This window comes from Oryzias latipes, chromosome 5, assembly GCF_053564925.1.
Source record: "Oryzias latipes strain Hd-rR chromosome 5, Olatipes_Hd-rR_3.1".
Lineage (NCBI taxonomy): Eukaryota > Metazoa > Chordata > Actinopteri > Beloniformes > Adrianichthyidae > Oryzias > Oryzias latipes.
This window is the reverse complement of record NC_136241.1, coordinates 9,046,023-9,118,111: the sequence shown is the minus strand read 5'-3', so window position 1 is coordinate 9,118,111 and position 72,089 is coordinate 9,046,023. Positions and strand designations below refer to the sequence as shown.

Below are 72,089 nucleotides of genomic sequence, written 5' to 3'. Positions count from 1 at the left end.
AAGATAGCACAAGGGTTAAATACCATGTTGTCACAACAGAACCCAATAAGTCACAAAAGGTTTTTTGCTGCAGAATAATAGAAGCAAAAAAACAACAAGAACCAGATGAACAGAAATTCCACTCTTCCCATCCCAACATATTTTTAGTGCAGTGAAACCATGAATCACATGTTAAACTGGTTTGTGGAAAGATATCTTTTTGCACTACTTAACATGAATCACTTTTTTACACCCATGGGTTACGTTTAGAATTCTGAATGAAAAAAGGTGGTCGTCATTGTGAATTTTCTTCTGTTGCGGGTTGTATCAGGTGAGGAGGTGTTCTGCAAGTGTCCTTATCAGCTGACACGTCCCTCTAACTGGTTCAAAAAACGTGTTCATGCAGGTCTGAGTTCTTTCTCGTGACAAAAACATTTATAATTAGAGCTTAATCGGACACCATCTCATTCTTTGCCGTGCGCTTGTGCAAGTGCTACATGGTGATGGGGTGAGGAGACATTTCATTTTCACTGGCCTGAAGCTGACATGACACCTGCTGGATGCAAAATGGTAAATGGCGTATTCTTATATAGCGCCTTTCTTCCTACAAGGACAAAGCGCTTTACAGTTACGGACCCATTCACCCAATCACACACACATTCACTCACACATTCACACACTGGTGGCCGCTCCGCTGCCAAACACAGGCGCCCGCCAACCACCAGAGGCAAGGTGGGGTTCAGTGTCTTGCCCAAGAACACTTCGACTCATGGATCCACTGGAACCTGATTGATCGATCGGCTATGTTGGTTTTTTATAGTTTACATTTTTTCCTTATAAACTTTAAGTTAATAAAAAAAGAATCCGAATTTTTGCAAGAGCAATGCATCTTTTATTTCCATTCAACTCGTTCATTTAACCCATGTTTGTTGTTATTTATCAAAAAAATGTCTATATTGATAATTTTGTTCAGTTTCCAAATACTTCACAAATGTAGAATACACCGAATACTACATAACGATGGACACAGGCTTCTTTTAAAAAAAAAATTGTAGTCAATTTAATTGTGTGTGAAGGTTACTGTGAAGCACTCTGAAAAACATTACTGCAAACAGGCAGCTGGTTAAAAAAAAACAACATTAAAAATGGTTTACATCAGGAAACAAGTCAGCAAAAAGGACCAGGAATCCCAAACTTATCAATTATTGCTTCTTGCATCAATTATTCATTCCTGTTATGTGTTTCCTCCTCTTCCAACATCCCAAACCTGACAAGGTGGGAGCTTTCATGGCCTCCTATAAATTCATCTAGAAGCAGAGAGCTCTTGTGATCAATACTGTGCTTCTTTTCAAAGATAAAGTTTAATGCATGTAGTTGACTGAAGGTTATGAGCCTGGAGAGATGGGCTGGGGAGGTGAGATCAGATGAGAATAGAGAAGCCATAAAAGGCTTCATCCTGGATTAAATCCAGATGTGTAAACCATGAGACTTGAAGGCCTTCAGAAAGGGATCTGGTGTGTGTCCATCGTTGTTATCTGTGTCCAGCTGTACCTTTAGTGGCACTGCAGCATGGATCAGGCCTTTTGGATCAGCACTAATACTGTATGTCATCTTGGTGAACTGAACCCCCTATAGAGCCATTTTAGATTAAGATTAGGAAAAAATAACACTCTCTTGGAGGCAGAAGGAGCAAGAACATTTCAAAATACTACTTGTTTGTAAGAAGGCTCCAAGGAAGCAGCACAACAGGGTTAAAAAAAGGTGGGAAGGCTTCTTAGTCTTCATTTGAGGATGTTGTTTGTGCTGCTGACAGGTCTTTTAACCTTCCTGAGATCGTTTTGTAAGGTCTCTTTAGGAGGCTTGCAGCCGGTTGAGCCTCCATTCAAACACTTGCATTATTTATGAGTGGTCAGGCTGCTCCTCTGACTCACATGCAGGGATTGTTGATACCTCATTGCGGAACAAAAAATAATGAAAGGAGCAATAAATTTTAGTGCTGTCAACAGCCACTTGTGAAAACTACATGTCGTTTTTTTCTCCCTCAGGGTCCAGATGACATCAGTGAAAGGTTTTCTTCTTAAATGGGTCCAATGATTTGGCCTCAAGGTCGATTTCACAGTGGATCAGTTTCCATTTCGACCTTCATCTTCTGAGCTGAAGATAAACCCTTTGTAAGACGCTCTCGTTTTCTTCTCATGGCTCCATGAGCAACATGACATTTTGCTTTGGTACTGTAAACTAGGTCAAAAACACATTTAAATCCAATTGTTCAAAATGGTTGTAAGAACATGATGGTAAATCACAACAAGCATTGTGCTTGAAACGTTGAATAAACAGGCAAGAGATGATAGTCTTGCTGTGCATTACTGAACATAAACTGGTGAAAAATGCATGAGACCACCTCAGGTAACTTTTTTTTTTTTTCAAAATACACTATGAATGCAAGCGCCAGTAATAAACACACAAGGACTGAGACCCTGTACATTGCATATATTAGAGGATATACAAACTTGTAAGAACAAACAATAAAGCCTCAGAGTGCAGAGTGCATTTCTTGTAAAAGATTGTTTGAATTAGCCAGCTTTACACATATAAACTATGTGCAGCGGACTTCCAGATGTGCACATCGATCAGGCATGCACACACTCTGGATCAAAGTAACCTTCTGCATTATTTAAAATCAGAACAGGAAAGAACCAAAGGCAAAAGTGTTGCAAGCTGAAGGAACGTCCAACACTTCACAAAATGGGACAGACACCTCATTAACATAGAAAGGGCAGAAAGTACTTACTTAACTTTTATCCTTTTGCAACAGAAATTTTTTATATCACAGCAGCTCAATGTTGTTACCAAAGTCTTAAAGCGGCGACATGTACCGGGAATCACCATCCAATTCTGATAACTCTTTAGCTTGTTGCTGAGTCAGTATTGACTCCTGTCTTGTAACACCTCATCACAATAAACTTTCAGCCGCACTACATTAGCTGGACCTAAATGAGACCACTTTGGGGAGTAAAACCACTCCTGCTACGACCCCTTTGGCACGAGTTCACGCATCCTTCACATTCTGTCACGTCCTTGCAGTCCTTGCTAACAGACCCCAAAAGTGAAATAAAACACGTACTTCAGTGCCTGCTAGCATGTGTTTCTCATATCATTATTGTATCTATCTGCACACTGTAAGTTTAAACTGTGTTTTAAAGATTATCCTGTTTACTTAAGAAAATCTTACCAAAACTCTGTAATTATTTTGTAATAAGCTGTGTATTTGTCAAGAAAAATTAGCTTATGTTTAATTTGGTTAGTATGATAGATAACATTAAATAATGGTATATACGTTTGGTGGTTTAACTTCATATTATCATTCTGCATGATGTGGAATAAAGTTTTATTTGGTGCAAAAATGCCAAACTTTGCACATTAAAGAGCCTATTCAATTCTAAATCAATTTTTTGTGCTTTTAAGTGTATTAAAATGAGAAACCTAAAGGGGTATTTTGATCCATTCATGCATCTCTGAGTATTCCTCTAAAAACCTGCGCTCTTTTGTCAATGTTGAAGTGTGCCATGGCTCAAAAAAGGTTGAAAAACACTGATCTAAATTATAGATTACCAATGTTATTTGTCATGAAAAATGAATAACCATGCAAATGTTTCCATCACAGCATGTTTTGTGTGACACTTGACACTGTAAGGATGCCACAATTCTTGCTTCAAATCCTAACTTAGTATAAGACAACTAAACGGTTTTTCTACTTTGTTTGTTGCTCATTAGCAAATTAAAAAATGATTTTTCTGAAGTGATTGTCTTTTGCTGTACACCAATCATACTTCGAATTGAAACAAAACCAGGCCACAAAAATTAAGGTTTGAACCAAATGAAATAGAAGCGTTGCATCTCCAGTACCCTGTTCAGTCTTATTCTGAAGCAGACCCTAATGAAATAGATTAATTATAAACATTTCTTTTTCCACCTTCACCTGAACACGTTGTGTTTTTTCCCACATTATTCATAGCAGTCCTGAAAGGTTTATACGTAGAGGGCAGAAGTTCAGAGTCACACCACTTTCCAGCATGAAATGCTGATGAACCCACAGCAGTGAAGTCAGAGGCCAAGTGCAGGGTTGGCTGTGGAGAAGACTGGACAGAATCAGACACAGTTAGGTCGAGCCATTACTTCAGTTTTATTGCTTTTTAAGAGTGCATGCTGGAGAACACTGCACGTGCTTACTAATGAATCCCTGGTTAACAATTTCACCCTCAGTTCTATGTGATGAAAGATGCTTACAAATCTGGTCAAATCGGTCTTGTAAGAGTGAACAAGGCTTTAGTGCTTGGTGATCTGGAAACCTTCCTTCATGACTCAGTAGTTTGCTTTTTATTTTGTCAAACAAATGTAAGCTACTTCATGGAAAATTCATAAGAGAAGACCAAATCAAAATCTGTATTTTTTTATTTTTGGGGTTAGTGTGGGAGCAATTCATCATTTTTCTCCAGGAATGTAGATCAGAGTTAAAAACATGTCTGCTGTTTTGTTGCAAAAAGATGACTCAGCAGAAAATGTTTGTATGCTTAACTTTAAACTTGTAGAAATCCTGACTAAAGGGGTCGTTTTGCACTAACAAGGGCTTAGCCTTGGGTCTTGATGTCAGTGCTGCCTGCAGAGTCTTTGGTCACAAGCATGAGGACTCACTTAGCTCCTGCAGAGTTATATGGATGACCTTGCCAAAAATCTGTCCTCAGAGCCAGCCGTCCTTCATTAGCGAAGTTAACCTTCAAAATGCTCTGCTGTGTCTTGCTGTGCCCAGAGGTCTGTTATGGCTTTGAGGAAGTGGGTGCAAGACTTGTGTCAAATATGCTATCAACTCACTAACCAGGAACAGACTGTCCTGATCCAAGTGACAGAAGAGAGCCCGACAGGGATGAGAAATCTCTCTCTCTCTCTCTCTCTCTATTTATATATATATGTATATCAGATACCCTGCAGGGACAATAAGATGGGAAAAGGAAGAGATACAGATCACGAATGTTAAGACACGAAACCCCTCACCGTACATGCAAAACAGAGTGTCAGTATCCTGAGACTGTATGCTAGCCGCAAGGAAGGAGGCCGCGGACTAGTGAGCGTGGAAGCCACAATCCAGGATGAAACGTCCAAGCTACATGAATACATCAAGTTCAAGGCCCCAACTGACAGTGTGCTCAGTGAATGTCTCAGGCAATGGAGAGCAGAGGATATAGTGCTGGAGGACAGATCCTCATGGGAGGACAAACCCCTGCATGGGATGTACCACCTACCATAACTGAAGTGGCTGATATCAAGAAGTCCTACCAATGGCTAGAAAGGGCTGGCCTACAGGACAGCACTGAAGCCCTCATCCTGGCAGCTCAGGAACAAGCCCTGAGCACCAGACCCATGGAGGCTCAGATCTACCACACCAGACAAGACCCAAGGTGTCGGCTGTGCAAAGAAGCGCCTGAAACAATCCAGCACATAACTGCAGGATGTAAGATGCTGGCAGGGAAAGCATACATGGAGCGCCACAATCAAGTGGCTGGAATAACATACAGAAACATGTGTGCAGAATATGAACTGGAAACCCCAAGGTCAAAATGGGAAACACCTCCGAAGGTGGTAGAGAATGAGAGGGCAAAGATCCTGTGGGACTTCCAGATCCAGACTGATAGGATAGCAATGGCAAACCAACCAGACATTGTAGTGGTGGATAAAGAACAGAGGAAAGCCGTTGTGGTGGATGTGGCAGTGCCAAGCGATGGGAACATCAGGAAGAAGGAACATGAGAAACTGGAGAAATACCAGGGACTCAGAGAAGAACTGGAGAAAGCATGGAAAGTGAAGGTGACAGTGGTGCCTGTGGTAATTGGAGCACTCGGGGCAGTAACCCCCAAGCTGAAGGAGTGGCTACAACAGATACCTGGAAAGACCTCAGACCTCTCAGTCCAGAAAAGCGCAGTGCTAGGAACAGCTAAGATACTGCGCAGGACCCTCAAGCTCCCAGGCTTCTGGAAGAGGACGTATATAGACATACATATGTTTAATTTAAAAATATGAAAGGTCTTGCCCAAGGGCCATCACAGGATTTTGTGATCAGCTCACCATTGTTATGGTAATATCCCCATTAAAGTTTCATTCCGCCCTGCGAATCGAACCCTGGTTTCCTGAGCTATCCAGCCGCTATGTTTGCTGTATTTGCTCCATGCAGGTTTGGCTTAATCAGACGTTTTAATCAAAGGTTTCTGCCAAAAGATTTTTTTTGTTATCACATAATGATAAATAAGCTGTTATGTCCACAGCTTCATATACTTTGAACTACTTAAGAGGTTCCTTGCTCTAGCTATTAAATAACACATGGATCCATGTTTTCTGAAGCAACTCTGGCTCTTTACATAAGTAAGTATTTCAAGTCTTCTTTGTAAATCCTCACACACACACACACATATATATATATATATATATATATATATATATATATATATATATATATATATATATATATATATATATATATAAAAATATATATATATATATATATATATATATATATATATATATATATATATATATGTATGTATGTATAGTGAGTGATCATTCATCAAGTCATCATCAAGTCATCATCTTTAATGAGCGTTCATCCTGTACTTTTTATGGTTCATAAAGCTAGAGTAACTTCCGTTTCACATAATCCATCAGATTTTTACAGATTCTGTCAGCACCGTCTTCTGCTTTTGATTTTTCATTTACCCTGTCATTGTGAGTGCACACACTGCTGCATATACAAATATCTGTGCTCATATTCTCAAGTGCAATGAATGCATCCATACAAACATGAATAGGTGAGTAAAACTGGACTTCAAGGGTCAGGCATAGTTTGTTTTTCTGTGGTCACAGCAACTAATTTAAAGTCCAAATTGAACCGAGACAAATGTGATGGCGTGAGCTCCACTACAGTCGGATACTTGATGTTTATAATAGAAATTGTGTGAACCTCAAGAATATGTGGAAGCAACAAAACTCAAAATAAACTCAAAAATAGGCAAAAAACCTATATACCTGAGAGAAAATGACTTTGCATAACAGTTCAGTCATGATGATCCCACTGGTTATACTATTATTGGTGTAAAATTAGAGCGAAATGAGTGTCATTATTAAGCTGTTATCTCAGAACATTCAAATTTCATGGATAGTCTGATAATCGGGAAAACAGATAGAAATATGGATCATTTCTTGTAATTGCTTTGTGTTTCTTGTTTGTATTTAATTATCCATCACAGATCCCTTGACAAAAAAGTAATTTTACACAGTTGAACAGGGCAGCTGGGAGGCATGTGGTGTAATTTATCCAATTATCTTCTATTTGGTGAAATAATTCTCATGCGCCTTTGGGGAGAAACGGTGAGAGAAGACTATATTCCATAAGCTAATATATATGGATAGGTCAGTGAAATTGTAAAAGGGCATGTTTCCCTTCTCCATTTTATTCCCCACTCATTGTTTTATCAAAGGTTTATAAATCATGCCTGCTAGTATCACATGGTGGGGGTAAATAACATTTTAAATGTGGTTGTAGCACCTCATAACCCTCAGTAACTTGCTAAACAAAACACCATTATTTGCCATTTAATCCCTTGATGCCTGACTTTATTTCCAATTATATAAAAAATATTCGTCTTTGTTTGTTCCGTTCAAGGTGATGCTAAGTTAAGTGGAGTCCTAGATTTAATGGTAGGTTTCAAATTGGCGACACACGGCATGAAAGGGTTGAAACTTCAGACCACAATAGCCGCGGTTACATGTGCAAAATGTCTTGATCGGATCAATGGTCGGATTAGAATTCAACCGTGTACATGGGCCCAGAAAAACTTTTTCAAATAGAACAAACGTTTACATGCGCAGCACTTTCGGTCGGAATAAATCATTTGCACATACGCAGTTCTGTTTAAAATACCGGAAGAGGAAACGAGTCCCACTGTAAACAAGCCGAGCTGTCACATGCAGATATGTAGCAGCTCTGTAATATACCAGATGATCTTCTAAACATGCTTTTGTTAATGTTATAGTTATTATGAAGCGCCTGTTCGCTCATCATTTTATTTTTAATCCGTGTGGTCAGTGCTTTTTTGTGGAAGAACAGAGAACGAACGAAGAAGGGTTAGGAAAACACACACGCGCTAACAACATTTAGCCTGGATGAACTCAAAATCCATGTTAATGCTGCAATGTGCACCTTGGCTGAACGTAAATATGTGGGAATAACATCAGCCTTTATTTTGTCGGGACACGACTGGTAACACAATCCACGTGATTGTTTGAACGGTTTCTAAGGACTGAGCGACATTTCTGCTTTGAAAAGCTAACACACCGCCCCAAAGCCGCGGGGTGAGCTGGAAGTCAGAGTTCTGCTCGGAGACAGTTCTCCTGTATTCGGGTGCTCGTTCACTTAGAGCTGCAGGACGGATCACAGTCCGAAGCCTCCCACATGTAACAAAGCATCCTCCCCTATGCATGACGTTTAACCAGAGCAGTAGTGTGACACGATCAGAATGAACCGTTTACATGAACAACGATCGGATCAACAATTGGCATAACCCACCTATCTAAATCGGAAAGAAATTTGGATCCAAAAGAGTCTGATCAGGGTAGAGTATTCTGAACGGCGTGTTTTCATGACGCATTTTTCTTCCGATTACTTTTGTCCATGTAAACACAGCAATTGAGCAGCTTTCTGCTAATTGCTCAGTAAAATCAAAGATTTAGTCATTAGGATTTTCCTTTTACTCAACCTAGCTTGAACATATAAATAATACTATTAAAAATATAAATTTCAGGAGTCAATGCTCTGGTCACCGGCAGGAACCATCCCTAGACTACTGACTCACTACATCTCCCAGCTGCCCCAGCCTACCGTCCCCGGATGCGGCTCACCTCTCATTGACCATCACAAACCTGGGTCTTGAGAGCGCACCGAGCCTTGCTAAGTGCAAAGTATTGTTTGTGCCATCTTACCTGCATTACCAAGCGTTATTATTCTGACCTGACATTCTGTTTTCCTGCTCCGACTCAGTTTGTTTACTGCCTGCCCCGACCCACGCCTGAACTGTGATATCCGAAGTCTGATCCCTGAAACTCCTGTGCTTGTGATTGACTTCTGCCTGCCCAACCCTGCCTTAGCTTGACGGACTTTGATTTTTATCTGGCGCCTGCTCTGTCAACCCCTCTGTCTAATAAACCTGCTGCATTTGGATCCAGCCATATGCCTGCCTGTTTGTAACAGTAAAGTCTATGATCATGATCTCAGCTAGAGCTGCATGATATAAGGAAAGCTCGCGATTTGCGATGTCAATTATTAATATTGCGATGACGATGTAATTGCGACACATGAACAAACAGGAAAAGAAATAAATACATAATTTCCATTTCACTGAAACCATTTAATTAAAATAAAAGTCAACATACCTTAACTTATACTCCAAATGACCCTCGTCTACATATTAGGCAAGCATCTAACATGTAAGAGCTCCATCCGAATAGTCAACAACGTGAATGGGTCCATCCGATTGGTCAAATGCATAAAGGGATTAGTTTGATTCATTACATACTTCAAGCTGCAATAAGATTGTTTAAGCACATTTAAGGTTAGCATTTATTGCAATTTTTGCCGAATTTTGCGATATGCGTATTGCACAGCTATAACGATATAATTGTGATTTATTGTACAGGCCTAATATGCATACATACATATATTTACAATGTTAAATAATCATATTTTGCAAGCTGTTAAAGGAGGATCATTTTGTTTTTTTTATGGCTCTTTTGAGCTAAAAAAAAGGGATATTTTCACAAGGTTAAGATGGAAGAATTAAATAACTCCAACGTGAAGCTAAACAATTTTAGTTCAGAAGGCTGCCTTTGTACCATTTCTTTTGCTTTAAAGAATTTGAGCTAATAAAGGTTTTAATGGATCGTCTTTTTTTCAGAAGACAGTATTATTTCTTTTAAATTTTGTGTAGAAATCCAAATTGTTCTTTAGTGTTGGAGTGAAAAAAAATCATAATTCATGTTAACATAACATCTGCAAGTTTCAGATACTGGAGTTTGAGTTTGGAAAGGAAACTATACCTGGCTGTGCGTTTAAAATATTATTACTAAGAACTATAATAATAGTCAAAACAGCTTACGGCAGAGATACTTTACAAAACCACTAATTCAAGTTCCACTTTTTAAAAAAGGCTCAAAAATCCCATTCTGACTCATAAAAACATTAAATCTTTCTTATACATCTGACCTCTTTCAGCTGACTGTGTTTGAACACTTGTGATCCAAGGTAGAGCGGTACAGAGAGAAGAAAAGAGATAATTATTGGCTGTCAGAGGACATGGTGTGGATGCAGAACAATTACAGATGACATATAAATTGCTGTGTAATTTCACATCGGCATTTTTGCTTGAAGCAGACTCCTCTTGAATCACCTGGAAGATAGTTCTAAATGGAAGTCAAAACCAAAGGGATACGATGCTATTGTAGCTCCTCTTGACATGTTAAGGACATCTCCATTGTCCATCCCACTGAGAGATCAGAAACCTTCCAAGATCACAGGAAAAACACAGGAAGCCCTAAAAAAGACCCACAATCATAAACTCACTTTACAGGTTTTTGGAGATTACACATAATCTCCTAAAAGTTTTATTTTTCAAAGCAATTTAATTTGTGGCATTTGGTGTAATATTGAATTATGGGCTGTTTGTATATCTTCACTACTCACTACAGTGCACTATTGTGCATTCTCCATTTTGTAGTTATGTCCGAATCTACAATTCCAAAATTGAGTGCCCTAGAAATTTTTCTGCGAAAAACCAGTGTGCATCGATACTCACTAAATTGGCAAATATAGACCACAATGTAATAAGTTTGAAAAAATATTGCGAGAAAATGTATTAAAATGTTTGTTTGTTTTTTATAAACCATCAACATTTTCATCATCAGGACACATTGAATTCATGAATAGTCGTCGTAAGATGCTCATATGGATTAGATTTTCAATTCATGAAAAAAACAGTAGTGAGCATGGTGTCTGAATTGCTTTTAAAATGCAGGTCACTAGATTTTTGCAACGTACTTTAGAATTTTTTAGTATTTGAGGATTAGGGTGGGAATTTGGATGTAACCATTTTTTTTTTTACTTGATAATCTTGATCATGCAGAAAAATTAATACCAAATAACTTCATGTTCTATGCAGTTTTTATAAATAAAATCCTTAGTTATAGCATGTGGGGCCTTAAAGACATAAATATCTGTTATTGTTACTGGTTTGTGCCTCCAAGACAAGAAATAATTTCTGCTGCCGCTTCGAAAAAAAAACTGGCACCCGTGCAGGTGATTGTGTTACAACAATGCTGTCGTATGAAGAAAGCACAAAGTGTTGTAAAGCCAAGAAAAGAAATGAAAATATCCTGGAGCCAGTTGAGCGTGTATCGAGTGATGTTGGGTGAATGAGGAAAGAAAAGCAACTGCATGCATCCATGCATCCACCCTCTGATTCAGCACACATTTACCCACACAGAGGTAAAGGCTTTGAAAGCGTTGAGGCCACATCTGTCATTCTGTCAATAGCTCAAAATCTTATTTAGAAGGATCTGTTGGTTAACATTGGAGCAAAAAGGGAAAGCACAAGAAATATCCACTTAGGTCATTTCAATGTAACTCTACTGAGTGAAACATGGATCTTGGAGGCTTGATACTTTACTATAATGTTATGTCTAGGTGTCCTGATGGGACTGACAGATGTTTCAGTGAACTGGAACGTATGGTCCATGTCAGCAAGTCCTGGTACGGTGAGTGTTTTCTCTGCAGATGGTTTTTGCTATTGGCAGTGTCCTTGTTCCACTGAGACCTCTTGATGTGAAATTAGCATCAGAGTAATAATATTCTCACTGCACAATGTTGCTATTTCAAATGCAAGTAAACCATGCAGGAAAACGTAAAATTATTTCTAAAATGTCCTGCCCTCAAAAATGCAGCAACTCAAGTCATGAATGATGCCAGAAGAGCAGCAGAACAGTTCAAAGCCCCACTTATCTAAGTACCAATATTATACATGCTAAACTTTAATTCAAAATAATACAAATTTGATGCTTAGATCTACCGTACATTAAAAGTCTGCTTTTGTAAAAGGGGAAGAGCTGAAATTTAGCAAATAGATTTTTATTTCTTTACAAGATTGTAGTTTTTTTTTAAATCTCACTTTTACACATCAATGTAGATTAATTTGCTGCATATCTTTATGGGGAAACCTTTTACTTCTGTGTTGCTCCAGGTTTTGTTAAAATCCATTCATTTTTAGCTTAATATCGTAACCCTTGTGCTATCCTAGGCAAATTAACATTGGGAGTTGGGTCATCTAGACCCACTAGACAGTGCTATGAACCTTTTTTCTTCAATGATTTGTGATCCTCACTGGTGTCCATGAAATCTTTCCACCTTTGTCATGGTAGGGAGAACACGTCAATGTAAGGGTGGGGTCATCTAAGATAGCACAAGGGTTAAGGCTGATATCTTTATATTAGTAATATATATAGGAACGTCCCGTGCCACACCTTCCACGCCTTCAGGCTCTGTCCGTTCGGGTCGCAGTGCAGCTTCCTGCATATATATATATATATATATATATATATATATATATATACATATATATATATATATATATATACATATATACATATATATATATATATATATATATATATATATATATATATATATATATATATATATATATATATACATATACATATATATATACATATATATATATATATATGCAAATTAGAAATTGCAAGTCAAAACTTTTAATTCTCTTTACAGTTCTCTCAAACAGATTTGATTTATGTTGTTTACAAAGACAATGAGGACAGACGTGCCAAATTCATTCAGATGGTGATTAAATGAAATTACTTCAAATTACACATAATTATGCAAAGAATTCTTTTAGTGTCTGAATGGAAAAAGAATGCAAAGAACGAACAGAAAATGTTGTACGTAAGTGACTGCCAACACAGCTGGAATGCAGTGTGGTTTCAGAGTTATTTAGGTTTACTTTCTGTGTCCATGACGGGTCATCTTCTGTTACAAATGCTGCTCCTAATTTCTTTAACTAGAGCTGTGGTCAGAAGGTTTCATGCCTGTCTGTCCTCAGAGACTGGAGGCTGGGTATCGAATACAGCCATCTTTTTTTTTTTTACCTCACACATGAAAGATTAAGCCAGATGGGGACATTTCTCAATGCGCTCATTCTGGCACCATGTCTTTACTTGAATTAGACAACCACAAAAAGTCCACTTGCATCAGAAATCTAGCACTTACCATTAAAAGATTTCATTTTACTCTTCTTTTACCTGTAGATTTCAAATAAATGCAGACAGACAGTGTTTCTCCCTCCTCTTCCTCCTCATCTCCCTTGTAGTCTGACAGCAGACCTCAACCTTTGCGAGTCCTTCTGTGTCCTTTTCTGTGCTGTCCCCAAGCTGTCCCCCCCCCCCGCTAGCTGCTAAAAGACCAAAGCTGGGATAATTGCTGCCCCTGTCAACTTCTTTTCTTTCCCATTCATGCAGCTTCCCTGTGCTGCACATGCACCATGACAGCTCTCTGAGCCCCGGCTTTCTGTTTGGGCTCTCATCTTCTCAGAGGAACTACACATCCATTTTCATCCCACAGACCATTAGCACTGAGTAATGATGACACCTGTCACTGGAAGACCAAGGTGTCTTTGGGGCCTTTAATTTAGACAGATGGAAATGAGTCCACCATAAATAAATGAAGAATAACACTCAAAATAGTCCTTTCTCTGCATCCCTTGTGATGTCAGTGCAAAGGATTGTGGGAGTTGGATAATCCTTCATCCAGTGACTTTACATAAGAGCCTCATATATCGCAATACTATTACTGTTGCTACTGCTTTATCATTGTTCTCTGTACATTTGGGACCAAAACAGAAAAATACACTATCTCCATCTGATAACTTACAGTAGAATGTATGGGAGCTTCAATAAAGACACTGCTGGAAAAAAACTACCTGCTTCCGTCTGTGCAAATCTTCAATTTCTATGTAAATACAGATCCTGGGTTAAATCCACTGCACTGAACACGTGTCACCATTAGACTGATGTCTCAGGATTGAGTGACCCACGACAATCTATCAGGGAAAATATGGGGGGAAAAATCCCAGCAAATTTGAAAACTTTCGGACTACTAATGATAATTTCTGTTTCCTTTTAGCCCTTGTGCTTTCCTAGGCACTTTAACGTTGGGAGTTGGGTCATCTAGACCCACTAGACAGTGCTCTGAACCTTTTTTCTTCAATGATTTGTGATCTTCACTGGTGTCCATGGATTACATGAAATCCTTCCACCTTTATCCACCTTTGTCATGGTAGGGAGAACACATCAAAGTAAGGGGGGGTCATCTAAGATAGCACAAGGGTTAAAATAAATGACTGAAACTTGTTCGGGACTACTAAAGACCACAAAAATGCTCATTTAAGGGCTGTCAATCATTTTCTTTTGGGAAGAATTTGCCTCGTTAAACGTTACTGAATGAAGAGATAAAAAAACAGAGTTTCTAATATGAGCAGCACTGTTTTTAACATCATAGTTGAGTTGAAGGTAACATTATTTTAGATAAATATTTGTCTAACTTGTCCTGTCCACCAGCTGAGTAAACATATGAGAGCTTAAAGCCTCTTTGTGTTAGACATATTTTAATGTTATGAATCTTCTGACACACAAGGTGTATATTTGAATAAACCCCTTTTGTAATTTAAACTTTATATTTGTTGCTGTATTTTTGTTTGACCGGACAGAAAAGAAGAGGGAAGAATTATATTTGGTACAATTTTCAATCGATTTAAAGAGATCACTTAAGACAACTGGATATTCAAGTAACACGTTTAATTTGCCAACATTTTTTTTAAATGTTATCTAAATTTTTTTTCTTTCAAAAAATGTTTTTCGAAAGATGTGAGTTTTATAAGGAATTTCCTAAACCTAAAAAAAATATTAAGGAATTTTCAGCCTCGAGTTTCATGGTTCAAAGGTTTATTGAGAGAGTCTGCTGTTCTGGATGGTCTATAGAAATATGACAGCGTTAAACTTAAGTTGCAAAAAGCCTAGAAACAAACAAACTAGTGGCTGGGAAACAAAAATATAATTTTGACTATGAGAATTACTGTACCTAAATGCAGAAAAGGTACCAAAATAAAAGCACATTTAGTTTTGGGTGAAGTGCCGTGCTCATTTCCTCGCGTCTCCTCAGATTTCTTGTTTGGGTTTTACGAGGACTCGGTTTGTCGGCTCATGATGCAATCTGTTTTATTCTTTCACCCCCAGGCGCTGGAAGCATGGGGACTTATATCTGCATTTCAGTAAAGGTCAAACAGAAGCACCTTAGGCTATATTTATAAAAGCAAAGCATCAAAGGAGCAGAACCCCACCAGGAGAAGGTTATTGAAAACCTAACATCTCTTTAAAAATGTTTTCCTCTCATTTACGTCATTAATACAAACATTAACAATGAACGTTTAGTTGATGGGATCTCTTTGTGGATACCAAATGTAAAATAATGTGGTTTTCTAGCGCCTTCTAGTGGCCATCTAGTAGATTTATTTATTGCACATTAAAAAACAACAACAAAGGTTAATTTTTCCCCCCTTTTTTACTAAAATGAACAGTTGATCCATGAAAATGAATACCTAAAATGTTTCAGTTACAAACAAAATGAGGCCAAACGTGATTGTACTGCTTGGAGAGGAAAACAAACAGACATTTCACAGTTAAATACACGGGCCACATGAAATTACTGACAAAAAAAAAAATAAAAAATTCAACATAATTATTTTCACTTTTTTGTACAAAGTTTGTGGTATAATTTCATTTTTTTTAACCAGTTTTAAGACAGCTTTAACTCACATAATTTGTCATTTTATGTGAACTGTACAAACGGAGTCTCTAATGTCAGAAGGTCCAAGGCAAACAAAAAGGGATTCCTTGTGTCAGCGCGGGCAAACATGTCACCAATATTTCACAATTCAGAAAACAAAAACAAAGATGAGTTCAGATGGTATCAGTCGAGCTCCTTGAACCGTGCAAACATGGCTTTGCGCACTGCTTGTTTGTAGGTGGCATGGTCCCAAACAACCGGCTCCTTCTTCTTCCTCTGCTAAAGAAAAAAAACAAAACAAATACAGCATCAATTTGGTTAAAAATGAAATATTTGATATTTCTTTGCATAAAATAAAAGTCATTCTTACTTGAACAGGTTCTGCCCCCAATCCAGGCCGTTCACTGACTTTGTTCATGTCTCTGAAAATGAGACAAAATGAACACTGGTTAACACAAAAGCAAATATTCCTCCCTTTGACTCCAGTCATCTTCCTTTGGGTTCCGTTTTAGCTCACCTAGAACTTCTCGCCCACGTGTTCTGATGCTGCACCTGCTGATGGTGGTGCTTCTTTCTTTTTGGTTCTGGTGATCTAGAGACTTCTCTGGCATTGAGCTACACAAGGTAAAAAAAAAACATCAAAGTAAAATATTTGCATATTTAAAAATATGGCAACAGTCTGTAAAGAAAACTCTTACTTCCTTTTCCTGGTTCTCCAAAGCTTCAAGCTCCTTCTTTGACCTCTTAATCTTGAGGTGGATCTCCATATTTTGCTGTTGAGCCAATAAAACAGGAATGAGAAGCCAGATAGCAGAGACTACTGTTGACTACTTTGAGTGTGTATTTTATAAAGGTAGTACTTTATGTAGGTCAGAAAGCTGCTGATGGCGAATCAGAGCATCCTTGTTGGGGAACTGTCTCCTGCACAGCAGACAAGCCATCTTCTTCCAGTCCGTCAGCTTGTCATCCTTCTCTTCAGGCCGGCAGGGCTGACTGACTTTTGCTGCTTCTTCATTATCTTCCTCCACCTCTTCATCACTTCCAGCTGCATAATCTGATGCCAGCAAACCCAAGGAGCCGATTGGCCGCTGAAGAACAGAGCACAGAGTGAATTCTTCAAATAGAAAATGTTTTTTATTGGGCCATGTAGTCAAAGACTCAGCTGCTCACATTGGTTATCATGTTTTCATCGTGTTAGCATACCTTTGACTTTTCGTCTTTCTTGGCAGGAGCTACAGGCTTCTTGAAAGGATCCTCACTACCTGAGATCTAAGACAGCAGAGGGACACATCAAAATGTTGTAGCTGCATATTCTCTAGGGTTGTGAATCCTGAAGAAGAGTCTCCCACCTTCCTCTCAAACACGGCAAAAGCCACATCTGCAGACTTGGACTGTCTCTTATCATCCTCCATCCCAGACTTCAGGACTGGAGATGGAGCACGACAGCTTTCCTTCTTTTGGTTCTGGATCTTCGCCCAGCGCTCCATATCTTTCATGATCTGTAAAAAGGCACCTAACATTTAATAATCCACCAATTGCATGTAAAAAGATCATGTTTTACTAAATCTTACCTTGACAGCTGCCAGGCTTTTTGGCTTTTCCTCTTTGTTGTCTCTCTCTTTATCCTTTTTAGCAGCTTCATCTTCTTCCTTCTTGTCTGGAGTCGCTGTGGCTGTTGTGCTGATCTCAGGAGGGGAGCTGGCAGCTACAACTGGAGCCAACAACGCTTCCGGAGACCCAGAGGGTTTCTTCATCTCCAGAGGAGCATCTGCTGCTGGGTTGGAAAGAATGGCCTGATCTTCAGCAGTCATCATCACAGGCTGGGTCTCTGCAGAGTAACCTCCAGGAACTGGGATGTAGGTCTTTGATGCCGCATCCCAGTACAGGTACTCCTGAGTCTGGGCGTTGTAGAAATACTGAAAAAAACAAAACAAAAGAGGATAAAGTAAACCACAACAATCTATCACTTCAAGAACAAAACTGTAATTAGAATCTCATTTGGAAGTACATCATATTTATCATCCATGTTTTATTTAACAGAACAAAAGACAAAACATAAAAGTGAGTGAAAGTTGACATAAACCCTGGAACTCACACATTCCTTTATTAAAACAAGGCCGTCAAAAAGGAGCTGCAGTTTAATCACACAAGCTCATTTTTTTCCATTGCTCCAAACAAGCATGTCTGAATCTGTATCCGACTCTCACCCTTGAGTGTGGATCGTAGTACAGTGTAGTTTCTGGATCGTAGTAGAAGCCTGAAGTGGAATCGTATAAGTAGCTGGACATGTCGGGGGTCTCTGAGCCTGGAGAAACAAGTTTCCACACACAGAAATAACTGCAAGGGCAAAAATAACCTCAAAGAATCTATTCTCACACACCTGCATATGTGCTAGTTTCTTAACTAAAGGCTGGGTTGATAAAATCAATTCATCGATCTGAATAGATCAAAGCTTGCTTGATCAATAATCCATCCATAAAAGTAGATATTGATCTCTTATGCCTTTCCTTTTCCGGTGACTTAAGGCATAGCAGCAGTAAAGCTAAAGTCCGCTAGCTTGATGCTAATGGAGTTTCCCATAGGACGGCTAATGCTAATGCTGGTCAACCTAAAAATACATTGCTGACTAAATGAACACTTTTATAGATTCACAGGCATGAATTTTTAAAACTTTTCAAAGGACCTTTTTCTTAAGTAGCCATTTGTCGTCTAAAGTGCCGTTTTTTGCTCAATAAAGTTTAATGCTGTAGCGTGAGCTCCACCTAGTGGCCAAACAGAAACTCTCTCCAGGAGAGGCAGAACGCAATGATCTGCAAATTTTTGTTGGAGCTTCTCCTTTTGAGAAACCACGTAAGACTGTATGGTGTTAATAATATCATTGGGTTTTTATTTGACTAATAATATTTACAGTGTGTGAGCTGCATAAGATTAATGTAAATATCACATCAAGATTATTATTGTGTTTCTAAGCAAATTTGTCTAAATGTGAAAACCCTGTACATTTAAAATTGAATAGAATCGAATCGAGTTGATCAAAAGAATAGAAAAAAATAGAATCGATCCAGGCTTTGGTTAATCGAATGAAATAGATTGAGGACATTATTAGTCATACCCAGCCCTACTACAGACTTACTTAAATGAAAATAATATTTTTAACGTGTTCTTGAGGTATTTTTCTGATAATTTAGTACATATATAAAGAAAACTGGAAAGTAGTGGTGTAGTGATGCTGCTAAAACAATGGGCAGGGCACAGGTTCCCTTCTCTGCTTCTTTCTGATGCTTCCACTATAGACAACTAGAAGCACGTACATGATCTTTCTCTTCAAAAGATGATCGGAGTAGGACTTTAATATGATGCTGAGGCGTTTACGAAGCTTCATCATTTCAACATGCTGAAAGTGAGGCTATTCCTACCGTAAATATACAGCTGCGATGCATCTGGGGTGGAGGCCACCCCAGCTGGGTCTTCAGGGACAGGAGCAGCACCGGCCTGGTAAAATGGAGCTACAGCTGCAGCTTCAGTGTAGCCAATTCCCTAAAAGTATTCAAGTAAAGTAAAAACTTTCAGATCTCCAATCCAATGTTCAGATCTCTGCTTTTTTTAAATGGGCCTCTTACCTGACTCATGCTGGAACTTGATGCCGGATCAGAACTATTGCTGCCACTCATCACATCGCCTGAAGAAAAACCTTTAATCAGTCATTAAGTAAAGTTCTTTCTTAGCTAGAGCTACTATGCGGTGATGGAGAAAGGTTCATTTCATAAGGAGAAATACCGTCTATTCTAGAAGTTGGATCCACAGGAGGCTGCAGAGGTGGCAGGAAGGGTGGAGGTTGTAAGTACGGCTGCTGCTGCTGAACCACACAAAGAAACATAAGATGTTGCTTCTCTTTAAATCAGCTAGATGAGATGCTACTGATGACATGTACACTACAGCAACATGCAGTTACCGAGATGCTGTTGTCAGGCGGGAACCCAAGGATGGAAGTGTTTGGTTTGTCTAACCCTCTTCTAAAACTGAAGGAAACCAAAAGAACAAAGTTCATGAGATTTCACTGCAAAGCATGGATTAAAGAAAAAAAAAAACATTTCATACACAACTCTTTACCTCTGGTTTTTCAAGGGTTTTGCTACCTCAGCATAAACTCGGACTCCGTCTATATAAAGGGGTTTGGGTTTTGTGAGCAGCTCTACCAGACGCGTCACTTGCTACAGAAATGAAAAGAGGTTATGGAACGAATTCAGCGGGTTTCAATGTTTGTGAAGGTTAACGGCTGTAAGGAGGTTACCTCATGGGAGTCCATGTCCACAAAGCAGAAGCATTTCATTAGACGAACGTTTTTCACCAGACGAACATTTCTCTCATCCAGATATGCAAACGGATCCAAAGCCTTGAGGATGGTCTCCACTGTGGTGGTGAACTTCACGTTCTTTATTATCATGGCTGTGATGACACATCAACAAAAATGCATCAGCAAAACCCAATGTTTATTGGAAGTGTTTTTTCTCTAAATTTTGGGCTGCGTACTTTTACTATCTCTGAATACCGACGGTGCCTGGTCTGAGCTGCTTTGAGGAAGGCTGCCGTCTGCAGTTTCCTCCAGCAGCTGCTGGTCCACCTGCTGCTGCCAGGCCTCCGGAGTCAAGTCAGAGCTCCGCTGCCACTGGTCCTGTGACGACTGCTCCATTTCATCTTTTGGGGCGGAGCCATTGAAGTTGTCATCCATCTCCTCTGAAGACTCATTTAATTTGGACAACTGGGGGTCCAGAGTTTGAGGTACTGCACGATTAGATTCCTTTGATTTTCCAGAAAGACAAAACAAAGGCATCAATGTCAAAGAGAAACAAATGTTAGAAAGAGACCAGATTAATGATTGACCTCTGACAAAACATCTCCACTCTCCTTATGAGGGTTTTTTATAATAATTTGGTGATGCAAACTGAATCTACGGTGGCCCTGAAGTGCAAATCACACAAAAAAAAAAATCACTCAACACAAAAGTATTAAAGATCACAGCGACAATTAAGAAAGCAAAACAAATAACATTTTAGAAATCAGAACTAAATTCCAGAAACCAAAACAATAAAAATAAAACAATGTTCATTTCCAGAAATTAACAAGAAATGTAAAAAAAGGAAACCAGTAAAACGAGGTACTCTGGGACTTCGCTGATTTGATTATGACGTTTGACTTTGTTGCATTTGAGTTTTCCAAATGCATCTTCAATAATAGTTTTATGATTAGTATGGAGCATATCCAGTATTGTTTCATGCCAATATATTTTGATTGAACTGATGGACAAACGTGATCTAATTAGCAATGCCTTACAGTATCTTTTTCGGTTTTCATTAAAAGAAAAACAAAAAAACTTCGGAAATCATAATTAAATGTTAAAAGTAAATGAAGCAAAAGAAAAACCAAGAAAAAAAGACGAGACATTGAGTGATTTGTTGATTTGCATTTCAGGGCCCCCATATGAATCCTCTCTGACAATGAGAGTTTAAAATGATTTTGTTAAACAATAATCTCACGTAAACTAATGGTCGACTATGCAGAGTTCCCTCGCTATATCGCTGTTTACTTTTCAGGGTCTTGTAGTTCTGTAGTTTTTTCTTCAGTGCAATTTTGAATGTTTTTAAAACAAAAAATCTTCAAACAACGCATTGCGTTTTGTTTCCTGATTGGCTGTTGACCTTGACACTCAATATTTTCTGTGGCATGTTTCCTGCACAGAGACGCTGCACGGTCTGCATCCGTGTTTTCATTCTATAGTCCTGGACTTATTTGTCAATAAAGGTTTGAGCTCAAGAGTTTAAACAAGAGAAAAGTCTGAAAATGTTCATGTCTGTCTGTGAAAAGTGAATAAAGTGTGTAGTGAGGAGTTTTACAGCCTTGATGTTTCCTTCGAGTTCATGTTTACAGCGGTTGGTACTTCTGAGTTTTAGAGCAGACGCCACCCACACGTCACCACTAAATCCAAGTCCTCCATTGGTCACAGTGCTGCGATTCAAACTGGAATGATTCTCCAGCGATAACAACAACGGTTACACCTGCACTGGAGCAACAGTCTAAACTACAAGAAGGAAATTCTGAGAATGTGCTTTCAGTTCCTAGCTTAGTCACAGGATGTTGATAAAAATGTTTGTCAATTTTATGTTTGTTCTGTAAAACTTGAAAACATGTGAATTTATTTGTAGAATTAATGTTTTGGTTTTAAATGAAACTGATCAAGCAGTTTAGCACTCTGTTTTATGTATGTTCTTTTTTGAAACTTGAAAGCTTTTGCTTTAATTTTGAGTTTAGTTTGTAATATATCTCCCTTTTCTCAGTTAACTAATAAATATTTAAATCTAAACAACCTCCTGATGGTTACACATTTCTCGGATGAGCAACAGAGGTTTCAAAATTGACAAATATAGTTATTTGGTTTATATCCTGCGTGATATTTTTTTCATGTCAGGCTATCGTCTGACATGAAAAACTATAATGTGATATCAAAAATTCTATATCGCTCAGCCCTATCCAGTACTATAGGATGGAAAAGACAGAAGCCTCAAAAGTAGCTGGTAGTAGATGAGTTTAATTTAGCTCCTTGCATCAAATAATCAGTATGTCATGCGATAATAAATCACATTTACTTTGACAATATTCCACTCATTTTGGAGAACTGTTTTCATGTTCCTCTACAGCAGGGGTCGGGAACCTTTTTGGCCGAGAGAGCCATAAACGCCACATATTTTTAAATGTAATTTCGAAAGAGCCATACAATAATGTAGTTTCCCTTTCCCACACTGAGGCACGGAGACTTAACCTCTTTTAAGGTTCTTTATTCTGGTGACTGCAGACCGCAACAAACGCCGAACAATTAATTCTGGTTTCAGGCTGTTACAAACTCTGTGAAATAATAGATAATAGTAAACTGAAAGTGCTGGCGCACATTTTTCTCTCCAAGCAACGCTACTACTGCACGCCTCTGGCATCGCATCGCGCCCGAGAGGGACTGGTCTAATGAAAAAAAAAGTATAATTAAAGATTTGTCTGCGAGCCACATGTGACCATCAAAAGAGCCATAAATGGCTCGCGAGCCATAGGTTCCCAACCCCTGCTCTACAGGAACAAGCGCTGAAACCATCAACACCACACACACACACATACACACGACTGTTAAATCCCATCCGTAGCCTTTAGCTGATGGAGCAGCTGGAACATGCAGCGATTTTTAACAGGATCCAGTCAGAACTGGAGGATAAAGCTGCTGTGCTTACAGCAGAAACCATCACATTTTAAAACGTGTCGTGACACTGCGTACACCATCATCCTGATCTAACCAGAGCCCTTCTGTGAAGTAGCTTTTACAATCAAGTAAGAATAGTGAAACTATGTCAACTAGTAAAAATAGTTAAATATTAAAACTGGTGATAATAAGTCATGTGGAGAAGCTTGGTCACTGAAGCTTTAGTATCCTCAGAGCAATCTTTCTGTCAAACTTCCATTCTTCTAAGATGGCGGCTGCTGCTGCTGCTGTGTCTGCCAACACTGGCGCGACTGCATCAACAAACGCCGACATACAGATCGCTAAGGTCGAAGAAAGATCTGTTGAATTCTTTGCTGGACCTGGCTCATGAACAGCCAATGCACATTGGCTCTCTGAAAGCAGCTGTGTGTGACACCGTTCATTGGGACCCTGACGCCCCACCATGGCCTTCCTTGAGCTCTAGACCCAAACCGCTTTGGTCTGAGGTGGTCAGCTGCAGGAAGAAAGCCTTGCACTGTGATGGCCTCATCCTCTCCAACTGTTTTGATGTTCTGTTGGGTCCAACATCTGACGGCGTGCTGGCAGCTGCTCCTCCACCAGGCGGTGAAAATCTTCGCCCTGTAGCTGTTTTTTGGACCAAGAGAAGGCCGCCCAGCATCTGGAGGTTCTTCTATTGCCCAAAACCGGTAGCTCCAGAGAGACGCACTGAGTAGACGCTTCTGACACTTGTCACCATCCGAACAAAATCCACACAATAATAGTCTACGGAGGAGAAATGACCTCAAGTTTCAGCAATCTGAGACCCTCAAGGACTTCCTCATCAGGACCCTCATCCACTCCAAGCAGCTAAACAGACTGCATCATCTGCGGTCTGCTTTCATCTCCCCGCTTTGGAGACATTGGAGACATCTGCTTCACATCTGGCTTAAAGGACAGTATTTCTAATAATATCCCATATGTAGACAATTTCACCACCTTTTACAACAAGACCATGGCTGAATTTGAATACTTCCTCTACCCCTCTGTCTTCTCCCTATCCCTCCAATTGTCTCTGAAATAGTTTTTTTGAAAGGGAAACCCTGCAGGGATCTGTATCCCTCCGCATGTGCCGTAGAGGCACATTTCTTTCAGTGGGTGTGGATGTAATGTAAGTACAATGTTTGCGCTTCACTATTTGCAGTTTCACGTATTTGCTGATTTTTTTTTCAGTCACGTGACTCCGGTAGTTCATCACAAAAACTCAGCTCAAGACGCCTGTATGACACTTTTGTGTCCGAAAGAGGTGCTGTGGGGGAGGAAGGGAGCGGGGATAAAGAGGATTTTTTATGAGTAGGGAACTGTAGCGGACATCCTCTGGCCATGGGGGTAGGGGTAAGGGGGTTCTCTGTGTGTCTCTGGTGCCACGACTAAAGGGGAAAATAATGTAGTGTATTTTTCATTGTATCACCGGTTTTACCCAACAGAAAGCTCCAGTGAGAACTGAGGACACAATACATAACTTATGATGTGGCTGCAAAATTTATCAATATTATACATCAAACTCCCACTCAGACTTACAGTGGTGGACAAAATTGTTGGTATCCCGCAGTTAAAGAAAGAAAGTCCACAATGCTCACTGAAATGACTTGAAAAGTAACAATAAATTAAAATTTATTTAAAATTAAATTAACTAAATCAGCCATTACTTTTGAGTTGTTGATTAACAGAATTACTTAAAAAAAAAACTAATGAAATAGGGCTGGACAAAAATGATGGTACCCATAACTTAATACTTTGTTGCACAACCTTTTGAGGCAATCACTGCAATGAAATGGTTTCTGTATTTGTCAGTGAGCCTTCTGCACCTGTCCACAGGTATTCTGGCCCACTCCTCATGAGCAAACTGCTCCAGTTGTCTCAGGTTTGACGGGTGTCTTCTCCAAATGGCATGTTTCAGCTCCTTCCACAGATGTTCAATGGGATTCAGATCTGGGCTCATAGAAGGCCACTTCAGAATAGTCCAACGCCTTTCTCTTAGCCATTCTTGGGGGGTTTTGGCTGTGTGTTTTGGATCGTTGTCCTGTTGGAAGACCCATGACCTGCGACTGAGACCAAGCTTTCTGACACTAGGCAGCACATTTCTATCCAGAATGCCTTGATAATCTGGAGATTTCATTTTACTTTGCACAACTTCTAGACACCCTGTGGCAGATGCAGCAAAGCAGCCCCAAAACAGAACTGAGCCTCCTCCATGTTTCACAGTAGGGACAGTGTTCTTTTGGTTGCATGCTTCATTTTTGAGTCTACCAACATAGAGCTGATGTGTTTTACTAAAAAGCTCCAGTTTTGTCTCATCTGTCCAAAGGACATGTTCCCATAAGCTTTGTGGTTTGTCAACATGCATTTTTGCAAATTCCAGTCTGGCTTTTTTATGATTTCCTTTCAACAGTGGTGTCCTCCTTGGTCGTCTCCCATGAAGTCCACTCTGGCTTAAACAACGACGAATGGTGCGATCTGACACTGATGTACCTTGATCTAGGAGTTCTTTAATGTCTTTGGAGGTTGTTCTAGGCTCTTTGGATACAGTTTGAACTATCTGTTTCCTCAATTCGTGGTGATGGTTTCCTCGCCTTTACCTTTACGATGTTTGTCTATCATTTTGTTTCTAATGTCCTGGGACAATTATCTCCTTTGCTTTCTGTTGTCCATGTTCAGTGTGGTACACACCTTTTCACCAAACAGCAACGTGACTATTTGTCTCCCTTTAAATAGGCAGACTGACTGATTATGGGTTTGAAAACAGCTGTGATGTCAATTAAAGGACATACCCGAGTTCATCATGATCCCATGGGCAATTAGTTCTCAGTCTTTTATGGAGGTACCATGATTTTGTCCAGCCCTATTTCATTAGCTTGTTTTTTTTAATAATTCTGTTAATCAACAACTCAAAAGTAATGGCTGATTTTCATTATTTAATTTTCAAAATGTTTTAATTTATTGTTACTTTTGAACGTTTCAAGTCATTTCAGTGAGCATTGTGGACTTTCTTTCTTTAACTGAGGGTACCAACAATTTTGTCCACCACTGTAACTGCATTATGTGATTTTTTTTTTTTTTTTTTTTTTCTAACTTGTCCTGTCCAACAGCTAGGCAGACAGATGAGAGCTGAGGGCCTCTTGGGTTGGACATATTTTACTTTAACAAGAGGGGTTATTTATCTTCAGACAAACCAAAGGTATGTCTGAATAAACCCCTTTTGTAATTGAGGCCAAACTTTATTAATTTCAAACATGTCTGAAAATCTTTGGTGTTGGACCGGACGGAAAAGGAAAGAGGGGAAGAAGAGAGAGGGACGTTAGAGAGAGGGGGGGTAGGGGGTGATAATAGGAGGGGAAGGGGGATAAGACCATGAAGCAGCATAAAGCAGCAAGTTTACTGGTTGTTAATCATTATGGTAAGGTTCAAATGTAAAAAAAAAAAAAAAAAAAAGGGCGGAGCCTGTCCACACACACACTCAAATGTTATAAACACACCTGTTAGTTGCAAAAATGTCCACCTGTCGACATGTACACAAAACAGATAGTGTTCACACGCATACTTATGCCTTAAAACCAACTAGTGTGAAATATTTCAGTCATTCAGTCTGTTGAGCTAACACCTGTGCTCAGGTGAGTGTTTATGTTCTTCTAAAATGGATGGTGGAACGTGAAAAGAAGGAGGGAGAGTGCCCAGCCATCCCCACCCCAAGACCCCCACCGCACCAGCAGCGGCAGCCGGAATCCCCCCAACGCCACACGGGAACCGGCAGGGAACAACCGCCGCCCGGGCGACCAAGCCCGCCACCCAGGCCAGGGCCAGCAGGGCCGCCGCATGGCCCCCAGAGCCAGAGAGCAGGGAGGCACGGAGGGAAAGAGGGCGCCGCCCCAGCCCAACCAGGAGAGCAGCCCCCCCGCCGCGCCGGGAGAACCCAACGCAGGGCCCCACCGGAGAAGGACGCCCACAGCCCCAGACGAGCACCCCACCACCACCCAGGAGTTCCGGGCATCCCCCCGCCCCAACCCCAGGTACGAGCCAGGACCCCCCAAGGGAGACCCACTCCGCACTCCAGGCAGCCATCCGCCCGGCCCACGGTTGGTCCAGGGAGGAGCGAGGCAGGGGCCCGCCGCCCCCGCCCAGAAGGGGGGAACCCCGGGGAAAAAAGAGGGCCCACAAGGGGTGTTGTAAATATGGCCCGACCAGGCTCGGCCACAGTTGGAAATTTGGCGGGGCCCAGCACTCAGGAGCAAGGACCAGAACCCACCCCCCAGGGACACGAACACCCCCGGCTCAGATGTAATGTGAACCCCCCCACCGCGCGGAGAGAGCACCGCCGGGCCCAGGAAGCCGGCACCCCGGGGACACAGCCGCCGTTGCAAAGGGGCCCGTACCCCCCACCAGGGAAGAGGCAGGGGACAGATGGTCCTAGGTCCCACCTTCCTTGCAAAATGTGTGTGCGTGTATGTGTGTTTGAGAGAGTGTGTGTGTGCATGTGTGTGTGTTTATGTTGGGATGTATATATTGAGGGGGGAGGGGTGTGTGTACTAAGGGGGTGCGGTTAAAATTGGCAGGTAGGGCACTAAGGGGACGTCTCCTGATTACTCACAGTGACGTCCCCTCACCCTCCCCACCAAGGGGCCCTAAATGTCTAAGGTGCGGTTAAAATTGGCGGGTAGGGTGCTAGGAGGACATCCGCTGCTTGCTGGCAGTGATGTCCAAGCACCCCCCCTACCAAGGGCCCTACATGTCTAAGGTGCAAATAAAACCGAAAGAGGGGGGGCCCACTCCATACGGCAACCACAGGAGGGGGGTGCATTATGTGATTTTAAGGTTGAACATGTTAACAACAAACTAAAGTCAACCAATCGATGCTGCAGCTCCACTTAAAACAAAAATGGTGAAAACTACAGCACCTTAGAGAAATGAAGTGATCAGAGCCATGAAATGTGAAGACAGGAGAGCGGAGAGGACGTGGAGAAAAACAAAATTAACTCTACTTCAAGAAAATTTTAAAGAACAACATATGATGTACAGTCTTGCAATATAAAAGAGCTAGAACCCTCCTCTTCTAAAATCTAATTATACAAAAAATATGACTTATGTTCTTTTTAAAAAATAGACACCAACTAAAAGAGATTCTTAGAAGGTCCTCCATAGCAGCATCAGATGCTACATGCAAGTTTTGCAGCCCACTTCAGGAGTAAATCAATGTTTTCAGATCTAATCTTTTCCTGGTTAAAGCTTTAACTTAGTTGGCTAAGAGGTTTGGGCATCTCTGAAGTAGAATCTCCATCCCCCACTACAGTATAGTTTTTAATCTATTCTAACTAATTAAAAAGCAGGGTTGTTACTTTGCTTTAAAGTGATGGATTATATAGTGTGGTGTCCTAGGAACAGACATTTTGATCTACAGGGAGAACAACTTGGCAAACTTGGAAAGAGATTTTTGTTTTCAATTTGAAAAGTTAACAACTCAAAGCAGATTGACACGGTCAACAGCCAATAAGGATGCAGAACACGGTGCGTGTTAAAATATACCGTAATGTCCGGATTATAAGCCGCTACCTTTGTCACACGCTTTCAACCCTGCGGCTTATTCAAAATGCAGCTAATTTATGCATTTTTTTTAACGACCGCTGGGTGCGCTCGACCAGAAAAGGTAAGTGTGAGACAGGGGGAATGCAAGTTTAATGTAAAGTCTCACTTTGAGAATGAATAGCACAAACAGATACGGGAAATTTAAGCAGAACAGCAGATGGTTCTAGCCGTCAGTCATCTGAACTGTCACTAATATCCATGAACCATACACCTCTTGACTACGAACAGTCTCAGGAGGAGGCTATGAGCGAAGCTGAATGAGTATTCCCATTTCCAGCATCATGCCCATTTATTTTGACACACCCACAAGCAGCCAAACAGCATGAAGGTGACTTCTGCTTAGACCCCTCAGTCATGGTGCGACAAAAAGAAACACCCATGCTCAGCCCTATTTTGGCCGCATCCCACAATCCCTTGCTGCTATTAGACCCAACGTGCACATGACCGCCACAACAATATGACGCAGCTTTCAAGTTAAAAGCAATCGTCAAAAGCAGTGTGAAAAAATCCACCATCACCAACAGGTTTGGAAAAGACAGTCTGCTGCGTGACGGAGAGGACAGCGCAAGCTCAGAAGTGAATTTTCCTCGGAGTGACACTGACAGCTACAACGAAGGAGAGACAGAGAGAGTCTGTGGCCAAGAATGTCTGACGCTATTCCAATCCAACACTGAGGAGGAAGACTTCCATGGTTTCAGTGCACAGGAGGAAGATGAAGAAAGCTCTCTGACTTTTACGTCCATGTTTTTTAAACCAACCCTGTTAGCGCTGTATTACGGTGTGTCACTGTTGAGGAAGAAAACTTCCAGCACACGCTGCGCCTATAAGCTACTGTTGCTCTCAGTGACTTTTATGTTCATGTTTTTAAACCAACCCCGTTAATACCATATTGCTGCCGTATTACTGCCGTGTCACAGGCACTGTTTGAAAAATAAAAAGCTCAGGTATATCATTAAAACTTTGAAAACTCTTTCCCGTGTACCGTCTTTCTTTGTAATTATATCATGTGTTGGACCTTTCCTGCAATTACTTTTTTCTTTCTTTCCTCTCCGCTGAAGGCGGATTTTCCTTCGGTTGTTCACTTCCCTGTTTGGACCCCCAGAGCCTCCAGAGTGGGTTAATAAAGAATTATCATCTTCTTCTGGGGGAAACCTTTTATTACAGTTCTCTTTCACTCTGTATGAGAAACATAAACACACACCCCCAAAAACACTCTCGCTGCTCTTGCTCTCACTCGCTGCATGCGCGCTCTCCCCTTCAACATGTTTGAACATGGGCGCATGCGGCTAATATACAGGTGCGGCTAGTGTGTGTATAATTTACCCCTTCAAAAATGTAAAGTGTGCAGCTTGTAATCAAGTGCGCTCTATGGCCCGGAATTTACGGTAATTAAAAAACCATGCAAAATTACACAGAAAAAATCTGATACAGCGAGGGAAAACTGCAATGACATCAAAGGCATTTAGGTTGATCGAAATTCATGAATGACACTAACCTGAAGACTTCTTTCACATTCTTCTGGTTGGGTATACTTCATGGAAACTGTTCTATTGCCAACTTTTAGAGAAGCCTGCAAGAAAAATAAAATTCCCAATCAGCAAAACATTAGGTGAGTGACCTCCTCCTAAATAGTATCAGTGCCACCAAACATGCATTATGGCAGGTTTAGTCTCCCTTCTTTTATTATGAGGACAAAAATGACGGTGTGCAAAATCCAACATTGGCCATTTGTCCCCTGGATATTTTCGTGGGAGTCAAATCTCAGGCAGCAACTAGGAATTGCTGTCATTAAGACCTGCCAACTACTGTTTCAGCACAACAACAAAAAAGACAAAGCATCTGGTCTGTACCGTGACAGATGAGAAGGAATAATACCCACCAGTTTTCTAGAGCCACAAGCGACACATTTCTTTGATTCAAACCAAAAAGAAAGAAGGTGCGCACCTCGGAAGCATCCGGAAAAGAAAAAATAAATCCTGAACTTAAAAGCTAAAAGTTAAATTTAGCGTTGAATTATTTATTTTCCACCTTGTCCCTCAACGCCTAAACCAACTTTTTTTAGAACTGAATGTGGTTGTGAATTGCAACTATTACCATGGCAGGTTCAAGTACACACACACCAACAGCCAATTCTTTGACATTTTTTTTTTCTACACCATGAACAACCCAATTTCTTTTACTATACACAAATTATATATATATATATATATATATATATATATATATATATAAATAAAAATACACACACACACACACCCACACAAGCATAAACATGTGTTCTGGTTTCATAATACAAAAAAGACCAACTAAAACCAAAACTGGTTTTACACAACTAATTCATCATCCAGTGTCTGTGCTGAACCATCATCACTAGTAAACAAACCCAACAGCAAACATAGAGCCAAAAAAGCACCAGACGATCAACGATCAATACAACAGATTTCAACCGTTTTGAACCACTTCCATCAAGGTCATGAAAGACAACAACCACTTCCATCAAGTTCTTGGAGCTGAACATCGTATCCTGAGAGCAACCGATTGTGTTTTGTCGAACCGTTTGTGTTTAGCCGTTTTGTCAAATGGCAAGCATCAAAAGTGAAAGTCAAAATGTGCAGGAAGACATGGTCCAGTTCAAGGAAGAGTCACAAAAAGAAAGGGAATTTGAGAAAATTCTGAAAGCGAAAAAAAAAAAAAAAAAAAGGAAATCTTGCCATCAGAAGAAAACAGAGCAATCATGAAGAAATTAAGACTCAAAGTCAACAACCACTGTGAAAGCTGGACAAGAAGAAGGAGGGTTCACAATGAAGAAATCCGAAAGCCACTTGTTTGGTGCCAAAAGGCAAGTTGTGAAGGGACCAACTAACAGCACACCATTTGTACCAAGCCGTGCCGAAACTGAGGGGATGAGGTGGGGGTGATTGCTCGCCGTTTCAGGCTGAACTCATAATAATCCATTACCCTTTGTACCGGGGAATTGTTAGAAGGTAGAGTAGAGTTGGTGGTGGAGTTCACTCCTCCTGTCAGCTGTGAGACAGTTTGACTACAACCATATGTGACTATCCACATTTTTTGTCCGTTTGTGACAAGTTCAGAAGATTTTCAGTTTCAGCCAAAAACCAGAAAGACCCATCTTCATGTTTGCAAGAGGTTTGCCGCAATCTGACAGGTCTCATTCCCTGGAACTATGCGTTTTGTCAAGGTCAACTTCCAAAACACCATTCACAACCATAAAAAGCGATGCCGGAGGTAAACAGGCTTCAATCTGCATCAATTGGCAAGAATCCCCCACAAAGCCAAGCTGTTCAGGGATGCCCAAATCCAGGCCTCCAGGGCAAGCCTCCTCCTGGTTGTCCAGAAATCCTGCCTTATCTGCTGCTGATTACCTGGATCAGGTTTGTTTAGCCAGTAAGGAGCTTCAATGGCAGGTTGATTGGAAAACATGTAGGACACCGGTCCTCGAGGCCAGGATTTGGGCACCCCGTGACTAGTTAAAACTAACTTGTGCTGGAAAAATAAGTAAATAAAGAGATCAGCCCAACAATTTAACTTTAAGTCCCATCACAAATACTGACAAAAATGTATCGTAAAGAACTGTTCGCACTTAAATTCCATAAAGCTGATCAATCAATAGATCAATAATTAAATACATAGGTTGTACAGAAAACTCTACTTGAGGAATAAAACCAGTCGGACCCAGAACTATTAAGACATCAATCAAAAGATGCCAAAATGTGTCTTCTCTGAAAGAAGAAAGCCAAAATAGTTCAGCTAGTATGCTTTCCTTCAATCGTCTTATGAAGTAAATCCAATAAAGAGTAATTATATAACATTAGGGGGCTTACAAGTAAATGGTTAAAGGTCTGAGATAGTAACTGATTGGAAATTTCATCTGTCCATATGTAGAACTGCGTAAACGGCACTTTTGTGAAGCTACATGGATAGTTGCTAAAAGCGCTAGACTGCAATAACTTCCATCATCACACAATAGCTGACTAAAATCTGTCTTTAGTTAAGATGGGTTGAGGAAAAATAGCAGCATTCCATCCCAGATTCTCCCCCTCCCCGTGCTACTGAATGCCCTCTCAACCCCTCGCAATCCTGATGGGAGAGACGGCCTTCGCAGAGTGACGAGGATGGGCCACCTTGTTGGACTCCATGAAGTGGACTGCATCCTCGAGGTTTAAAAACTCCACATAGGCCATATCGTAGCTGTAACCTGGGGACAGCATTTGAAATACAAATGGGTTTTTGTTAGTCAATGCCAGTAATGACAGTCACCCAGTGAAACATTAAAAAAAAAGAAAAAAATGTCGTATTTACATTCAGATCAGCGGGAGCGAAGTTTCACACCTTCATTACAATACATACCATTTCATCAAAACGTTTGTTTGGGTTCTTCCTTGCCAGTACACCAATGACTGACTGAATTTACATTTATCACTCTTTTAATAAAGACAAGCCTTAATAGCCAGACAGCTGGTGGTAAACATTTGCATGGTGTGTCCCCTGCAGAGGTCCTGTTCATATCAAAATAGGAAATAGATCTTTTTGTTTTGTTGTATTTGTGGATAACCTGATGGCTCCTAAGAAAAAAACTTCAAAAGGCTTGGTATCATGTAAGTATCAGGTGTGTACAACGAACCTCTGGAAGAAAAAAACTCTGCAGCAGAAGTTTAGAACATTGTGATGGCTGGAGACTAGAAAGACGATTTCTGTTTCAGGTTTCAGTTTTTCTGTCAGAGTGGGCAGAAATAATGTCCACGGATATAAGACCAATTCAACTGAGTCACCTTTTCACAAATCTATGACCGACACTAAACGTCACCCTCCAAATATTTCCAATGTCCAGTCCGTAACCGCTGACCCCAAACAGCGCACAACCTCAGACAAGACAAGCGAAGGCAGGACAGAACCCCCCTTTACTGAGCAGGTTCACACAAACCACCAACAACAAAAGCAATTGGTAATAAAAGAAAATATATAAATAAGGCGGAGATTCGAACGCTGTTAAACCGAAACATCGGAGGGACTTGTTGGCGATCGAGTGCCTCAAATAAACTCATAGTGAACCCCAATCTTACCTGGGATGACTGTTTTGATTTTCATTCCCTGCATTGGCACACCGTCACGGACCGCAAAAGCACCAAGAATCTGCACAAAAACAAAGCCCACATTAATTTGAGTTCCACACAAAAACAGCAAAAGCACAGTACACTTGACTGTGACTAGTCAAAGCTGCTTTAGTGTTTGATTACCTGTTCCATTGTTGCAGACTTTGGAATTCCCATTACGGATATAATATTTGAAACTTTCTCCTTCATTGAGGCATTCCTGTAATCTTGATCCTTGAGCCAGGAAATGTTCATGAAACATCAAAGCTTGAAAACCCAAACAATCTTACAAAAAACAAATGAAGAAGAAAAGAAGAAACATACCTGGGAAGCAGAATCGGTAAACTCTGATGGCGGAACTGGTTTGGAATCTTTGATGAGACTCTCCGGTGCTTGAAGATCTTTGTGTTTGTATTCAAATATTCTTCCAGATTCTGTCCTGTAATCTATGTCCCTGTAGTCCTGGTCTCTTGCCTGTGCAGTGCTGCTTTGGAGCTCCTCTTTTAGTGTAACTGTGGAAGGACCTTGGCTGTGGGGCACATCTTTCCTTCCTTTAAAGCAACCACTTGGATCCTGAACTTCAAGAGAGGGCAGATTCTTCTTTTGATAAGGAGGCATTTCTGCACCGCCCACTTTATTCTGAGCATATTTGGGGTCCTTTTCTTCAAGCCACGGCTTATTTTCTCTTTTCAGATGACCACTTAAAGAGCTCATTTCTGGAAGAGGACAGCCTTGTGAACCTTTATTGCCAACAGGTGGCATATCTATTGGAGGAAAGTGATCCCTGCGTGGAAAACTAGCATCTTTGCCCGGGAAGCCTAAAGCTGGCTTTTCACTAAAAGGGGGTGGATCTCTTAAGGCCAAATTTCTGCTGAAATCTGGTGGGAACATGGGCTCAGGGACATTCCCAACGTCTTTATCCACAAATGGGTTCCTGTCTTTTTGACGGTTCTTCCATTCTTCAGCAAGAGTCAATTCCTCACCACTCCGATAATCCATAAAAGAAATGCCACTTGAATCCAGATTCCCTCTTCTGCTCACATCATCCTCATCAGCCATGAACTCCGATCTCTTAGGACCAACAACATCTGAAGGTATTTCTGGCTTTTCCCCAACCACGAGCGGAACATCGTTCTTTCCGAATCTTAACGGAGAGCGATCTCTGCCTCTAAAGTTGACAGGTGGACCTGGTCGATTTCTGAAATCCATATCAGAATCAAATCTCCCTCTTGGATTAAATGGTGGCCCTCGTCTGTCAGTGTCCATCGTTCGCCTTTCATGTGGAGGTAAGTCCATACTGAAAGGATCGCCATTCCAAGGGCCCATAGGGGGTCTGTCATACATCTCCCTAAAAGTCTCATTTCTTTCCATCGGAAACCCTCTTGTTCCATCTGCATTCCCAAACCTTGGCATGTCAGAGTGAAGCGGGTCTCTGCCTCTCACGTCCATAAACCTGTGGTTTGGTTCCCGTGAAGGCATCCCTCTCCCTCCCATGTTGTCTAAATCCCTGCCTGGTCCTGGGAATCCTGGTGGATTTATCGGTTTGTCTCTCATTGGCATGTCAAAGTGTCGCCCAAAACTCATGTCCGGCTCCTTCCTGGACCTGAAGTTATCTCTGTTTGCTTCCCTTTCATGCATTTCATCCCGCCCCCTCATAGGCGGCCCACCCATCCTCCTCATATCCATGGGTGGGAGAGGTCTCGGACCCATGTGACCCATTGGACCAAAGTTCATCCCATCTCTAGCTCTGAAGTCTGGCTGAAAACTCTCTCTGCCTCCAAACATTTCTCCACGGTGATCACCTCTGAAAAGAAAATGAATATAATATTACTGCCACTTTTCAACAACTTAATATATCAGAATATTTATTTTAATAACTCTCAATTTTTTTTTGCATATAAGTAGGCTACATTTTAAACCTCATATTTCTATTTTATCTATGGTAGAAAAAATGTTAAATACTTAATGATTACCACACAAATATAGCATTTTAAAAGTCCTGTGAATGTATTAATGTTCAGCAATAATTTAACATTGTTTGGTCAGTGAATCTTGAAAGGACAAACTGCTCAAAAAGACTTTTGTAGGAATCACATTAGAGGGTTTCAATTGATGTTGACAGTCTTAAAATTCCTGAGCTTTGATTGGCTCCATGTTGCCTTTGAGAGAAATAAAACAAAACACGTTTTCCAAGTTACAGGTCTAAAAAAGTTCCTTTGTCCTAAATGAAAATGTGCCAGGGCCAGCAGCACATTTTATTTAAACTTAGCATTGATATACATTAGTGAGTGATATAGATTAATGATTATAGATTGATGAGCTTCAAGGTCTCTCTCTATAACATGTAAATTATGCCATTATTATACTAATAAACATATTTTTAAGCATTTTTATACATTGATATACTATGACACATTTAATCCAGTATATGTAAAGTTTGTCAAAATTAATTGCTTGAAAAAGCAAATTCAAGGGCACTTAAATTTGTCCCGGCGAAATTTTAGGCACCTAACTGTATGTGCAGGCACATTTTAAGAAGTTTGTTTTGGGAGAAACTATTTATCCCTTACTTTTCTCCCTCTGAGATTTTTTTTCAAACCTGTGCTTCTTGAAAGACTAGAGCTCCATACCTAAACGGGGGTCCCCCTCTTGGACCGGGTCCTGGGCCATTCCACATGTTTTTAGAACTTATCCCACCTAAGAGGAAGGAACAACATCAAATGTTTCAATCACTATAGTGGATTTAGTGAATATGACAGATGTAAACTAAGTGGAAGGTACTCCATCATTCAATAAATAGATAAATAAACATTTGGTTTATGCAAAAATTGTAACCTCGCACTTAATAGGATTTATATAACTATGCCACGCTGGCATTGAAGTAAATTGTGTAGTTGATATTCGTAATACCAAAACGTAAAAATGGTGGTAAATGTCGTTAGAGCAGCGCGAGGCCTTAATCTACGCCACAACAAAAATCGCCCACGGAGGAATCCTAACTGACTTTGCGGCTCACAAATTCAGGGCAACAATAATAGACATAGAATAACAAGAAGAACCTAAATAATATAGTTAGCCGTTATTCTTCATGATCAACCAGGCTAACAATGTCAGAAGACGATTCGTTTAAAACTATCGTCCTATTATTACTCTCTAGCTTAAAAAAATAATTAAACAAAAACGTGCTAGCATCTTCGCGTTAGCTGAGGATGAGAAGCGTCTTTAACCAGTCTTATTTCCCACCACTGTGGTTTATGTTTGTTTTGTTTTTCTTTCACTGACCTTGGTACTCCTGAAGTTCGAGTCCAAATAGAGACAATTTTAACGGTATTATTCTTGAGCTAAAGAAAAAGCTGATACGAGTAGCAGCCGAAGTTCCTTTCTTTTAGCTGCTGAGGAAGAAGAGACGAGCTGCTTTTTCTTCTTCTCCTGGAATTACGCACTGTTGATGTTGACTGTTGCGCCGCCCCCTGCTGGTTGCTTTTGGTATTACTTCTGCTGACAGCCCGCTGCTGACAGTGGTTTACTTTTAATGAAAAACAAAACATGTAACCACTCATATTTTATTTCAAAACCTTGTCTTTGTTAAAATGTCATTGTCACAAATGACATTACACTAAATCAAATTAATTATTTCATTGTTTAACTAACAAAAATAATTGTTGCTTTTAGGATAGATTGTTGGACTTTAAGGAGAGTTTTAAGAAGTTTATCCACAAAGAAATTTGACAGTTTGATGGAGTGATTTTTTCGAAACATGTTTCAAGCCACATTTGATTGTATCTCATGTAATTTTTACATTGTGTTACTAGACCTCTTAGCAATTTTTAAGAAGTCTTGAGAAGACATGCATACACCATACATTTAAATATTTAAATGTTAAAGATTTAAATATTATACGTCCAAGGCTGACTTTCTAATCTGACAGTGATTATAAGAAGAAATTTGTTTTTTCCCCTCTTTTTAGTCAAAAATGTTATGCAATTTGCTACAACATACATATCAAACATAAAATCTGTTTGATGGCATTTTGGGAAAAAGGGATTTCACTAGATTAAAAAGAAAAATCAGAGCAATACCTCTATTGCTTATTTTATTTATTCACAAGCAGAGCAGCAATTTTTTTAGCTCAGCTAAATGTTGCTTTGTACACGAACAATAAAAAATACACACGTTTACACAAATATTCCAAATACACACTCTTACATACAATATGTGAGCTCAGCAATAAACTCTTAATTTATTCAACACGTTTTACAGCCACAGAGACGTCACATAAAATACGCCAAACCTATTCTTTTTTCTAATGTTTAAAAGAGAACGAAACACAAAATTCAAATTGCCAGCTGCAACCTTAAAAAAGATCTACTAAGTGGTTAAAACATTTATGACCTGGTGTGAAAACATGATTGCAACAAATGTTAATAAGGCACTTTAACTTAAAAATATACGGCCTTGCTGTGTTAAAATTTTAAGTTGTGTTGAACTGAAACATAACTCCCCAAATGAAACAAACTCGCCTTCATACTGGACAATTTTTTTGAACGAAATTGAGTAATTTTCCTCAAAAATATTTTCCATTCAGCACAGCAAAACTCTAATATTAGCATCTTTAAAATGCTATACTCACTTTTGCTTAACTCCTAGTAGCATACAATGTTGTAGTTTCTTATAACTCTATTTCTTGTTGGAGTACGTGTTTAAATTTGCAAAAACTTTGCCTATAGTGCCTTGATTATTTAAGGATGCACCAAAGTAATGTTTCAACCTAATCACTCAACTTAAAATTTTAGGTCGCAAGAAAAAAACTCAGAATTGTCAATTTTAAAGCTAAAAAGTAGCAGCTAATTGAGAAAAACTCATCCTATGTGTAAAACAACTTAATGAATAAGCTTTCACAAAACCACACCATGGGCAATGAATTGCTGGCCTTTTTACACATTTGAGAAGGAAAACTACAGAAAAGCTACTTTGCCACAAGTTTCAAAGGGAGCTGTACACAAAATAACAAAAACACACACAGGGGACAACACTATAAATCTTACAGATGACAAAAAGTGAAGTGTATTGTGTCATTTGTGATATAATTGGTGGCTGAAAATGTGCTTATTGGTTGGCAGAGGTCTTGTTCTTTATTGTATCCTAGTCCTCTTTTCTTTGTGGCAGCATTTGAGGAGCGTCTCCATTGCACCGCGTCTGCTGTTGCTCGTCCGGTCGGGCCGCAATGGGGAGGGCCGGTGCTGCAGGCGCTGCAGGCTGGGGGTCAGTAGTCTTTCCCTTTAGAACAGCTTTGATGCAAGAAGCCGCACCATCGCTCGTTCCTGCAGAAGGAGCAGAAGCCCCGGCAGGGGCGCCGGCGTCGGCTGTGGTGCCTCCAGCAGCAGCGGCGGCGGCCCCAGACTCACCCTGGTCAGGTGCTCTAAGCCTTTTCATCAGGGTGGTCACTCTTACAGCTTTCTGTGAAAAAAGATTACAAACAAGAGAGAAAATGAAAATTTACTAATCAAAGCTTTCTTACTATAAATGTAAGCAATTGAATGAAACAATGTCAAAGGTTTTTTGCTAACATTTATTGAAGTTAAATACATCAACTGAATGTGACTCAGTGCTTTTATGAGTATGCTTTGACATGTTAGTCACCATAAGATAACATAGTCCTAACACGTCTCCTATATAGTTTGGGTTATTTAACCTTTTTAAGGAGGGATAAAAACATCTTTCAGTTTTTAAATGCATATTTTCACTTTTTATTTTTAATGTATTCATAAATTTTACATTTACAAACTAAAAATTTAGTTCGTAAACTAAATATTTAGTTTTTTAAAGTAAACATTTAGTTTGCAAATTCAATATCTTGATCTCTGGGGCATTCCAGCAGAGATGACGGAACCAACAGGTCTCAAGAGTCTAAATGCAAACCAATGCAGGAGACGCTAAACTGAAACAATGCAGGAGACTTAGCTTTATTTTCCATGAGACAAAACTCATGGAACACAACAACAACAAAAAGTGACACAACAGAGCAGATGACACAGAGGAACTGAAAACCCGACACGTGTATATATACTGAGGGTCCTTAACTAAATGAAGACAAGCTGAGGACGATCAACCCGAACCTGATGAGACTGTTAAGGAAAACACAACATGAAAAAATAACACCACAAAGATACAGAATCCTCACAAAAAGTTGATTTACTAAAATGAAACCTGTTTTTTTCTGCTTAATCAGGCTAAATGACCAAAAATATTGCTGTTAATATGGGAATATGTCCCTTCACAAATGAGACGCCATGGTCCTACATCTGTAAACGAATGCGAGTTCATCTAAGATGAGCACAAAAGAATGTGCTCAAGGTAAACAAATAAGTTGATGACGACACCGTAACAAACTTCATTAACAGGATTTGCAGAAAAATGCAAGAAATGTGGAAAACTGAACCGGCAGGATGACCTCTGATCTACTTTACGAGCTTAAAAACAGAGAACAATCACATGAACAAATCACATGAGGGCAAATTTGACAGCTCATATTGTTTTTTGTTGTCTTGTCAAAATGGTTAAAAATATAATTTGCTGAGTTCAGCTAATTCTCTGCTTGCAGCCTGTCAAAAATGTGTTCATAAGCTTGACGCCCCAGATGCGTGTGGGAGGAGCTACCACCAAATGTTTTTAGCCTGGCACTGACAAGGAGCGGTGTCTGTCTGTGTATATCTCTAGGGGTGTCAAATTATCCCGTTGATCGCGATTAAATAATTTCAGACAAAATGAACACGTTCATTTTTTATTTTTTGGTGTTCACCTCATTTTCAGTCTATAACTATTGTCATGTTCTCTGATTAAAAAACAAGGGTCCAAGTGTTTCTTTGCCTGAAAGTTTTATTTGAACTCAGCTGAAAACGCGTCTTACGTTGCTTATGCTGCGTTCACACCGTCCGCGTGTGGTGCGTTCAATGACACGCTCCACGCGCTTTCATGAACGCGCATTCAGTTAGTGGTGTAGACACCAGACCAGACATGCAGGTAGCGGGTTTGTCTTCTTTTGTGTCATAACTGTTTACTAGCACTCATCCGCCACTTACAAATAGGTAGAGGCTCAGAGCAAATGTCCAAGCAGTGCAAATCACACACACCCAGCTCCAGGATTTCAGTTTTCACAGCTCTGTTCCTATAAATGTCAGTCTTGGTGTCACATTAATCCGACCAGCCACAATTATTAATTTGTCCTTCGTGATCATGCTTACATGTTTACAACGGTTGGTACTTCTGGGTTTTCAAGCGGACTTCACCCACACATTTCTACCAAATCCGAGTCCCTGATCGGTCACAGTGCTGCGATGCTGCGATTCAGCGTCAAAATGTTCCACCGGTTGAACTTTCAGCGGACTTCAAAACTTGCGGGGCCATGCGCGATCAGCAGTGACACGGAAGCCTGAAATTCTGGTCGACGCACGTTTGCTTAGACTTTTTATATGGCAAGCGAAAAGCTATAAAGTGATATTTATGCCGCCACATTGCAAATAAAACCTTTAAAGTTGCAAATGAAAATATTAAATATTTGGTTTCAATTTTTTCTTTTTGCTTTCAAAAACTTTTTTTTCAAGATTTTTTTTTTGCTTTCCCATTTTTTTTGCTTTCAAAAACATTTTTTTCTTTTTTTTTATTTCAAAAATTTTCAGTTTCATTTTAGCTAACAAAGCTGCCATCAATCAGCCTGCTGATTGGTCTGGATTCTAACCAATCAAATCGCCATATTTATCTAACTTGGTGTCTGCTACAGAGGCTCAGGAGCTGAATCAGCTCTTTTTACCCTCGATTTTGTCTCTTTGGCTGAAGAAATTTTCATTTTTAATAATTTGAAAAATAAATAATAATTTTATTTTTTATTTTTTAGTATAGATTATTTTTTATTCAGTCAGATTTGCGAATTTGGCTGAGGATCTCTTGAAAATGTAAAAGAATCTGTAAGGTTTATCTGCTGACATTACACTAAACCAACAGGCTTGTGTGTTATCTGTGAATCCTTCAGACAAAATATTGGTAAAAAGTTTGATATCTTTAAGGTCTGTTAGAAAAAAAAAGAGAGAGAGATTTAAAGCACATATGATATTATTTTCTGCTGCACAAGTGTTTGGGATTAGATTCAGTAATAAGGAAAAGAATAATGGCTCACCAAAGTAGACTTCATGTATGTAACAACGCTGAAGTTAGCTTTCAATTCACAGCTTCTGATTGGAGAGGGCACTAAAGGAACATTTCACTGCATTTTTCGCATGTGCGTTCGCCACTTTGTGGTGCTGTCCGAATCTACAATTCCCAAATGGAGTGTCCTAGAAATATCTCAGAAGTCTCTGCGAAAAACCAGTGTGCATCGATGCTCACTAGATCGGTGAATATAGACCACAATGCATTGCGTCAGATCAATTTTTGCCAAAAAATTGTTAATTAAAAAATAAATCATTATCGTTTTTATCTTCAGAAGACAGTGGGCTCATAAATTATCGTCGCTCATATCAATCAATGTATCATTCAGTTTCACCATCTTTTTATATTAAAAACTTTCCAGTCCCAACAAATTCTTGTGTTTAGAGGACACGATGCAAAAGAGAATTTAGCTGTGAATCCCAACATAGAACAAGAGTCACATTGGATACAGCGGTCAGGAACTGGAGGCGTAGGAGCAAAATGCAGGAAACCTGGCTTAGTGGCAGAAACATAAACATTTGATGAATAAATTTAAACAGGACACAATCCGTGGAGAAACAAAAAGCAGATGACCTGACAATTTAGAACTAAAAAACTGAAGATGCTTCTACTCAGTGAGGACAATTAACAGAAATGAAAGCAGCTGTGCATAATTAACATGATCATGGAGTGACTGATAGAGGACAGAACATGATGAAAAACACTGACAGATTGAACTAAACTCACAGCAACAGTATGATAACAACATTAAATATTATCAACAATTTCAGCTTTCTGGGGATGAAGGTTGTAGGATAGGATATACTGAGTTCAGATAATGGATGAAAAATAACAAAAATCATAGCTAAATCTGAGATTAAGTAGGCTGACTGGTAGTCGACCACAGTGGTAGTTGGAAAAAAAAATGAAAGAAATATAAAAAAAGAAAGAAAGTTCGGTATTCTGATTCTATTTATTTTTAGCGCATAAGAAATAAGAGACATTTTTTTCATAAACATAAAATGATGTGCATTTTACCACAAACCAAGTGGACCACAGAGTCAATTTTTGATATTTTTCTGTTACACCGATGTCCCAATGGGTTTTTCTGGGTTCATTTGATCTTTTTTACTGCAGCAACTGCAGACAGTTTGCCTACTTTAGCTCTGAGTTGGCCTAGCTGTTATCCTCTCAATAAGAACCAATTTTGACGGACTTGCACCTTTTTCATCAATGTTTTGGGACTCAATGTTTACGCCTGTGACCCCGGGACGTATTGTTGACACCTAATGAGTTGATTTGATGCCAAAATATGTTTTTAAAAAGCTATTTGACCAGTTATTTGTGAATTAAATGCTATTTCATATATGTTAGAAATTTTTTGTATTTTTCTTTTTTGGGGTGTTTTCATCATAGTTTTTGATGGCACAATTGCTCAAGAGAAAATTTCGAACTGGCACTTCATATCATAAACGTTGCTGACCTCTGCTCTACTCAAACACCAATTACCTTCATGTCCTCCTTCACTGCATCCACAAACCTCCTCTTGGGTCGTCCTCTAGACCTCTTGCCTGGAAGCTCTAGACTCAGCTTCCTTCTACCAATAGATTCACTATCTCTCCTCTGGACATGTCCCAACCATCTCAGTCTGGCCTCTGACTTTATCTCCAAAGTGCTGTCCCTCTGATGTCCTCATATCCATCCTGGTCACTCCTGAAGAGAACCTCAGCATCTTCTTCTTTGCTACCTCCAGCCCTGCTTCCTGTCTTTTCCTCTACTACCTCTAGACCCAACAGCATGGCTGTTCTCACTGCAGTTTTCTACACCTTTCCTTTTATCTGAGCAGAAACTCTTCCATCACACCTGACACTTTTCTCCACAACCTGCCTGCACTCGCTTTTTCACTTCTTTTCCACACTGGACTGTTGATCCCAGATACTTCAAATCCTCCATCTTTTGTCCCAGTAACCTCACTCTTCCACTTGAGTTCCTCTCATTCACACACATGAACTTCGTCTTTCTGCAGATAACCTTCATTCCTTTCCCTTCATACAATATCACAGTTCCTCTCTGTCGTGAGTTTTCTCCAGATGTACAAAGACGCAGTGTAGCTCTCTCTGACCTTCTCTGTGCTTCTCTATCAACATCCTTAAAGCAAATATAGTATCTGTCGTTCTCTTTCTTGGCATCAAACTATACTGCTGCTCACAAATGTTCACTTCTGCTCCTAGTCTAGCTTCAATGACGTCTAGCCATACATTGAAGTATGGCTCATCAGCTTTATTCCTCTGTAGTTGCCACAACTCTGCACATCTCTCCTGTTCTTAGAAATTGCCACCATCACACTTCTCCTCCATTCCTCGAGCATCTTCTCACCACCTCAGATCCTGTTAAACAATCCAGTCAAAATCTCCACTGCCATGTCTGTAGGCACTTCCATACCTCCACATGTATATCATCAGGACCAAGAGCCTTTCTACTCTTCATCCTCTTTAATGCCCCCCTCTGCATCATGTCAACTACGGTAACTCTCTACCTTTTCCTGTCATAGTTCCAACATTCAAAGTCCCTACTCTCATTCCAACACTCATGACTTTCTTCTTCTCTCTCAACTTCAAATGTGCCTTCCTCCTCTCCTTCTTCGACCACCGGTAGTCCACCCCCAGCCTGTCGGTGAACAGCACCAATGGCGTCTTTGTTAACCCAACTGATCTGGTCTGGATTTCATATGTCTGATTTGCATATTTGGTAGGGCAAAGATTTTACGTTGGATGCCCTTCCTGACACAACCCTCTGGATTTGTCCGGGTTTGGGACATGCACAATAAGGCTTTAGCTTGGGCCCCCTCTTTCCTTTCGTTCATTAATTTCTGATCATGGACACCTTTTGGGGGCATTATCCCATACATAACCTACAGTTGAAATATGATTTTACCTTCCACTTGGCTTTAGCAAAGTTCTTCTCAATCTGTGCACAGACGCCGTCTTTGATGTTTTTGTCTGAAGCAGCATTTCCAGAAATCCTTGGGGAAAGAACAGAGTAGCACTTAGTTAATCAACCTTGAATCAGAATTAAAACAGCTCCAAGAAATTTGCAAGTTTTTGGTTATTCTAACAAAAAAATTAGTGAAAAAAAAGGAATTTATCTGTATTTTCCAAGTGTTAAGTCTTGGTTTGTTTGCTGATCATGAATTTTTTGGGTAAAGTTAATTATTTTTTCCCTTAAATCTGTGGGTTTCAGTCACTTGTGTCTCTTTTTCACAGACCAGCAACTTTTACCTCCAAACATCAAGATTAGATCAAACAGTGCACTGGCCTCACTATTCAATAAAATGTTCAAATGTTGTAGCAGACTCACTCAAAGCAGATCATTTTGAGCTTCTGCCCCCTCTTTTGTAATTCACACGTTGCGTCTCTGAGCTGAAAGCTCAAAACAAGTCTGATGGCAGCTGTGTTTGGCTCAACGATGCACACATTTATTTCACCGCTGTCACAAGATCTTCCACTAAAGTGCGACAGATTTGAAAGAACATCCACTTCTGTGCCTAACAGCAGTGTGTGGAATGAAGAAGTGATGGAGACATAACGAATGGGACTTCTGTTGACTTTCTATAAAAAAAAAGATCAGCAGTAAGAAGAGAGCAGCTCATTGGTTTACTGTAATTCAAAGACGGGCACTTTAAGGCAGTCTTGCATTGATGCAGCTTCTGTGATTCAGAGAGTTTTTAATTAGTCTGCAATGATGTGTGATAAGAGTCCCTTCTGCAAAGTTGTTACTTTATTATAATTCATCATTAGTCGAGGAAAAGAGGAAGAGCAAACTAAGCTTTGTTATCAGCATCCAGGCTGGAAACGGAAAAAGACTTGTTCCTTTGTTGAGCTGTTTTCCTTTGACTTTCAGTTGACATTTCCTTCCTCATAAAGTTGATTTGACAACATTTTTTAACACCTTCATTTTACATGTCTGCACCCAGACTCCAAAGCAGAGACTTGATGTTGTTGTGACTAATGCGTTAACACTGACTTTTCCTGCAGTGATTTGAGATTTACGGCTTGGGACTTGGTGTTGTGCACGTCAGAGGAAAAAAGGTGTGATCTTGAAACCTTGAATGACCAAAGTGTGGGAAATGTGAAGATCCTAAAGACTCAGAAAGTCTAATCAGTCATTGTTGTCAAAAAAATAACAAGATCTATAGAATCTCAAAAAATTGAGATCAGAATTCTAAAAAAAAGTAGTTTTCTATGAATAACATTGGAAAAAGTATGTAGTTTTTTCCACTCAATAAGGTGCATTTAAGATCCAATTTTTTTTTTTTAAAACAACAGTGTACCTTATAATCCGGGTCGCTTTATAGATTAATTTTGATTGTGCTTACTGATGATGAAGTGACTTTGAGAGGTACACTGCACTCTGTCAAAACGTCAGCCCGAGTTCCAGACAAGATTGTGAGTTTTTGTGAATGCTAGTGTAGGCTAACATGTGGCATGAAGCGGTGTTCGACTGCGTAAAGCTACATTCACACTGCCCTCTGCAATGAGCATTCAAGCAGCCACTTCTAATGAAAAGTATGTAAACGTGCATAATTTTAAATCCACGGAAGTGCCGGCCGTTTGAAAATTGATGATGGAGCAGACGTTAATATGTGCTTCCTCTATCACAAACATAGCTTTTATCAAAATACAGCTTAGTTATATTTACTTATCAGACATGATTTATATTTTTTAGCAGAAATCTCAAACGTAGTTTAGCTGAGCGAGATTTTAAGTCCCTCTGTTTTTTTCATTTTTACCCATCATGCCACTTGCTGATCGAGTTTCTGTCTTTTATAAAGTTTCTGTAGTGTTATAGTCTCAGAGAGAACTCTTCTCTCTTGGACTGCAGGCGTCTCTGTCATTCTTTATTGTACCAAAAACGGAGTGGGAGGTTGAACCTTCATCTGTCAGGCTTCTCTCTAATGGAGCCTGCTCAAAGTTTAGCTTCAGGAACAAGCATCCCTCTCAAATAAATTCCTTTTTCGTTTTTTTTTTCTTTTTAGTAAAGTTACAGGGCTTCTTTAAGTCACCCTGAGTCACCTATGCAATTAACTTTTATCCAAAATCTGAAATTATCCTCCAACTAATTTCCACAGATCACTGCTTTCTCTGAATCTGCTGAGGGTCATATCCTGTTGAAAGGGAGTTCTTCCTCAGTGACTTGCCAAGCTAAAATGAATCTAATAAAATCCTCACCACTCATGGGCTATAGCCTCCTGTGCAGTCAGCCGCTGGTCTTGGTCCACTTCCATCAAAGATGCCACCAGGGTTTTGGCTTTAAAACACAAAAAGAAGGGGACAAGTGAAGATTTTTCCTTTTTTCTTTTTTTTGCACCACAGACAAATCAATGGAATGGAAATTACAATCTCTTACCAGAATCGGAAATATCATCCCAGTATGGGGAATCAAATTCATAGTCTCCCGATAATATCTTTAAGAAAAGGTTCTTGTCTCGATTGTCGGAGTCCTCTTCTTCAGAGTCATCATAGAATGGAGGGTTCCCAGACAAACTGTTGAGGTTAGATGCAGCAACATGTGGGAATGTGTTTTGTATTTGAGTAAATCCTTCATTCTTTTGTTATAAAAATAAAGAAAAAGACTAGAGATGATGTTAAGAAGCACGTACAGTATATACATGATGACGCCTATGGCCCAGCAGTCCACAGGTCTTCCATATCTCTGTCGTCCAACCATCTCAGGGGCTGTGCATAGAAACATTTCAGCTTTTCTGTGTTATAATGTCAAATGAAATTTCACATGTTCTGCTTTCTTTCCAAGTGTAATGTCCTTTGATTGACTAAAAAGCATTTTTAAAGGAGGCAAAGTTTTGTGTTGCTCACCAAGATACTCTGGAGTCCCACATGGATCCTTAATTAGTCCATTTTCAAGCTTTGCAAGCTGGAAGTCACTGATAACAACTTTGGAGTGCTTCAACCGATTGAAATAAACCAGGTTCTCCAGCTGCACATGTGAAACAATTTATTTCAACAAGTCAATGGGATTCCATTTTACGGATGCACTATTTCCACTCTTTTCCTATTTCTTTCAAAGTTAGCCACACATTTACTTTTTTCAATGTTGGTGAAGTATAGCTGTTTTTCACTAGGTGTCAGTAGCACAGTGTACCTTTAGGTTTCTGTGGACGATCTTCAGGGAGTGTAGGTATGCTACAGCCTCCAACACCTGCCTCATGACGTTGCTGGTGTCCCTCTCTGAGTAGTAACCTTGGTCTAGGATCCAGTCAAAGACCTCCCTTCCTGTAGCTCTGACAACAGTTTGCATCAAACACATTAATGACACGGTCAACATGAGGCTTGTGACTCCTAAACATGAAAAAGCAGAGAAACAGCACAGTAGCACCACTCAATGTGACTTACAGCTCCAGGAAAATGAAGTACTCTTTCTTAGTTTCAAACGCATCAACTAGTTGAAGGATGTTTTGATGCTTCACCCTGTTGAAAGAGAGATTAGAGTCAGGAGTAACTTGATAGGAGGAATGTTAAGCAGAACCATATAAACAGCAACAAATCAAGACCATTAAGAAAAAACATCTTAAGGCATTTGGCTAATGTGTGACTTTATCAGTGGCATGTCATGGAAATAAGGCTATAAACATTTGGTAATCTGACATTCACTCATTTAGGGCAATAGCCTACATATTCATTTATATTATCCTTTTTTATGGGTTGTTGATGTTGACTTCACTTACAACTCAATTTCCCCCAATGATTTGGACGTTTTCTGCCTATTTACTGTATTTATTTCACAAAAACATGCACAAACCTGTGTACTCATGGTGTATCTGCTGACTGAATTATCTGCACTTTTACAAACAATACATAAATAAATACAAAATAACTTTAAAAAAACGTAAAAAAAAATACTAAAAGATTTAAAAACCAAAAGATTTTCTGGTGACAGATGAGCATTTATTGAAGGCTTTTATTCAAACACTCCAAAGAAAGGATTGTCACATTGTGCCAAGTAAAAAAAAATTAACCCATCAAACAAAACATAAATGAAAAAAAGATCATCCTAAATGCAACTATGGAAGATTAAATATTTTCATTCTAGTAATTATTTGAAATATAACTTTGACTGAAACATAGTGAGTCCTACAGCAGTTTGTCCTTCATGGTCAGCCGCAGACATGTCACTAACTAAGCTTGAACCTGGGACAATACAGAAGACGATGGGAAAACACATGGGAGTACAAATTTGAGTGCCCAGTGCCATTAACAATTCTTCATGGTCTGCATAAATATTATACATTTATGCTTGATTGGCAACAACAACTGAACATGTAATTTTAGCATCATTATGCAAATGAGCGGACACAGTTTCAATTCCAAAAGAAGACGACAAAGCAGTCAGATTTACCAACCATATGATGAACATACATTTTCTATAATTCCAAAAACAACAGTTTTTATAAAGCAGAAAAAATGAATCGGTCATTAAAGGGAAATTAGATCTTTGTCACTTAGAAAGCAAATCTTCACGCTAATGCGGTTCCTGTGGGGTTTGTGCTTGAGCTGCAGGAGAAACTTGTCAGTGGTTCCAATGTCCTGACTAACATTTCCTCTTTTTAAATAGATAGTTGTTTATTTAACTGCTGAGCCTCAAGCAGATGTTTTCATTTCAACATTTTCATTTATTTTCCTTGTTCTAGTCAGGAAACTTTGAATAGATCTGATGACTGATTGTTTAATAGCTGAGCAATGTACAGTGAAGCACTATTTTGTTTATAGTGTTAATTAGCAGTTAATAACTAAGTTAAATTATTAAAATACTTAATCAGATCTGGACACTAAAATGCATTGAGTAGAAATCAAATTATTAAGTTTTGGACATAAAGATGAACCAGTTCATGATAACGTTGGGGTTCTTCAGAACCTGTACTCAGCAGATCCCATTGATGCAGACTGTAATTTCTTTTCTAGTTGTTAATGGAAATTTAATTTAATTAAAGACCCACTCCAATCATCTTTGATCTATATTCAAAGTGTTCCCAGTGATCTTTTAATTATGATTATGCTGTTTTTAGCTAAAATAAAAAAAAAAACATATTCAGGAACATAGTTTCTACACAGTTGCAGAAGTTCACTGGAAATTCACCTCTGAGTTGTGACTGTTGGCTCTCAGAGTAAGCCTGCCTCTGCTTCCCAACATCCTTCTCTTTACCTATCTTAAGGCATTTGCCCAATGTGTGACTTTATCAGTGGCATGTCATGAAAATAAGGCTTTAAACTTCTGGTAATCTGCCATTCACTCATTTAAGGCAGTACTTCTCAAATAGTGGGGCGATGTGAGTAGTAGCTGTTTTGGGTACAGATAATACGGGCAATTGCTCGGGGCACAAATGGGGGGGTGGTGACAGTGGCTCAGTGCTTGGAGAAAAATCTGCGCCGTATTGGTTTCCTATTATCTGTTCTATCTATCTATCTATCACAGAGTGTGGAACAGCCTGAAACTGTGAACTGCCATCTCTGCAGCTGCAGTCCTGTCTCCTGTCACACACGCAGCTCGCGTGTGTGAGAAAGAGAGGGGAGGGGTGGTGGGCTCAGGAACTCGGATGCGGAGCGCTCCCTCTGTTGCGCAACAACAGGATGTCATAATTCCTATAAAAGTACATGATCACATAATAATATGACAAGTTTCAGTGTTTTGTTGTAGTTTCTGGTAGAGGACTTTGTCCCATATGAATTCTAACTTAAAAAATAAATTAAAAGTAAATCAGATTATTTTTTAAACAAGCAAATTTAATCTACTTTCCTGTTTTTAAAGATTTTGAATTAGTAACTGTTGGTATAGTGTTGTTTTTGTGCAACTCTAGTGTATTTCTCGTAATGAAAATCTGCAAATATATGTATGATCAAATCGACCCGTCTTTCTTCGTCTGTCGGGTTGCCCCAACGAAAAATCCTCTTACTTACATCTTTAGGATCATGATCTCATTCTTGCCAGCTTTCCTCACTTTCCGTCCATCCTTTTTGTGGAATTTTTTACACGTGTACATTTTCAAGGTGTTCCTGTCCTTTGCTCGGAAAATCTCACAAAACTCCTCTCTGTGAAGAAGACAGCGAGCACACGTCATGTTACAGGACAGAAACCGACCCGGCTGGAGGTGTCTGAAAGCACACGGACGCACTCACGTTTTAACAATTTGTCCAAGGTCATACTTGTCCGTCACTTCTGAGGGACTGTTGTAATCCTTCTTCTCTCCGAGTGTCAGACAACCAAAGGGCATGGCAGCTTCTGCCCTTGCTGGGGAGTATCCTGTCACAACACAACCTGCCAACACATAACATCCTCTTGGTTTCTACCTGAACAGTGAACCATCAAGTGCAGTTTTACTTATGACTTGAACATGTGGTTTAATAAGGACGATAAAACAACAAGAATTTTGTAGCATTCATCCTTCATTATTCATGAAAATATGATTAACAGAAGAAGGTGTTGTTGTGGTGATGCACTAATAGAAGCAATAAATCAGTGCACACATTTGCAAAGCACCTGGCACTTTTTCAGTTTCAAATCCGAGAAAAATACAAAGTGAGAGTTTTGAAAGCGCAGAATTTACCAACACTGCAGAAACAACAACAAGGTTGAATAAAATCACATTAAAAATAACGTCAATATTGTCTATAGCAAACTCGGTAAGACTGCTGGGATTCAGCCCGCAGTGAGCCGGCAGCACTGCAGCAACTGCTGCAGCATTTATGATTTCATTGAGGAAAACTCAGAGGAAATTTCCCTGTATTATACAGGTAGCTGTAACTTTTGTTGAAGTTTATAATGAATCCTGTCCAGTTTCTACGAATCTATTGATGTAAAGTAATTACACAGAATGTCATGTGCATCGTTCCATTTCCTCACTAAGCTTTACACGCCGCTGCACATAAAGCATCAAACGTACCTATCAGTCAACAAATTCATGCTTTTTCTTTGAATTTATAAATTAAATATACTATTGTAAAGTTGTGCAATCAGCTTGGAGATACAATCTTCATATCAGTCTGTATATAATACAGTCAAAAATTATTTGAAAGAAAAATTCCAGATCAAGGTGAAAAAGTCTAATAAATGTCTTAAAATTGGATAAAGTTTTGTACTATCAGAGGTTTTAAAAGAGGCTGATGTTATGTGCTTATATTCATGTGCAACCAAGCACAAAACGAATGGAAACTTATGTAACACTTGCAGCCAAGAAGCAGATTGCTATAGTGCAGACACATATTTAATAATAATAATAATTGATACTTTATTTTTTCCCACAATGGGGAAATTCTTCTCCGCATTTGACCCATCCCCTGGGGAAGTGTTGAGCTGCAGCCTAACTGCGCTCGGGAGGCAGTAGCGTAAAGGGTCTTGCCTAAGGACCCTCACTGGGTGATGTTAATTGCTTGCCATTAATATGGTAATTGACCCAGTACCATTGTTTATCCCCCTGGATTCCTGCTTTGTAGCCACTTACCTTACCAAACGAGCTACCTAGCCGCCATTTCAAGCGAGTCCGACGCTAAATGTTGTTGTTGGCCGGACCTATGAACCTAACCCTAACCGTTACTCTGCCTCTGGGTCCGTGCAGTCAAGAAAAAAAGTTCAGCACTTGGCCACACATATTCAGAAAATTACGTGTGAATAATCAATTTCTTCAAACATAGGTGATGTATCTGGAGCTGAAAAGAGGTGTGCGTCTCAGAATCACACTAAACAGCCTTTTTAATGGAACACAATACAGATTAAAATTTGAAAGCTTGATTACTCTCAAGCTCTGTTAAGAAACAGTTCTGGAACTCTCAGTGTAGCCAAACTCTCAGAGTACCAGGAGTGTTTTACTAAAAAGAAGTAAAACAGAAACTGAGAGGCACTCTGACAAGAACAGGGTTCGCAGATCCAAATGTCAATGCTACGAAAGACACAGGGCCACACTCAGAAAACAAATTCAATACAAAATACTAATGACATTTGGATAACAAACAGTGTTTTGTATATTTGTTTCAGTTTTTAAGGAAGACACGCCTGACAGGGAGAATGTAAAGTGCCTAGGGTAGGTAGGACATCTACTTTGTTGTTGAAATACATCTCTCGACCCACACTCCGGACCAGGTGGTGGTGGTAATGCCCCACCCTGTTGTTTGCCACCTGCCATTAGTTAACACCAGAAGAAGAAGAAGAAGAAGCACACAAACGTTACTACAAGTTTAAGGTAAGTTGTTAATCTTAAAATTACGTTTGCTCATGTGTTTAATCATCGTTTATAGGTTTAGATCATTCTGGCTAATTGAATATATTTCCATTAGATAACACTATAGTACTCAGACGTGTTTGTTAACCAAGGCGCATAACAAATTAGCTCGCAATGTGCTAACAGATAGAGCATGAGGATTATTCGAGGATACAAAGCTAAATTTGCTAAGCTAACGCAAAGAACAAGCAACTAACTTTATGTCTAAAGCTGCAATGGCAGGAGTCTCCAACATCAGACTCCGGAGCCACATGCTGCTCACCTTTCCCCTTATTGTTGCACTTTAGATTTGAAGAAAAATGCAAATGTATGTTGGTTATGCTTATTTATTTCAGTTTCAATTTGTAATGTAATTTTCATCTGACCTCCAAAATGCACATGTGAGATAACGGAACTAATATGGTTAAAAGGTTAAATGTAATGTCAGAACTGCTTTTTAGAATAAGTGAAAAGCACACGTTCTTATCTTCTGCTTTGTTCTGGTGCTTTGTGATTTTTCAGATTTTTCAATGTCTGATCTTTTTCTCAGACTGCATGTTGTCATTTGCTTTTTTTTCTGGTTTGATAATGATCCCTCCAGCACCCTAAGGCATATTTTTGGCATTTTGTATTCAAAGTCCTCAGTTTGTCTTGGGACTGCATTATGTGGATTTCAGTTATCAATCTACCCCAACATGTCTTTTTTAGATCTACAAATAAAACCGTGCAGATGGAAAGCAGTTCCACCCTTTTGCATCAGTGACACCAATCAGAACCTCAAGTCTACATTTTATTGTGTATTGTTACTGTAAAGGTTACATTTCGTCTGTGACAAGTCCTGCATTTATCAAAAAATGGATTTAAGGTGCAATTTGTTTTTCTTAAGGCATTTCACTAATGCCCTAATGGCCAAGCTGAACATGAAGGGGAAAGAGAGGCTATACAAGTTGACAAGTGGATGCACAAATAGCATCCATATCTTTTGCTTTCAAATTCAAGCTGTGCAATACGCATATCGCAAAAGGCTGCAAAAATTCCAATAAATGGTTACCTTAAATGTGCTAAACCAAGCTTATGGCAGCTTGAAGTATTTAACGAATCAAATAAATCAGTTTATGCATTTGACCAATCAGATCCACCCCTTCACATTGTTGATCAATCGGATGGAGCTCTTTTTTGTTGTTTGTTAGATGTTCGCCTCCTATGTAGACGAGGGTCATTTGGAGTGTAGTTTTTAAACTGTTTCAGTGAAATGGAAACTATGTTTTTGGTTGTTTTACTATTTGTTCACATACCTCAAGTTATATTGTCACCGCATTATTGATCACTAATATTGCATATTGCAGGTATTCCTCATACCGTGCAGCCCTAATATATATATATAATATATATATAGATCCATAGATAGATCGATAGATAGATAGATAGATAGATAGATAGATAGATAGATAGATAGATAGATAGATAGATAGATAGATAGATAGATAGATAGATAGATAGATAGATAGATAGATAGATAGATAGATAGATAGATAGATAGATAGATAGATAGATAGATAGATAGATAGATAGATAGATAGATAGATAGATAGATAGATATTCATGGAGTTGGAGTCATGAAGTTTGAAGTGACAACAACTAAAGACTTCATAACGATGCAGGTTCCACATGGAAGTGGAGTGTCTCTTTTTTTGGCAAGTCTTACAACAGGAATGGAAGTCTGTACAAAGGAGTGGGTGTAGAGACATTCTTATTGTCTGTGGCCTCCGTCAAGACCAAAGGCAAAGATTTCTCAGAGCTATCTCATCCAGAGCTATTTTACAAATTACTGAATAGCAGTTTTTATCTTACTGTGAGGCACAAACAAATCCATTTTTAGAGCTGCGGCTTTTACTGAAGAGTTAAAAAAAAAAAAATCACAACTTACTTATACTATGTGAATAGTAATACTATGCAGATTTCATACCCTAATATTTTATTCATTCAATTTTTGGAATATTGGCAGTTTCACAGAGTACTAAAAATGGTAAGTTATGATAATGAAATCAGTTTTAAATGATTATTTTCCTTGTTTTAAGGAGGTGGACTGTGTGTCTGTGGACCAATTTTTAATAGTTTCCCCAGTGTCGTCAGTCCTCCTGTGGGACCAGTGGAGCGACATAGAATCAACACAACGCACAACAAAACATGCATACAGATACATGCAGACCCAACGATTTCAAACCCAGCAATATCCTGACACAAAAACTGGTCTGTTTGATAGAGGAATGCTCTGATCTTTATTTTGAGGAAGCTAAAGAAGTCATCCACAAAAAGATAGCACAACACTGAGGAGCCAAAAGTGCCTAGCATGTCACTTAGACCTGAAGGAAAGAGGAAATTCCTTTGAAGACAAGAAAGGACAGATTCTGGACTGAAAGAACAGATGGTTAGAAACAGCAGCCCACTCTGTAAAGCCCATGACATCCAAGAGTTGACAGAAAATTCAAAGTTTTGGGAATTGGGATGTTTTTTAAACTCTTTAAAAAAAATCCTTGAATAGATTTTTGCAGAATCATATTTTTGAGAGATATGGCTCATATCAATGATGATACGTTGTTTGATTTCATACGTTTTTACTCACAACATGTGTTTAAGATGCAAAAATATTGACATAATTGTTCAGGAAAAGAAAAAGCTCATTTATTTTTTTATTTTTTTGCTACACTTTTAAAGCAGCAACTGAAGAAGCTACTCAGGTGAGCAGCAAACATCTTCTAAATGCACATTTAAAGTCCAGTTAATCTGAAGAAAAGAATCCTGTGATAACATGACCCAGATGACGGAGAACCTTCACTGACATAATGCTGTTAAAGTAAACTTAAGGGTCAACTAGCCAAAAGGACTGCATCTCTTCTATTGCATTCCTTTTAGGTCAAGCACAGACTGGCAATATTGTCTTTTAGACATGCCACATCCATATGGAGGTTTTGTTGATACGAGCGAAAGGAGACAGATGGATACACTAAGTTTCTGAAACCAAATGTCCTGCTGCAGTTGTCCTGCCTGAAGGATTTCTGATTACCATTTACTCGTTCAAAATGTCCCTTCTCTGTCCTGAAGGGGAAAGCTCTCAACTCTCCATTAGACTGAAGTATGGGGGACATTTGAGAAATGGAATATGCTTCAAGGACAACAGAAAGATGAACCATTACTGCTTTAGCTATAACCTAGATTTATCTTAATGCACCGTCTGGGTCTGGAATTCTATGCCTTAATTGTCCAGGCCTCAGTTCAGAGCTGTGTCCAAAACCGGTTCCCATTTGATTTGTTTAAAAACATAAACTATCTTATTTCTTTCCATAATGGTTTGTGAAAATTAATTTTGTTCCACAGACATTATGACGAATAATCCCTTCAAAATACAAACTAAGTAAGAAAGTGAAACCAGACCAGAGTACTAAAAAACATTTAGAATCTGCGTTGGATAAAATTTACTTTTCACAGTTTTTGACTTAGGGTTAGGGTTAGAGTTAGGGTAACCCTAACCCTAACCCTAACCCTAACTGCAGAAAATACCACAAAGACTACATTAGCTCACACAAAGTGGAAATAAATGTTGTGATTATTATTAATCCCATTACTATATTTATCTTATGCATTTGTACTGCTTAGTCAAAAGTTGCTGTTAAATAATAAACATTAAAACATATTTTGTTTATTAGATTCAATATTTTAAATCATATTTATTCACACAATTTATGTTTGCTTAGATTTTACACATGACAAGGAGTAATGCTTGCCCAAATTTAGCAGATAAAAATTAAACATTTTAATTTTAATAGTGTTATACAGCATGCTGTATAGGCCAAAGGAAGACCTGAATACAGGTCGAAACACTGCCGCCAAAGCATGCTAATTTTGTTTCTATTGAACACTTGTCTTTTTTTGTCCTTTTTTACCTTTTTTTGATGTTTTATTTTTTTTGCTCTAATTTGGCTTTTTTATTCTCTTTCACAAAATTAAAAAAATATATAAAATTATAAAATTATAATTATAAAAACAAACAAAAACATAGTTTTCCATTACGCCTTATTAAATTATAATAACAAAGGCAAACCTGAAAAATAAAAAAACATGGATGGCGAGTGGAAAATTCTCCACATCATGCAAGCACAACAAGCGGAAGGTATCACAAATGGCCAGGAAAAGCTGCATAAATAATACATACATGTTTTAAAAGTGGCACATAATTTATGCTGTCCTGTGTTGTCCCAAGACGGACTTAAAAGCAGCATTTTATCGAATGCAAAACCTCACAATAAAAACACTGTTTTGCTGTGTCACATAAAATAGCTAAGGCAGAAAGCATGTTTTAGTTAGTTGCTATAGCCTAGTGGTTAACACAGGAGCACTTTGTATTTTTCTTGTGCTGAGAAAATGTAAACTCCAGGGGATGCACGATGGATTCTTCACATTTGTTATCTTTTTCTTTTTCTTTGACTAGATTTATTTGTGTTAACTATCTAATAATTGGTAAATGGCAAATACTTGTATGCATCACTTTTATGCTGGTCTACCTTTCTTAAAGGCCCAAAGCGCTTCACAGCCACAGTCACATTCACACACTCATGCTGCCGAACACTGGTGCCAACCTGGTGCCAACCTGGTGCCAACCTCGAGCCCCCTTTCAGAGGCACATCCACTGAGGAAAGCCACACCTTGTCCCTCCGGAACACGTGTCTGGTGGCAATTGGCTGCAGCAGTGAACCTTTCTTGGTTCCTCAACAACATTGACTGGTCCAAGTGCGTTGGCAGCATTGCACAAATGCTGCTGGTCCAGATGTGGAAGCTTACTGTTCTTGATGGGGAAAAAGAGAAGGTTGGTACCTTTAAGCGGCCGGAAAGGGGAAAAAACCAGAGGAGATGACAAGGGACTTGTGGGCATATTCAGTCCACAGATGTTGAGAGGACCATGTGGAGGGAGTTAATTTCATGAACTCTTTTCATACCCAGAAGTAAAAAGACTCGATCTCTAAGGCACCGCTTTAGAGATGCCTCTAAGGCATGTGGGTGTCTCCCATTTCATGACGTCATCCAAGACCTGACAGAATGGCTGCGTTTCTCCCACGAAAATAAACAACATCCGCATGTGAATACTGTATATTTGCCTTTAGTTCCGTCACAGACAGAATTGTGATGGCTGAACATTTCAGTATTTACTGAAATGATGAGAACATTCTATTATGTTCTCTGTATCAAAAATCCTCTTCACTTTCATGCAAATCATTTTCCTGGAGACACCTTTCCATCTTTCTTTAATAATCCATGTTCAAACCAGTTCCTCGAATTCATTGCTTACTTTTTTTGCACCTCCAGCAGGAAATAATTTGCTCCTTTTTCTGCAGCCGTCTTCTCAATATCACCCATCTGCTTGTGCCATTCTCTAAAACCTTTAGGATCCATCCCTAAATGTAATTTAGATTCCTCAGTAGAATGTTCTTTGGCGTACGCCACCGCACAAAATCTAAAAGCTAAATCGAATGAGTGTTTCCTGGCTCTCTACGCTGGTTCACAAAATAATACACCTGCAAAAGACACAAAAGATACCTGCACAATTGTGCACAACCAAGGGAGTGGGGGTGTGGTGGGGCTGGAAGGGGACTCTTACTGGAAGGGGCTGTTCTCACTTGTCTACATCAGCTCATGAGGACCCACTCGTTTTCATAGGTTGGGAGGGGCTGGTGCTCAGAGCACAGGTATTTAGAGGAATACTCAGAAATGCGTGAATGGATCAAAATATCACTTTGGGAATATTAATAGTAAGGAACAAACATTAGAATTTACTTAAAAGCTCTAATTTTGCATGGTATAGGCCCTTTAATGTCAGGCTATCAGATTTGTTCAGACACCAAAAAAGCTGCCTGGGTGATTCCTGGATGACAAGTCAGGCGAGAACAGTGTCCCCACTTTAACACCTGGGGACCTAGACTATAAGAGACAAACAAACTCTCCGTGGGACAACCAGCAGGTGTAACAGACTTTACGGTCATTGAGTTCTTGATCTTACGCTCCAGGGCCCAGCGTGTAATTGCCAGCACAATTGTTTCTGGGAGTTTAGTGGCGCATCCAGCAATTTCCGCCCCTTCCTTCTAGTGCTGGCGGGACAGCGCATCCAGCGTGATGTTTCTCTGTCCGGCCTGTAGGACAGTGAGAATCTGAACCTGTTGAAAAACAGGGCCCAAAGAGCCTGGCAGGAGTTAAATCTTTTGTCGGTTCTGATGTACTCCATGTTCTTGGGGTCAGTCCACACAAGAAATGGCTGTTCAGAACCTTCAAGCAAATCCTGCCACTCCTCAAGAGTCAACTTAACTGCTAGGAGCTCTGTTCCCTATGTCATAGTTTCTTTCCACAAAAGTGAGCTTGCGGGAGAAAGAAGCGCAGGGGGAAATTTTGCTATCAGATGCCCTCGAATAACACAGCTCCCACTCCGGTATCAGACGCAGCTGCTTTCACAATGAATTATTTGGAAGTGTATGGTTGAACTAGAACAGGAGCTGTAGAGAAGCGTGTTTTTAGCTCACAGAACACTTTGTTGACCACCTCATCCCAGACTAAACTTACCTTAGCAAATTCAGTCTGTGATGAGTTGCAGCAATGTCACTGAACCCCCTGAAGAAACGCCTGTAGAAGTTGGCAAAGCCGACAAAATGCTGCAGTTCTTTGTGGCCAGTTGGAGTACGCCACTCCTGGACAACACAAACCTTTGTGTTGCCCATTTGGGCAGATCCAGGAGACACCAGATGGTCGAGGAATGTGATTTGGGCAGTATGAAACTCATTTTTTTTCTTTGCAGAACAGCTGGTTTTCCAGAAGACCTAGTACGGCTTTGACATCCTGCACATGGGTATCATGGTCTGTGGAAAAGATCGTCACACAAAGGGACACACAGAGACAAACTTATTAATCATTTCCTTCAGGCCATGAAAAACTGCCGGTGCATTGATGAGCCCAAAGGGCATAACCAAATACTCGAAATGTCCATTGGGAGTGTTAAAGGCATTCTTCCATTCATCCCCTTTGCACATGCGAATCATACACATTATGCAAGTCCAACCTAGTGAAGACCTTGGCTCCCTTTGTAAGATCAAATGTAGTTTGAAGTAAAGGTAAAGGGTAAGTAAGTGTTGCGGACTGTGATTTTGTTCAATTCTCTGCAGTCTATGTAGAGTCGTAATCAAGCATCTGACAAAGAAGAAAGCAGCCCCTGCTGGAGAGGAAGAAAGGCGGATTATGTCAGTTTGAAGACTTTCCTGTATATATTGTTCTATGGCCCCCTGCTCAGGAAAGGACAAGGGATACAGGTCCTTAGGGGAATTTAGCTGAAGGTCTATCGCGTAGTCATAGAGACAATGGGGCACAAGTGATTTATCTCAGGTTTTACAGAAAACATCTCTTATGTCGTGGTACTCTGGAGGAAAAGTAGTATGATCAGGGGCCTCAGGATGGGGTAGACTACGGACCGATAAGCGTATTAATGCAGCGCTCATGAGAAAATAGGGACTCCACGACAACACCCAACCAGAAACCCACTCAATATGGGGAGGATGTCTACACAGTAATGGAAAGTCTAGAATAACAGGAGGACTCATGGCTTCAACTACATAAAAAAACAAAAGTTCAGAGTGGTTCCCAGACACAGTCAATTTTACAGGAACGGTGCGTACAGAAACTTTGACCGTTAGATCAGAGTCCAAAGGCTCCACAGGAATCATTAACCACCTCCAGAGATATTAAGTCACCATCTGAACCTGAGTCTATGAGTGTGTCAAACTCTCCCTGCTGATGATTACGTGATAGCAGGACTTTGGTTGGTGGTCTAGAGCAGTGTTTTTCAACCTTTTTTGAGCCACGGCACACTTTAACCTTGACAAAACTCCCGCGGCACACCGGCATTAAAAAAAAAGGATAAAAAAAACAGTCTGTATTGATCCACAGTCCCTCCATGATCTCACAAGCATTTTTTTGATAATTGTGGCAGAAAAAGCTGGAAGTTGCGGCTGTTTTTTCTAATAGATGTAATAAAAGCTAAGTTAGAAGATTTGAAAACTTTTTGATTTGTGTTCGCTGTTGTTTCAAGACGTTAAGAGGAGAGACTCGTGCGCCGACACGCTCCCGCTGTCACTTTTAACCCAATGCATCATGGGAGATGTAGTTCAATAATCCGGCGAACGCAGAAAGACAAGCGTCTTTGAGCTTCATTGTTTTGTTCACTTGTTCCACGGTCCGACACCGGATTCTGTGGAAAACTACACCGCTAAAGACGAGCTTTAGCTGGTACTTTTTTTAGAACTGTGCGACTTTTCCAGCAGAATTCAGAACAAGGAAGTGAAGACTTTGACCACTTCTGATTGGTCAGACTGATGACATGTGATTAAGATCCCAAGAATGATTGGTGGAAACAGTTAAAGGGGCGGAACTTTTCCTGACACAGCTGAAGCTGGGGCTAAATCGTGGCATCGTCATTCTTATCAAAATGTATTTAATAGAATCAAATAAACACAAAGAAAAAAGTATTTTACGATCTTTCATATTCCTAACTACTCAGTGTTTTATCAGGGCCTGTAGGGATGAACAAAGAACTGAAATCCTGGAGATGGAAAATGTTGTTAAATCAGTTAATGAGGGCAATTTACCACGGCACACTTGACCATCTCCCACGGCACACTAGTGTGCCGCGGCACACTGGTTGAAAAACACTGGTCTAGAGGACCAAATAACAGACCAGCTCACCAGCTGACCTTCTCCTGGCGAGCCCTGGGGTTTGTTGGACAGCTTCTGATTATGTCCCCAGCCTACCCACAGTAAAGGCACAGGCCCCCTCCCATGCATCTCTGCCTTTCAGCAGGCAAAAGATGACCCGATCTCAGCTGCATGGGCTCTGGAGGCGGCATGGAGGATGACAATGTGCTGGGGCTGCAGCGATTGTGGAAGCCAGAGCTGTTGGTATAAATGGGTAGATTTCTGCCATCCTACGATGTTCTTTAAGATCATACGTCTTCTGTCTCATCTGACGATGAGACTCCAGGTCATCAGGTATGCCACAAGCTGCAAGCTCATCTTTGAGAGAACTGGAGAGACCTTGATAGAAGACATTCACACATGCTTCGTCGGTCAATACCGTGCTGGCAGCAAAACTCCAATCTGGCACAGTCTGAGAACATTCTGAAAGCCAAAGAAGTTGGGAAGCTGCAGCGCAAGGAGTTGTGGATGGGTTGAAGACACTCAGAAGCTTGGCCGAAAATGCTTTGAAGGAACGCCGATGGTCAGCCACTCTGCTTCACTCAGTTAGGCACTAACGCATGGCTCTCCCCTTTAGATGTTATGATTCTGGGCCACTCCACCTTGGCAGCTCATCTCAGCAGTGCAGTCAGCTGATTCACTCCGCCTTTATAAGGCCGGCACACTGCAGCTGCCTGAAGCTACAGCACTTCAGTCAGGTCGCCTTCTTCACCTCTGCCCTTTTGCTAGGCCCCGAAAGTCTCATGCTTCTGAGCTGTCTTCTCCTTCCTCTTTCAAGTTTGCTTTCTACTGGTGCCGACCTGTTGCCTCTCTCAGTAGTGTTTGGAGTTGTGAATCTGTTTTGTTCCCCATGGGTTTTTAAGAGGAAAGACTTTCTTATGTCAAGCAAAACTCCAACAAGATGATCCTTCTCAGTCTGTAGTTTGGCGTCACACAGTCCTGCAGTTCCTCTCGCCTTGGACTCCTGCTGCCATGAGCTTTCCTCGCACAAGAAAGTAAGCCCCCTGTCATTATCCATTGTTGTGGTTGGAGATAATATAACTTTTTTCTCTTGTGCAGCAACTGCTGCTCCACCTGCTGGCCTATGACCGTGTTGCTCCCAGAGACTCCTTTTTCCTGTCCAACCTGAGTCCCAAAATAAACCGTCTTGTGCTTTAGCCTGTTTGCTTTCTTGGCATCCATATCCAAAACTCTGACATTAAAAAACTCAGAGCATAGGGAAACAAACATTTATGGAGCTCCAAGATTCCAGTCATAAAGTTGCGCATCTCTTGGCCCAGAGAAGCCATTTCTCCATTCAAAATATCCTCCTGTGAATGGGGAGTGGGACCTCACATGCTTGTGCTTGCCCTCCTGGGCCTGTTATGATTGGTTTGTGGTGTCATGGGCTGGTCGGCGAGGACCCAGATGCAGGGAAAGAGGCTGAGTCGAAAAGTCTAATGATTTTCTCTATCAGAGGAAAAAAGTGAAACAAAGAGGAACAGAGGAACTGACAAACACAGGGCGAGCATACAAAATGAACCAACACTGAATACAGAAAGAAGTCAACTTAAACAGGTAGAAAACTTAATCATGTAAGTGCAGACAGCTGTACGCTCCTCCACAGAGACCGGGTGAGGGCGCGGATCAGCTGGGAGGAGTCACAGTCAGCCTGCACAGAAAGAAAAGGTGAAACACCAACAAAAACCAAACACATGCGGAACATAGATAGTACGTGTTATTATCACGACATAACGAATTACGTCATGTTGTGATAACGAGATAAGAAAGAATGTTTTTGTTTCATTTTTTTTTACAATCCTCTGAAAAACAAAGCAGTTTGTCTGAGAAAATGTCAAACATGAGAAAAACATATAATTGATTACTTTAATTGTGCTGATGTTCTTGGTCATAAACTTTGTCCAAATCAGCCATCATCATTGGAGGAGAATGCTAGTCTAACTACAGGTGTACAGGCAGCTGCATTTCAGTGATTCTACAGTTTTTGTCCATTTCATCATTGAACAGATGAGGGGATCGGGTTCTCTACATGGTTACAGATTGATGCATGTATGGTGCGTGCTGCGTGGAAGAACTGCGGGTCAGAAAAAGATGTGTTTCTTCATGATCAGGGCTCCAGACTGCGACCAAATGGTTGCATTTTGCGACCAAAATTTGAGAGTGTGCAAGTAAATTTTACATCCAGTCGCACATGTGCTACCAGTAAATTTGCCTCCCCCACCCTTCGTATTTTTAATACATCAAACGTAAAAAGGACAACAGGAAATTGGAGTTGTCCTTACCATTCAATTTAGTTTTAACATTCCTCTCTCCCTCAGTATGATCTGTGTTATTATATATTTTATACCTATTTGAATGTTTTGTAATGTATGTAGCCTTTTTTAATCAACTGGTATTTTACATTATTTTAATTGATCACTGAACTACAAAAACCCATCAGGACACATGTCCCATAATGCATTGTTTTGTAGTCATCAGGGCAGCTTTCAGTCAGTGCAGTACTAAATTTCCAGCTGCGTTCGCTCAGGTTGGGGGCTTGCTCCCACCCCTTTCTCGTGATATTTTTGTCTTGATTGACAGGAGATGTTGAAGCAAAAACAAAAATATACGTCACACACCAGGTGATCTGTGCAGCGTTGAGTCCACCTGGGTGATCTCAAACACGCTTATTGTGCATCTTGGCTGCACTTATTTGGTGTCACCAACATAAATTTCCATCAGTTTTCTTTACTATTTGTACTGTCATGACAGCGATGGTGCTATCAGTTTACCTTGTTGTTGCATCTTCAAAAGTGCAGAATAAAATGTGACACTGAATTAGAACAGCACATTGTAATTTTTGCATCTATTATTAAAGTATTTATTAGTAATACAGTGGAAATTAGTAGATTTGGTTAGCATGTTGATTTACGGTATGCGCCCCTAAGTTTTTTCTGGTTGTGCCCCTAAAATTTTCAGTTAGGGGCCACAGTGCTCCTAGTGAAAAATGTTAGTCTGGAGCCCTGATGATAACAAAATAGTAGATTTCAATATCACAAGAACATAGGTAAAAAAATGTAAAAAGCAAGACAGGCCATTCTCTGCTATTGTATTAATGTTTTAAGGCAAACATTTAAGTTTAAGCGTTTGGGTGAATTAAGGTAAACAAGATCAAACAACAACAAAAAAGTTCCCTTTATTCTATGTTTAACTTTAATAGGTTGAATCAGTGATAACATTTGCTGTGCATGGAAACAAAGCTCTATCTTTCTGTCGAAATACTTCTTGAATTGATAAATATTACCGTAAATCAAAATGCTTGATTGCTGTGATTGCTGGAAGCTCTGAGGATTCAAAAGGGCCAAATGTTTGTGTGGGAGAGAAGTCCCTCAAACTTGCTTCAGCTCTGCAAATGCTGTCTGAGGAAAACGTTTAAGAACATTTCAAAAGTTAACTCTTTTTGAGTGAGGACTGGTCACTAATGGTACTCCGCTGCAGCCATCTCTCTGCAATCAAGCTTCTATTTTTCAACCGTGACCACCACATGCTTTCCTTCATGGTCTAGCTTTGCTTCAAGTGCGTTCTTCTCATTGCTGACCTGTTTTCTGGAACTTCATCCTGTGTTTCTGTCCAACACACGAGTTTCTAAACTTTTTTTGCTTTGGTTTGGATTTTGTTTTTTTCTTGCTCAGTGTTGTCTGAGCTTGCACCTTGCTTTTTACATTGATGCTAGGAGTCTTAAGTAGCACATGTATGAGATAACAGAACAAAGAAACACAAAAATAGCAGAAAAGCTTATTGAAAAGGAAATGTCACCAAGCATCTCTCACGCTGCTGATTATCATCTTTACCTGTTCTGTTGTCTGCTCTGCTGCTTGGAGAGTTTCTGTTCTCATTGCAACTTTTCTCCACCTCCCATCCATTGACTGTAGATGGAAACTGGACGAAACAATCCCTCCCCCTTCACTTTCCCAATAGGAAGTACCTGCTGGCTCCAAGAAGCCAAAATCCCACAGACTTCTATAGAGAAATACTCAGTCATTATATTTATCAGAACAACCATTTTTGCACCTTTTTCTGAACACCTTCTTGCTAATCCTAATTTTTTTCATAATATTTTTTCTTCATTGCAAGTTAAAAAGTTATACACTGACAATCAGTCGCCTCAGTGAAAGCATGTGATGCCCACTGGCCCCCACCTCAGCTGTTTGATTGACAGATTATCCTGAGTTTTGAGTGGAAGAGGTGTGGACTTCAAACACGCTTACACACGATTGACGACTATAGTTGTTACAGAAACGTTGACTCAGACTACTTGGACCAATCTCTGTTGTCTGGCTCCAAAATGGTGAGGTCCGAATGGTGAAAAAATGGCGACTGAATTGGTTTTGTTTTGCTTGAGCCGGAAATAAGGCATTTCCTATAGGTGGCGTCATACGCAAGCCGTCTAGTTCTCTCCTATACAGTTAATGCTCCCATCTGCAAAAAATTACTGATAATGTTACTTTAACATTGGCCTCGGCAACACAAGTTCAAGAGACCACTTCCGATGCAGTCTATGTAAACAAATGTAAATGCGTGTCAGACTTCCACGTTCAAATCTCTCGCTTTCACACATCACTACGCACATTTTTGCAACCGTTTTCGGGCTCTTCATACAAAATATGTGTCTATTGAAAGTTAAAACCAGTTGAACTTTGACCATGTGTCGAAGTGTCCTTGGGCAAAAGACAACCCTAAATTTTTTTTTGGACAGCTGAACACTTGCCTCTCCACAAAATTTGTATCCTGCCGTAGCAACTGACAATGTGGCCTTCACAACGTTCTCATCTCCTCTCATCTCAACGCAGTTCTGTGAGACCTACTTGCCTGCAGATATTTACCTTTTCATGGCTTTACTACTGCTACCTAAAAATGTGGTGATCCAGAGAACTTATAGTTGTGTCATCATGCAACTGAGACTGGTTCTTCTCCTCCCTGTGGCCTAACTTTGAATAAAACGTATCTTCTGATTTTAAGCTATTTTGTGTGGTGTGCTGTTAACCTATGTAAAGGCTTTAGGTGCTAACCTTCCTTAAAAAGAAATTTAATCTTGATTCTTTCTCATTTAAAATATTTGTGTTAGTCTTTTGGAAACTAATGCGTGTGCTGATTTGTGGTCAATTTAATGAAAAAAACAAATGACTTTCTTCCAAGGCACAGTCTGAATGTGAGATTGTGTATTCTCAATGGAAAGGAAAAGCAACGTGAAACAGTGGAATCAGGCCAGATCTGCGGATTTGGCCACAGCTGAGCCTCTTCAAAGAGATCTGCGTGATGACAGGGGGCAGATGGTGGTGTTGCATGAGCCAAATTCTATAACATAAAAATCCCTCTTTTTTTTCAAGAATGGAATTGTTACATGGGGCTAGAAAAACACTTTTGCTTTTCAAGGGTATTGCACAAGAAATAAGGTTACTGGGTATTTGTTTTCTCTTTAACTAAAAGGTCAGATTTGAAGATCTAAATTAGATATAAATCCATCTTTGTGTTTGCGTGCTTCTGCTATGCAGTGTCGAGTCTACCATTCATCCCTTTCTCAAGCATCACTGGCTCATTTGACCAGGTTCTTATGATGTTGTTTAGTTGCCATGGTTTCCGAGTGCTACACTATGCACCAAGGTACTGTGTGCAGAGCAGCTCTGTGTTCTTGTTGCCGTCACTGTCCAAAGACTGCTCCCACTTCCCATGACTGCGACCAAAATAAAAGCCAAATCAACAAAACCAAACCCCCCGGAGAAGATCTGTTCAAAAACAAGGGCTATCCGTGATGCCTGGCTCACGAGCACATGTAAAAGTGACCCAGTTATCGGACTTTTGATTTCATGACCTACATGCAAATGTCCGGTGCTGTGAGGCCACAACAATATTCACATAAACAATTCAAACTGGTTTTGTAGTGAGAAACTTCACAGATGCACAGATCGCATGAATATAAATCACCACGTCTACATCTGTTTTCTTTGGAAGTTGGGCTAGAATTCAGTATGTCATTTTTTTGGCACGAAATCAGTTGTGCAGAAAAGCTTGTGAATCTGTAATACATGAAATTGAATTATGAATGTGACTCTTGAATGTTGACATCCTCAGGTATGGAACAGGGCTCATCCGTTCTGCAGAAATAACCAGCACCTAAAATCCATTCCTAAAATAATCATGGCTGTTTCACAATTTATTGTGATTCATTTAAAACAAAAGATAAGAACACTTCCAACAAAGTCCTGCATCTGCATGGGGAGCTTTTCATTCACTCAAGTTGGAGTCAGAGGTGATGACAGATTGTGAGAGACTCCAAACCAAAAGCTTTATCAACAACTGCAGGTTTTCTGTGTGTTTCCACAAACCCAACAGAAACAAATGTGACAGAAAGCAGCTTTCTTTTTTCTTTTTCCACAAGCGTATCTGTTCTGGAAAAGTACCTGAAACATCAGGAGCTCAGTCAGATTGACAGTTCTCCTGAAATATTTCTGCATGATCATGATCTGCTTCCAAACTACTTCAAACTTCAGTTTGGGCACAAAATAAACCAAACGAAAACGCTCCCAGCCCAAATGTTTCCCGATTTCAAAAGTTTGAAAGAAAACCTTTTATCCCTTTAAAATAAGAACGAACATTTAACGTGACACGTTTTCACTTACCTCTAATCAAGCAAGCCGATAAAAATCCCCAAATCCAGCCCCTGCGAAGCCACAGGCAGCGCGTTTTCAGGAAGATGAGAGATCCTCAAGTATTTCCAACAAGTCAGCTTATTCTCGAGAGTCAGCGATTGCGTGGATGTGTGATGGGGAGAGCGAGCTGTGATGCAAGGAGGCGGAGATGTGTGAGACGCAAGCTGGAGCGCTCTAATGTTTGATTGCAGCATTGCATCAAATGTTACGACATCATCATCCTATGGACAACTTTTGACGGTGAACGGACGCGGTGACGGTCATGCTGCCTGCAGGCTGACCGCAAAAAGGATTTTAAAATTCACAATCAGAGGTTGTTGTTTTTTTCAAATTAAATACAAAAAAATGAAACCACAATGTGTATTGAATGAGAAAATTCTGCGTAAAAACGCATACAGATGAAAAATAAAAACTTTGCACAATCTGATGCAGACACTAACTCTGTGCTTTCACAACTCACAAGGCTGATAAACCCTCACATCTCTTTTTATCTAACTTAAGAATTTACTGCTGTCATAAGATCTTTTCTTGCCTTTTTTTAGACCCTTAAAACACTTGAGTTATTTCTTTAACTTACTTTTAGGGGTTTTCATGTTGGGATGTATTTTTGGGTTACTTTTTGGAGCAATACAACCCCCCCCCCCCCTTGGTTTTTTTTTCTTCTTCTTTTTCTAGTTAGAATAACCCCAAAAAAAGGATAGCCCTCTTTAACCTCTTATTAGGTTAAAAATAACGCAACTTTGGTTCTTTTAATTAGAGAGATTTTAATCTTTTTCTTTTTTAAGCATTAGGTATGACATTTTTTTTAATTTGACTGCATAAAGCAATCAAACTATTGTTATTGTTGCGTATCTTCAGCATGCCTCAGCTAATTTAAATTATTCGGCTTTAAAATGTTTCGCTCATTGAGGAAACATTAGTCTTCGTCAACGGAAGACTAATATCGAAACATGTAAGATATGTGAAAACACACAACCGTGTCTGATAATAGAACAACCTAAGAAGTCAGTTAACACATACAGACTCTATGAACTTTATTGAACAATACAACTTATCTTTTGTTTTGCGATCAAGCTCACAAGCATCATTTGTAGAAAACATGAGATGTTTCAAACTGTTTTTTGCTAACTGAATAACAATTTTGAAATTTGTTAGAATGTCTCAACAGTTAAACTTCAACTCAAAGCCATAAATGGTCAAATAAAATAAAGTTAAATGATAAAATATGTTCCATCCACAAAATCAGCATTATGCATATTACGTATTGAAGAGGAGGCTGTCAGACAAACTGAGTGCAGTTGAACACAAAGAAGCAACAAATGGGCCAGTTAAGAAAAATCCCACAACAAATGTTGAACATCACTTAAATCTTACTAAAATTATAAAATTATAAAAATCCTGGCAACTGTTTTTAACCTAACCAATTCAAGATTGACTTTTTTTTAGGCTTGTACAAGTATTTGAGACCTACTCCTATTTACTTTTCATTGCAGACCCTTTGTCTGTTATCATGTGCAGCATTAAGTAACCATTGTGCTATCCTAGGCACTTTAACATTGGGAGTTGGGTCATCTAGACCCACTAGACAGTGCGCTGAACCTTTTTTCTTCAATGATTTGTGATCTTCACTGGTGTCCATGGATTACATGAAATCTTTCCACCTTTATCCACCTTTGTCGTGGTAGGGGGAACACGTCAATGTAAGGGTGGGGTCATCTAAGATAGCACAAGGGTTAAGAAGTAAATCCTGCTCTTTGTTGTGCACTAAACATGTTTTTAAAGCAGGAACTTGTCTTTCATGGTGTCCTGTTTTTTGTTACACAATTATTGAACCAAAACATATAAATTATATTTATATATATATATATATATATATATATATATATATATATATATATATTTGCAAATTTTAAACATACCACAGCATATTGCATTTTAAGATTTTTGATGAGAAATACAAGTTATTGTCTGTGATCATTCAAAGTTCAGAGTGAATGCATTACCTGAACATGAACGCTTTTTAATATAGCCGTGTAGCGAATCAGTACCCCCCTCCAGTCTATGGAGTTGTGACTAAAGTAAGGTAGAAGCAGCATGAACTGTAACAACACATTCCCAAAACAGGTGCTATCAGCCTTTTTACGATGTGGGTGTTTTTATGACACTATCCTCTGTATTTTTAATTTGGCTCGGACTGTGGAAATTCGCCACCTGCAAGAGCCCACAGTGTGCAGCTATTGCTCATATGATCTTCAGTAACGTTGCAAACACAAGAAAGAGTGTCTGCAGGGAGATTTGGACAGTAGGCACATTTTGTATCTCTGCTTTATGTAACAGTGATGTCTTTATTTTTTCCAAAATGAGTGCCGCTATGAAGACACCGGGATAAGAGGAAGAGTGCATGAACCTCTTTAACCTGCTCAACACCCAACTGTAAAACCTCCTACTCTGTTCTCTCTGCAACACAGCCCTGCAGAATTCCTGCTCCATCATGGATCCCACTTTGAAAAAGTCAGGTATCCGTTATCATTTCTTTATTATTTATTCGTTGTCAAATGTAAAACGTTCATTTTTTGCTGCTTCCATGAGCAACATATTTCTTTTTTTAAGGTCTTCTAGAAAGATTATGAATTTTTTAGTGACAAATTTCCAGAAGATGCTGAAAAATCTAAGAAAAATCTCCCAGAAATATCAGGGTCAAAGAAAAAAATGTGAAAGTGTTAAATTTATAATTATGTTACAACTGCCAAAGTAACATGCTTTAGTATAATCTACAGATGTAATGCGATAGCACTAAATGACTATATTACAGTTTTTTATTGTTGTGGAGCTAAATGTAACCCTTGCCTTTGAGTTCCTGGGTAGCTTCAATTGCTGAAAGAGAAAATAAATAAAAGATGGTGTTTTATTTTGTTCTTTCATCAACTGTTAGTTTGTGAAAAAAGTTTTTTCAAAACATTCAGGTCCATTCCCTGACTTTACAGCAAACTAGCAGAAGTAGGATGCACGATTTATCCTCTGGTTTCTAAAATGGCAATTAAATGTATTAGTGGAGATTCAAAGTGGGATGTGAGGAGAGAGGCTTTGCGACCGACCACTACCTGTTAAGAGTACACATGGAAGATTTGACAACAATCCCTACCACTGCACCATAGCTATTAGAGCTGTTGAATTTAAATTTACTATGGATCAGGATGAATGTTAAATATTTTAAGAGTGATCATTATCCATCACATCTGAAGGACTTATGCCAACATGCCAGAAAAGC

The 72,089-nt window shown here is 39.7% G+C and overlaps 2 protein-coding genes across 9 annotated transcripts; both read right to left on the bottom strand.

Moving 5' to 3' along the window:
• Window positions 1-15,070: 15,070 nt before the first annotated feature.
• rbm6 (RNA binding motif protein 6) lies at window positions 15,071-37,351 on the bottom strand. Of its 6 annotated transcripts, none has more exons than XM_023954833.2 (23): window positions 37,193-37,351; window positions 36,541-36,607; window positions 34,235-35,714; window positions 34,055-34,144; window positions 33,881-33,950; window positions 32,942-33,015; window positions 30,295-30,369; window positions 20,459-20,726; window positions 20,220-20,374; window positions 20,039-20,139; window positions 19,881-19,947; window positions 19,706-19,784; window positions 19,549-19,607; window positions 19,345-19,465; window positions 18,136-18,233; window positions 17,500-17,844; window positions 17,278-17,427; window positions 17,132-17,197; window positions 16,789-17,016; window positions 16,627-16,701; window positions 16,446-16,543; window positions 16,299-16,350; window positions 15,071-16,207 (listed from the first exon to the last, which is right to left on the bottom strand). In XM_023954833.2, exons 2-23 carry the CDS (start codon window positions 36,585-36,587, stop codon window positions 16,112-16,114), a joined length of 3,894 nt encoding a protein of 1,297 aa, XP_023810601.1. In that variant the 5' UTR covers window positions 36,588-36,607; window positions 37,193-37,351; the 3' UTR covers window positions 15,071-16,111. The 6 variants fall into 6 exon arrangements, with proteins under 6 accessions (XP_023810601.1, XP_023810603.1, XP_023810602.1 ...); XM_023954835.2 differs by having other exon boundaries at window positions 15,071-16,204; XM_023954834.2 differs by having other exon boundaries at window positions 19,706-19,781.
• Window positions 37,352-37,986: 635 nt separating this feature from the next.
• LOC101175642 (caM kinase-like vesicle-associated protein) lies at window positions 37,987-68,975 on the bottom strand. Of its 3 annotated transcripts, XM_078947018.1 has the most exons (12): window positions 59,958-60,234; window positions 57,989-58,194; window positions 51,280-51,418; window positions 51,061-51,192; window positions 48,502-48,576; window positions 48,251-48,389; window positions 47,965-48,085; window positions 47,751-47,826; window positions 47,498-47,634; window positions 47,320-47,398; window positions 45,026-45,113; window positions 37,987-39,367 (listed from the first exon to the last, which is right to left on the bottom strand). In XM_078947018.1, the coding sequence occupies exons 1-12, from the start codon at window positions 60,110-60,112 to the stop codon at window positions 39,053-39,055; spliced, it is 1,662 nt and encodes a 553-aa protein (XP_078803144.1). In that variant the 5' UTR covers window positions 60,113-60,234; the 3' UTR covers window positions 37,987-39,052. The 3 variants fall into 3 exon arrangements, with proteins under 3 accessions (XP_078803144.1, XP_023810599.1, XP_078803145.1); XM_023954831.2 differs by lacking the exons at window positions 57,989-58,194; window positions 59,958-60,234 and adding an exon at window positions 68,792-68,975; XM_078947019.1 differs by lacking the exon at window positions 57,989-58,194 and having other exon boundaries at window positions 59,958-60,094.
• Window positions 68,976-72,089: the final 3,114 nt, after the last annotated feature.

What these genes read in the sequence shown, in the direction of transcription:
- rbm6 (XM_023954833.2), bottom strand. Translation starts at nt 36,587, where the DNA reads ATGTGGAATGGCCCAGGACCCGGTCCAAGAGGGGGACCCCCGTTTAG. An exon ending in AGAGGGGGACCCCCGTTTAG is followed by an intron (nt 35,715 to 36,540) that starts GTATGGAGCTCT and finishes TTTTCTTTTCAG; the next exon opens with AGGTGATCACCGTGGAGAAA. An exon ending in AAAGCCTGGCAGCTGTCAAG is followed by an intron (nt 17,428 to 17,499) that starts GTAAGATTTAGT and finishes GCCTTTTTACAG; the next exon opens with ATCATGAAAGATATGGAGCG.
- LOC101175642 (XM_078947018.1), bottom strand. Translation starts at nt 60,112, where the DNA reads ATGGGCAACACAAAGGTTTGTGTTGTCCAGGAGTGGCGTACTCCAACT. An exon ending in CTTGGACAAATTGTTAAAAC is followed by an intron (nt 51,193 to 51,279) that starts GTGAGTGCGTCC and finishes TCTTCTTCACAG; the next exon opens with AGAGGAGTTTTGTGAGATTT. An exon ending in GAGGCTATAGCCCATGAGTG is followed by an intron (nt 45,114 to 47,319) that starts GTGAGGATTTTA and finishes TCTTTCCCCAAG; the next exon opens with GATTTCTGGAAATGCTGCTT.